This window comes from Nomascus leucogenys, chromosome 20, assembly GCF_006542625.1.
Source record: "Nomascus leucogenys isolate Asia chromosome 20, Asia_NLE_v1, whole genome shotgun sequence".
In the NCBI taxonomy this organism is placed as follows: Eukaryota; Metazoa; Chordata; class Mammalia; order Primates; family Hylobatidae; genus Nomascus; species Nomascus leucogenys.
The window spans coordinates 35,952,438-36,024,526 of NC_044400.1; the positions used below are offsets into that span (position 1 = coordinate 35,952,438).

The following is a 72,089-nucleotide window of genomic DNA, read 5'->3' on the forward strand; positions in this document are numbered from 1 at the left end:
TTCTTATTTTTTCACTTTTACAGAGGGTAATTTTTTTCACACCACAGAAGTAGAATAATCATACTTCTCATTTGAAAATTTGAAAATGTCAAAAAAAAATTAATTCAAGATCATACCAACATTTAGGGCTAAGAGTTGAGATTATACCTAATATGGTTTTGCACTGAATATATTACAAGCCTTTTTGTGTCATTTACTATTTGATAAAACATGATTTTTAATGCCTGAATACTTTTCTAACACTTGTATGTATTGTTGTTTATTTAGTCATTCCTCTATTGTGGAACATTCAAATTGGATCCAAGTTTACCATAAGTAATACCACAATAAAAAATACCTATATATTATTTGTGATGTCTCTGGTTGTTTTCTTAGAGTGCCACCTTAATTATCTTTGTGAGAAAGTCCTCAAGAATCCTGCCATTAATTCAGATACTTTCCCCACTATTGATATGTCCCTTTAAGAGCTCTGAAAATACTTAAGAAACTTAGTGAGAAGAAAGAAAATTAATCCTCTCTTCTGATTCTTCAGTTCCAATTCTCTGTGGCCACTGGATTTTTAAAAATCCTGTTGTCCAAAGCATCTGCCATTTAATTGTTTCTGACAGCAGGGAAACTGGAAGTCAGAGGTGATACCATAAAAGGAAATGAATGAAGCAGATGTATGAATTTTGATACATACAACAGATGTCTTTTGATCACACTTTCTGGGCAATATAGTAGTAATCAAAGGAAAACTGGTAACATTTTTGGTTACTTTGCTTTAAAGAAAAATTTCTAAGCCTCACAAAGTTGACATGGTTTATTTACCCTCAGGAACACGGTAGAACTTAGGGTAAGTTAGAATCCATTCATTATTATGTGTGACTGGAGAGATATATTGCTTAAAAAGCTATAACAGGCCCTACTTAGGAACAAGTTACAACTGCATTTAAATCACTCCGTTTATGTCAAAATAGTTACATAGCAGAATCTAGAGGGGGGTCTTGATTAACATGAGATAATAAATATTTGCAGAATCTGATGCCTACCAGAGGAAACTCTAACCCAGGCAGGAAAGTTCTTCAGAGTAAAAATCAAGAAAGGTGAGAGTAGCTGTGCAATAGAAGTAAGCCTTGGCCTGGACCCAGACAAGATCATTGCACAAGAGATTGGTTTTGGAAGTAGATTTGGCTGAGATTAAAGTCTCAAGTGACATGAAGACAATGTTTAAAATAGATCCAAACTCTTCTTTATTGCTTGACACTTTTCCAATCAGCATTGACTTCATTCCTGGCAAGTTGGTGGAGCATGGTGAGTTCTGCCTTATTTCATACTTTATTTGGTTAGAATCTGGGGGAGGGGGCAAAGGTGCAGGTTGGTTATTTCAAATGTGCAGGCGACTTCCACCAATTTTGCAGTATAGTGCTATTACTTAAGGGAATACACCCATAAAACTGATTTCCTAGTAATTCTGCTTTTGTACATTCTTAATTTGAGACTCAGTGAGGGTGAAAGAGTTGTAAATTTGGCAAACACTGCACTATTTTCTCACATTTTTTCAATTTGCTAAAACCAGTAACAAATGTATTACCCCTTTTTTTCCTTTAATTTTTAAATCCATGGCCTTTTCACTGCCTTTACTTTCCATGTGTTGCCAATGTATCCTCCACTGTATCCCCCACATCGGGCCCAGCACTTGACACTTAGTAGGCACTCAACCAATACTTGTTGAATGAACAAGTTTAATGCATTGCAGTTTTTTTAGTTTTTAGATGATGTTGTGCCTAATGCACACTCCTTCCTTCTTTCACTCCTTCATTAATCTTTTTGTTCATGTCTTTTACTTATGCCAAGCTGTCACACTGTGTGCATGAACTGAGGGATTTATTTTTTCTTCCACAGCCCCAGAGCCAGCAAATGACTGACCTTAAACCTAAAAGTGTAGGAGTTTGGTCAGGGTGGTGGGAAAAGTTGTAAGAAAAGGTTATAGGGAAAGACACAATTCTTGGAAGAATGGGAGGTTTTGCAAAAGCTTCAAAAGAGAATTTAGCTGAAGGCAGTTAAATTCTCTTAAGAGCAAGGGTTAGATAACAAGGGAATGTAAAGAAACTTATCTAGATAAATTATTCTACTTATATCTCTGGAAACCAAGCTCTGATCATTCACGCGCAGGACTGCTCTCGACTCAGGGGTTTGACAATGTTAATTACCCACAAATTGTGTTTGCTCCAAGCCCTTGTCATTAAATCTGTACTAAATAAATTCAAGTGGGGCCAGCTTAGGGGGGCTGCACTCCTTTTGGCTGCTGCACTGTCTCATCAGCAGTGCTGAGTGGTGCAGTCTCCTAGCTGCACTGTCAGGAAAAATACCTGTGTCAGTGAACTCCTTTCATTCGTCACTTGGCCAGAGTCTGTGGGACAGATCGGCATAAAACACCCATTGGTTTTCACCTTTACTCTTGCAGAATGAGTTATAAAGCCAAAGACCTCAAGAAAAGCACACTCCTTCACAGCCAGTTCAGAGGTGACAGCCAGGGAATAAGAAATAAGAACTTTCCAGAGGATGGAGCCACCACCAAAAATGATGGAAAAGAGGATTCCTCCCAGAGAGTAGATTCAGAGGCTATTTAAGGAATTTCCCATGCCCAGTGTACGGAGCTTCTCACTATTTGCTACTCAGGATCTCCTTATGCTTATACTCTAGGGACTGCTGCTTGCCTGCCTGTCTTCTCTTTCTTGCATAGCAGATTTCTTTATTTTTTTCCTTCAATTATGGTGGTCTTTTCACTGTTCTACCATGACAAGTAGAAGAACAGAGATATTTTTCACTTCTATGTGGGAGGCAGAAAATTGGCCTTTTTATTCAAGAATGCCAAACCAGAAGCTGACATATCAGAATCTGATACAGAGGATAGTCTACACACATATACATATAAATATATACACACACATATATATAATCTAGAGGTTTCTTTCCTTTCAAAAATACTTCACACCTATTAACTTAAAAAATATAATTTTATCTTTCTTGTCTTTATTTTGAATTTCCAGTCATTTCAAAGTTAATATGAGCAATAATACCATTTAAAAGTGGGCAAAGGATATGAACAGACACTTCTCAAAAGAAGTTGGCCAACAAACATATGAAAGAAAGCTCAACATCACTGATCATCAGAGAAATGCAAATCAAAACCACAATGAGATACCATCTCATGCCAGTCAGAATGGTGATTATTTAAAAGAGTCAGGATACAATAGATGCTGGCGAGGCTGTGGAGAAATAGGAATGCTTTTACACTGTTGGTGAGGATATACATTAGTTTAATCATTGCGGAAGACAGCATGGTGATTCCCCAAGTATCTAAAACAAGAAATACCAATTGACCCTACAATCCCGTTACTGGGTATATACCCAAAGGAATATAAATCATTCTATTTATTGCAGCACAATTTACAATAGCAAAGACTGGAACCAACCCAAATGCCCATCAATGATAGACTGGATAAAGAAAATGTGTTACATATACAGCATGGAATACTATGCAGCCATGAAAAATGAATGAGAGCATGTCCTTTGCAGGGACATGGATGAAACTGGAAGCCATCATCCTCGGCAAACTAACACAAGAACAGAAAACCAGACACTGCATGTTCTCATTCAGTGGGAGCTGAACATTGAGAACACATGGACACAGAGAGGGGAACAACAACACGGTCTGTTGGGGGATGGGGGTGAGGGGAGGGAACTTAGAGGATGGGTCAATAGGTGCAGCAAACCACCATGGCACACGTATACCTATGCAACAAACCTGCACGTTCTGTACATGTATCCTCTTTTTAGAAGCAGCAATAAAGAAAAATAAATGATCGCTTCATTTCAGGAGGTAGAGTTTTCCTCTTACAGTTTTTCAGATTTTTATCTCAAGGGTTTGGCTTTTTATGCATCTCACTACATGTAATTTGCAGTTAATATATCAATGCCTTCTACTCTTCTTACTTCTCTCTTTAAAACAGTACATCCTTTTGCTTAACTAAAGTGGTGACTCTCTCTCATTTTTTCTTTTTTTTTTTTGTCAGTTTGTATTGCATTTTTCCCCACTTCACACTCTGGTATTATAACCTGACACAGAGAATGTTTGTCTCAAAAAGAAACTGGAAAAACAATGTTTTTCCAGTATAGATGAATTCTGTACTCTTGGCTTTTCCTGATGTATCCAAATTGTTCTATGTAACCAGGAAATTTCACATGCTATTTTTCTAAAAGCCATCCATTCCCCCTGGTGGAGGTACTACTTGTGTGTGTGTGTGTGTGTATGTGTGTATTATTATTCTATAATATGGTTTACTTATAACCTTAGACACACACTCTTCCAGCATCTAATTGAATTAAAGTAGTTTTTCATGGGGTTTAATTTCCAGCTTATTCAAAAGGGCATATACCAAGAGAAATGGTCATACTACAAAAAGTTTTTTCTCTCTCTCTCTCTCTCTCTAAGTAATCCACCTAACAAGCAGACATTTTATGTTTTAAGATAGCTTCTTGTGGTTTCGGCTGTCTTTATTCGAGTTTTGACCAGCTGAAAAAACTAAGTCATCTCTAACACAGGTCTAAGTATTTTTTTTCTCTTGACTACGTAACCTTTGAATTTGTTTTTGAAGTCTTTCCATTATTACTCTGGTTAAATAAGTGACCATTATCTCTCAAGGATATGTAATTCTACTTTAATTAAATATTATTAGGCTTTTTGCATCCAAACAAATGACAAACTTCCCCAGAATCAAATTTAAGTCTTTTTCACCTAAAATTGACTAAGGGATTTTCTAGTTGGGCTCCTGGGAAGTCTCAAAAGATTTGTCTCTCATAAGGCTTGTTTGACCAGCTCCCAAAATCTTCTCTAGTGTCCGTGAGCTTTCTTTCAAAACAGTATGTAGCATTTCCCTTGCCAGTAAACCCCCAATCTTCTCTTTGTCCTTCACACATATAGAAGACCACCGTGGTTTTCAGTTTTGTTCAGAACTACAATTCTGTGATTCCCACATAAATTGTATAATTTAGAGATCCATCTTTATTTTGACTTCACTAGTGGTGATAAATTCTGATATAATATTCAAGAATATGTTTTATAACAATACTAAGTCAATTTAGAAATGCATTTTACTGTGACATAAACTCCTTAATTTTTCTCCTCCAGTGACATTATGTATGATTTTGTTATTAATTTACGAGCACTTAAAAATTATTTTACATAAGGTTTATATTAGATATAATTTTGTGAGGAAAATAAAAGGTCGGTTTTCTATTTGCATTGTGCTAATTCAGACTGCACTTGGTTCTTCATGCACACTGATATAAGGTAAAGTTTAGACAAATTATTGTAAAAACTGATACACATATAGACCATTATAGTGTTATTTTTAAAAGCACAAGAAACTAAAAGATCCCAAGATTACAGCAAATGAATCTTCATATTCATTACCTCAATGAAATTAATTTAACACTAGTTTCAATGTCTTTTTATCCAAAAGACTAATTTTCAGGTGAAAGCTTTAGATCTTTGAAAGTAATGGAATTAAAGAGAAAAGATACATAATTCATTTCAGCAGTTTTCTGAGAAATACCACATTTTCCAAAATATATATATTCTTATAAGAAATGGATTCTCTTTAGGCTACTAGAATATCAATCTTCTACAATAGGCCAATTTTCAAAGCACTAGGCCTATGTTCACTCGACCAGTCTCATGAAGCAAAAACTGAATTAAGATATTCCATTTATTTTATTCCACATCTTTATCAAGCAAAGAAACTATGGAACAAAGACTCTTTCTTGCTGAAGTTGCTGGGATTTCCATGGTGCTTAATGCATATTTTTTTAAATTGTGAGATCAAAGAACACAAATCTTGACCCATTGTGTATGTTATCTGGGTAAAAAAATTAAACTTGATCTTTTCAAATATCTAATGGAATCCCAGGCATAGTGATTTATTAAAATATGAAGTTAAATATTTGAGAGAAAATTAATCACTAATAATGAAATGAGTTGATTTTCTAAGAAAAGCAAGTATGTAATTAAGAAATCATTAGCAGACACACTCAAAACCATTACAACATTTAAAAGCAATCAACATTACAACTCTTAGGGTGTGTTTTAAATTCCTCATAACCTAAACATATACATTCACTAATTATTCACTTGCCATGATCAACAATGAAAGATGAGTTAGAAAAACCAGAGGTTTTAATTCAAAAATGACAATCTTTGGTACTGCAGCAAGGAAATAACTAGCTGGTGAAATTAATGACTCCACCTGGCTTTATCTCGGCAATGTTCTGAAATACATGCAATGAACAACTTGACATTGTTTGATGTTCTTAATTCTTTACAGCCATCTCTATGGGTGGTCATAATAGATAAGATCAATCAGAAATGATCATATTATGAAACGTAAATCACTTCACATGACTTATCTGGAAAATGTGCTTGTACTTACTTGCACCATCTCAAGTTCCAACAGCCAAAAACATACACATGCTCATGGAGGAGAATTTCCTTTCTGATTTTAGAACAGTCTGAAATGGGGTGAAAAAATGAAAAAGAAGGGGGAGCTTACAAATAACAAAAACGTATATCCCAAATGAAAATTAGAATTTCTATGGAACTAGGAGCAGTAACAACAGTAGACAAAAGATAGGATGCAGATGTTAAGATGATGTCTACAAGGGAAGCACAAGACTCCAAATACTCTTGCTACTAAAACGCAGATTCGAGGTTTACCATCTGTAATATTCTGCTGCCAAGTACATCTGTGGCCACTGGTACTGTCTAAAATGAGGGTATATATTAAGAAATCATCAAAAAGGACTGCACAGCAGAAACTTTCCTGATATCAAGGGATCAACTTAACTACAATTCTATACAAGTGCCAATTTCCTCTGGAGTAAACTACCACACTGGGCCTCATGTACCAGTTAGATAATCCAGGCCAGCCTTTATTGCATTGGACTCTACATTTTGGCTCCGCAGAACTGAGAGAAGAAATGTATAAATAGGATAGTGATATTGCCTTTGTCTGTGGGAACTCTTGAGTCTAATAAAAAAATCTGGGAAAAATCTAACTTGGTGATTACACTTGGGCACATAGGTGATTAATATGAATGAAGTAACAACCATAAATACAATCATAACCACAAGAACAACAGTAATTCAAATTTTCTCACTTCATAGATGTTCTTACAATGCTTTATTGGTATCTTGTAGGTGCTCTCCCAAAGCATCAGGTGTTGGTGATGCAAAGGCAAACACCACACTCTCCTCTGTTCAATGTCTACCATTCCTGTCTTTTTGGCCTCTGACTCTTCTCCAAACTACTATCTATGCACTTGAGATCTTCACTGACATAGATGGGCTCTGTATTTATTGATAAGAATATCTCTTTTCTCTTAGACTAGGCATGACCAAAAGGTTAATCTGGGTTCAAAGATTAATGACAATGACCACTCAGTTTTTATTCAAGATCAATTTTATTTGTTGTAAAAACAAATATGTGTTATGTTCCAGACAAACAGATAAAAGTGAGTAGACTTATGCCCTGGTGCCTCCTTGGCTCTTCACAGGATGCAAAAACAAATCCTGCCAGCAGGAGGTGGCAGGTTGCAGAGGTGGCTGGTTGCTCGTTGAGCCAGCTTGGCCTTGTCTGGCATGCACAGGCCCCGGCACAGCAAAACATTCACGGAGTAAGAGTGTTGCACAAAGGATTTTACCAACCTCTCACATTAAGCAGCATTCAAGGATTTGCTGACCACCACTTAAGCAAATTTTGTGTTATGCTATAGCAATGAACTTACTTGTTCTATTTCTAAACAAAATATTGGGTTCACACACAGGCCTGGACAAAGCTTCCCACTTCTGAACTATTTACTGATCTTATTCTCAAAGAATGCAAGATGAATGATGTGCAATACCATGGCTATGGCCTGTGACTTTTCTAGACCTGGATGGTTAGTGTCCCAATATTTAACTGATTTTGGGGCGGGGTGAAAATATGCCATCAGTTCTTCCTTCTATCATCCCCATCACTACCATACATGTAATGACATAATCAGGTCAGAGTGTGTCCTCAGAATCACTATTCTTAGCTGAGTATACTAAGGCCTTATATCTAGGTCAGTTCATTGTGTCTGTGTCTCCTCTAAACCCTCCTTCATCATGCCTACCTTGAGGAATTCAGCAAGTGATCATTCACACAAGCTAAAGGATTTTAGCTTTCTCTGCCATAAAGATTATTGCTAAAATACATACCATACAACAAACCAACCCATTTCCCACAAATCTTACTGACTTCTCACAGAATACATATGACTTTTATTGTGTCTCTTCCTTCTGTGTTTCTCTTCCCTAACTGAACTTGGTTCTTTATCCATGCCTTCTTCCAATCCTGACATATTTTAAAACCTTTAGCATTTCTGCCTATAATATTTGGGTTTTCTTCTTTTCCTATCTTTATTTGATAAGTCCCATACAAATATTTTCCCCGTAATCATAATGTTTTCTTTCCACTTTGCTCAAGAACTGAGTTATGAGCTGCAAATGAGGTCTGTAAAAATTTGGATAAACTCTACATTGGCTAAGTTTTAGTCATTTGCGCTGCTGATAAAGATGATAATTCAACATGCTGAAGATGACTTCCTCCCTTATAAAGGGGCTAACACAGACGGCAATACTGTTCATGCTTCTGATTCTTGATCACAAGAATTGCTTTAGGCAATTATAATAATGTCTCCTCTGACACATCATATTATTCAAGTGAGACAGAGAAAGAATATGTCCTATGTCACGAAGCTAGGTGGTGACAGCTGCTTTAGCATCAGCACACTGTGTTCCCTCTAATTTCTTCATTCATCTCTAAGTAGCAGTAAATCTGGTCCTGAATACTGACTTTGACACTCAGCTTTCTCCACATCTTTCCTGTCACTTCCTTTGAGACTACTTCAGATTCTTCCCTTAGCTTCTATTTCTCCATTTGTAAAATTGGGTTGATGAGGGTATCTTCCTACGGTAGCTGTGACAATAAAAATGGGATCATCATGCATCCTCCTTAGCCCCACGAGTAAGCTCCCAGTAAGTGAGGTTGTCATCATTACTGGATATTTAAGATTATCTACCTATTTGAAAAACCCTAGTGACAGTCTCCGTTGCTTTTCTTTTTGTGTGAATGATCACTTGCTAAATTCATCAAGCAAGCTCTTTAACATTTACCTTCCTTTATTATGCTGGAGCATTTTTAATGTAGGAGGCTTCTGTGGCTTCTCACTATGACTGCTTTGTTTGTTCAAAACTTCCACAGGTTAGTATCCTTTATCTGAAGTGCCTGGGTCAGAAGTGTGTCGGGTTTCAACTGTTTGTAGATTTTGGAATATTTCCTTCTGTGTAATGAGGTATCTTGGGAATGGGACCCATGTCTAAACACAAAATTCACTTATGTTTCATAGACACTTAGCCACACACACATAACCTGAAGGTCATCTTATACAATATTTTAAATAATTGTATGCACGACACAAAGTTTTGAATGTGTTTTGACTGTGACCCATCACAGGAGGTAAGATGTGTGGAATTTTCCACTTGTGGCATCATGTCAGCACTGAAAACATTTTGGACTTTGAAGAATTTCAGATTTTGGATTTTCAGAGTAGGTGTGTTCAATCTGTATATATGGGTCAGATTCAGTTATCTCCTTTAATCCTTGGCTGAAGGAAGCACTAAAGACTTTGGGGCCTCAATCTCCCATATGCAGTGACATTCTCAAAGCCATTGACTCAGCTTCTCACCTGGGTTTCCTTCCAGTGAGCCACAAATAGAAGTCATAGATGATGGCAGGGGCCTGGTGGCTGATGGCATTCCAGTACTGGGTTGTGAAGTTGCTGGTGGTGAAATCAGCATACGGCCTCCTCAAAGCTCTCTCAAATGGAATTGGAATTTCAAAGGTTGCCAAGACCTGGAATCCTGGGGAAAAAAAAGAGAGTAAGTGCTAGAGGACAATAGGAGAATATAAGCCCATCATAGTGGAAGGTATTTATAATGGGTCACAACAATAAAGACAAAAAAGATGGCCGAATAGGAACAGCTCCGGTCTCCAGCTCCCAGCCCCAGCGACACAGAAGACGGGTGATTTCTGCATTTCTGCTTGAGGTACTGGTTTCATCTCACTAGGGAGTGCCTAACAGTGGGTGCAGGACAGTCGGTGAAGCGCACTGTGCGCGAGCCGAAGCAGGGCGAGGCATTGCCTCACTCGGGAAGCGCAAGGGGTCAGGGAGTTCTCTTTCCTAGTCAAAGAAAGGGGAAGCAGACGGCACCTGGAATATCGGGTCAGTCCCATCCTAATACTGCGCTTTTCCAACGGGCCTGGAAAACGGCACACTAGGAGATTGTGTCCCGCACCTGGCTCGGAGGGTCCTATGCCCACGGAGTCTCGCTGATTGCTAGCACAGCAGTCTGAGATCAAGCTGCAAGGCGGCAGCGAGGCTGGGGGAGGGGCGCCCGCCATTGCCCAGGCTTGCTTAGGTAAACAAAGCAGCCAGGAAGCTCGAACTGGGTGGAGCCCACCACAGCTCAAGGAGGCCTGCCTGCCTCTGTAGGCTCCACCTCTGGGGGCAGGGCACAGACAAACAAAAACTCTGCAAGAACTTCCACAGACTTAAATGTCCCTGTCTGACTGACAGCTTTGAAGAGAGTAGTGGTTCTCCCAGCACGCAGCTGGAGATCTGAGAACGGTCAGACTGCCTCCTAAAGTGGGTCCCTCACCCCTGAGCAGCCTAACTGGGAGGCACCCCCCCAGTAGGGACAGACTGACACCTCATTCAACCCGGTACTTCTCTGAGACAAAACTTTCAGAGGAACTATCAGACAGCTGAATTTGTGGTCTCATGAAAATCCGCTGTTCTGCAGCCACCGCTGCTGACACCCAGCCAAACAGGGTCTGGAGTGCACCTCTAGTAAACTCCAACAGACCTGCGGCTGAGGGTCCTGTCTGTTAGAAGGAAAACTAACAAACAGAAAGGACATCCACACCAAAAACCCATCTGTACATCACCATCATCAAAGACAAAAAGTAGATAAAACCACAAAGATGGGGAAAAAACAGACCAAAAAAACTGGAAACTCTAAAAAACAGAGCACCTCTCCTCCTCCAAAGGAACGCAGTTCCTCACCAGCAACGGAACAAAGCTGGATGGAGGATGACTTTGATGAGTTGAGAGAAGAAGTCTTCAGACGATCAAACTACTCTGAGCTACAAGAGGAAATTCAAAACAACAGCAAAGAAGTTAAAAACTTTGAAAAAAAATTAGAAGAATGGATAACTAGAATAACCAATGGAGAGAAGGGCTTCAAGGAGCTGATGGAGCTGAAAGCCAAGTTTCGAGAACTACGCGAAGATTGCAGAAGCCTCAGTAGCAGATGCGATCAACTGGAAGAAAGGGTATCGCTGATGGAAGATGAAATGAATGAAATGAAGAGAGAAGGGAAGTTTAGAGAAAAAAGGATAAAAAGAAATGAACAAAGCCTCCAAGAAATTTGGGACTATGTGAAAAGACCAAACCTACGTCTGATTGGTGTACCTGAAAATGATGGGGAGAATGGAACCAAGTTGGAAAACACTCTGCAAGGTATTATCCAGGAGAACTTCCCCAATCTAGCAAGGCAGGCCGGCATTCAGATTCAGGAAATACAGAGAACGCCACAAACATACTCCTCGAGAAGGGCAACTCCAAGACACATTATTGTCAGATTCACCAAAGTTGAAATGAAAGAAAAAATGTTAAGGGCAGCCAGAGAGAAAGGTCGGGTTACCCACAAAGGGAAGCCCATCAGACTAACAGCTGATCTCTCAGCAGAAACTCTACAAGCCAGAAGAGAGTGGGGGCCGATATTCAACATTCTTAAAGAAAAGAATTTTCAACCCAGAATCTCCTATCCCGCCAAACTAAGCTTCATAAGTGAAGGAGAAATAAAACACTTTACAGACAAGCAAATGCTGAGTGATTTTGTCACCACCAGGCCTGCCCTAAAAGAGCTCCTGAAGGAAGCACTAAACATGGAAAGGAACAACCGGTACCAGCCACTGCAAAAACATGCCAAATTGTAAAGACCATCGAGACTAGGAAGAAACTATAGCAACTAACGAGCAAAATAACCAACTAACATCATAATGACAGGATCAGATTCACACATAACAATATTAACGTTAAATGTAAATGGGCTAAATGCTCCAATCAAAAGACACAGACTGGCAAACTGGATAAGGAGTCAGGACCCATCAGTGTGCTGTATTCAGGAAACCCATCTCACGTGCAGAGACACACATAGACTCAAAATAAAGGGATGGAGGAAGATCTATCAAGCAACTGGAAAACAAAAAAAGGCAGGGGTTGCAATCCTAGTCTCTGATAAAATAGACTTTAAACCAACAAAGATCAAAAGAGACAAAGAAGGCCATTACATAATGGTAAAGGGATCAATTCAACAAGAAGAGCTAACTATCCTAAATATATATGCACCCAACACAGGAGCACCCAGATTCATAAAGCAAGTCCTGAGTGACCTACAAAGGGACTTAAACTCCCACACAATAATAATGGGAGATTTTAACACCCCACTGTCAGCATTAGACAGATCAACGAGACAGAAAGTTAACAAGGATATCCAGGAATTGAACTCAGCTCTACATAAAGTGGACCTAATAGACATCTACAGAACTCTCCACCCCAAGTCAACAGAATATACATTTTTTTCAGCACCACACCACACCTATTCCAAAATTGACCACATAGTTGGAAGTAAAGCTCTCCTCAGCAAATGTAAAAGAACAGAAATTATAACAAACTGTCTCTCAGACCACAGTGCAATCAAACTAGAACTCAGGATTAAGAAACTCACTCAAAACCGCTCTACTACATGGAAACTGAACAACCTGCTCCTGAATGACTATTGGGTACATAATGAAATGAAGGCAGAAATAAAGATGTTCTTTGAAACCAACGAGAACAAAGACACAACATACCAGAATCTCTGGGACACTTCAAAGCAGTGTGTAGAGGGAAATTTATAGCACTAAATGCCCACAAGAGAAAGCAGGAAAGATCCAAAATTGACTCCCTAACATCACAATTAAAAGAACTAGAAAAGCAAGAGCAAACACATTCAAAAGCTAGCAGAAGGCTAGAAATAACTAAAATCAGAGCAGAACTGAAGGAAATAGAGACACAAAAAACCCTTCAAAAAATTAATGAATCCAGGAGCTGGTTTTTTGAAAAGATCAACAAAATTGATGGACCGCTAGCAAGACTAATAAAGAAGAAAAGAGAGAAGAATCAAATAGATGCAATAAAAAACGAAAAAGGGGATATCACCACCGATCCCACAGAAATACAATCTACCATCAGAGAATACTACAAACACCTCTATGCAAATAAACTAGAAAATCTAGAAGAAATGGATAAATTCCTCGACAAATACATCCTCCCAAGACTAAACCAGGAAGAAGTTGAATCTCTGAATAGACCAATAACAGGTTCTGAAATTGTGGCAATAATCAATAGCTTACCAACCAAAAAGAGTCCAGGACCTGATGGATTCACAGCTGAATTCTACCAGAGGTACAAGGAGGAACTGGTACCATTCCTTCTGAAACTATTCCAATCGATAGAAAAAGAGGGAATCCTCCCTAACACATTTTATGAAGCCAGCATCGTCCTGATACCAAAACCTGGCAGAGACATAACCAAAAAAGAGAATTTCAGACCAATATCCTTGATGAACATTGATGCAAAAATCCTCAATAAAATACTGGCAAACCGAATCCAGCAGCACATCAAAAAGCTTATACACCTTGATCAAGTGGGCTTCATCCCTGGGATGCAAGGCTGGTTCAACATACGCAAATCAATAAATGTAATCCAGCATATAAACAGAACCAAAGACAAAAACCACATGATTATCTCAATAGATGCAGAAAAGGCCTTTGACAAAATTCAACAACCCTTCATGCTAAAAACTCTCAATAAATTAGGTATTGATGGGACGTATCTCAAAATAATAAGAGCTATCTACGACAAACCCACAGCCAATATCATACTGAATGGGCAAAAACTGGAAGCATTCCCTCTGAAAACTGGCACAAGACAGGGATGCCCTCTCTCACCGCTCCTATTCAACATAGTGCTGGAAGTTCTGGCCAGAGCAATCAGGCAGGAGAAGGAAATAAAAGGTATTCAATTAGGAAAAGAGGAAGTCAAATTGTCCCTGTTTGCAGATGACATGATTGTATATCTAGAAAACCCCATTGTCTCAGCCCTAAATCTCCTTAAGCTGATTAGCAACTTCAGCGAAGTCTCAGGATACAAAATTAATGTACAAAAATCACAAGCATTCTTGTACACCAATAACAGACAAACAGAGAGCCAAATCATGAGTGAACTCCCATTCACAATTGCTTCAAAGAGAATAAAATACCTAGGAATCCAACTTACAAGGGATGTGAAGGACCTCTTCAAGGAGAACTACAAACCACTGCTCAATGAAATAAAAGAGGATACAAACAAATGGAAGAACATTCCATGCTCATGGGTTGGAAGAATCAATATCGTGAAAATGGCCATACTGCCCAAGGTAATTTATAGATTCAATGCCATCCCCATCAAGCTACCAATGACTTTCTTCACAGAATTGGAAAAAACTACTTTAAAGTTCATATGGAACCAAAAAAGAGCCCGCATCGCCAAGTCAATCCTAAGCCAAAAGAACAAAGCTGGAGGCATCATGCTACCTGACTTCAAACTATACTACAAGGCTACAGTAACCAAAACAGCATGGTACTGGTACCACAACAGAGACATAGATCAATGGAACAGAACAGAGCCCTCAGAAATGATGCCGCATAGCTACAACTATCTGATCTTTGACAAACCTGACAAAAACAAGAAATGGGGAAAGGATTCCCTATTTAATAAATGGTGCTGGGAAAACTGGCTAGCCATATGTAGAAAGCTGAAACTGGATCCCTTCCTTACACCTTATACAAAAATTAATTCAAGATGGATTAAAGACTTATATGTTAGACCTAAAACCATTAAAATCCTACAAGAAAACCTAAGCAATACCATTCAGGACATAGGCGTGGGCAAGGACTTCATGTCTAAAACACCAAAAGCAATGGCAACAAAAGCTAAAATCGACAAATGGGATCTCATTAAACTAAAGAGCTTCTGCACAGCAAAAGAAACTATCATCAGAATGAACAGGCAACCTACAGAATGGGAGAAAATTTTTGCAACCTACTTATCTGACAAAGGGCTAATATCCAGAATCTACAATGAACTCAAACAAATTTACAAGAAAAAAACAAACAACCCCATCAAAAAGTGGGAAGAGGACATGAACAAACACTTTTCAAAAGAAGACATTCATGCAGCCAGAAAACACATGAAGAAATGCTCATCATCACTGGCCATCAGAGAAATGCAAATCAAAACCACAGTGAGATACCATCTCACACCAGTTAGAATGGCCATCATTAAAAAATCAGGAAACAACAGGTGCTGGAGAGGATGTGGAGAAATAGGAACACTTTTACACTGTTGGTGGGACTGTAAACTAGTTCAACCATTGTGGAAGTCAGTGTGGCGATTCCTCAGGGATCTCGAACTAGAAATACCATTTGACCCAGCCATCCCATTACTGGGTATATACCCAAAGGACTATAAATCATTCTGCTATAAAGACACATGCACACGTATGTTTATTGCAGCACTATTCACAATAGCAAAGAGTTGGAACCAACCCAAATGTCCAACAACGATAGACTGGATTAAGAAAATGTGGCACATATACATCATGGAATACTATGCAGCCATAAAAAATGATGAGTTCGTGTTCTTTGTAGGGACATGGATGAAACTGGAAAACATCATTCTCAGTAAACTATCGCAAGGACAAAAAACCAAACACCGCATGTTCTCTCTCATAGGTGGGAATTGAACAATGAGAACTCATGGACACAGGAAGGGGAACATCACACTCCGGGGACTGTTGTGGGGTGGGGGGAGGGGGGAGGGACAGCATTAGGAGATACACCTAATGCTAAATGACGAGTTAATGGGTGCAGGAAATCAACATGGCACATGGATACATATGTAACAAACCTGCACATTGTGCACATGTACCCTAAAACCCTAAAGTATAAAAAAAAAAAAAAATTAGTAAATACAAGATGCCTATTATATACACAAAAAAAAAAAAAAAAAAGAATTCAGTTAAAATGAGGCCCTCAGGGCGGGTCCCAAGCCAACAAAAATGATATCCATATAAAATAAAATTTGGAAAGGGGTAAAAATCAGCTACATGCATGCACAGAAGTACAACTGCATGAAGGCAGACACCTGCAAGCCAAGAAGAGAGGCCTAAAACAGATCCCTCCAAAATGGTCCTCAGAGGAGCACTTTGACCTTGGATTTACAGCCTCTAGAACTGTGAGAAAATAAATATCTGTTGTTTAAGCCAAAAAAAAAAAAAAAAAAAATAAAGACAAAAGATTTGCTGTGTAGAGTCAAGAATCAATTTCTGAGAACAACGTAAAGATTTTTATGGTAGGCAAGTGGTTATCTGCAAAAATGAAACAATGTGAATGGGTTAAGAGATGGATCCTTTATTTGAAACATCTACTCTAAAACAAATTCTTGGGGAAACACATGTAGTCAATAAAAGGGGGTACTGTTCAGAAAAACACAAATCCACATTTAATTCTAAGGTTATCTAGTCTATTCTGAAAGCCCCAAGACAGAGGCTAGAAACTTTATTTCCCTGGCTGGACCATTACTTTCAGAACCATTTAGAAAGTTTCTTAACATTTTATTTGAATCTTTATTAAAAGTTAAACTAAAAAACTCTAAAGGCAAGATTTTCTTGTGTTAGCTTACTTTAAATATTTCTCTGGGAATATGTCAGACTCACTTATCCGCTCTGGTATCCAGGGTTTTATTCATAATAGTGTTTTTCTTTTTATATTAATACTTAGATTAAGCTTAATTAAGAACTTTTTACGTACATTTGTGAATTCAGTAGTTCTTTCGAAAAGATACTCATTTGAATTCAATTTTATTTAAGGTATGTAGGTTTTGCAAAGCATATGCCTAAACTCATTATTCAGTTATGATGTCAGTTATTATAGTAATACAATTATTGCCCTACTTAAAAAAATGCCGGCTAAAAATCTTTCTGAAAAATATAACTCCTCTTCAGAGAAGATTCTCAAGAATCATCTGGTCCGTAGGGATTTATACTTTAAAAAGATGGTAGCAAATAAAAAAGTTATGTACAGGTTGATAGCATAAGAGATTCTGATCTCAACACTGATGTTCTGATCTATATATCCATATACTTGTTCAACATTTCCACCTGGAGGTGTAACAGACATTCACATTTAACAGCTCTAAAATGGGCCTCCTGATACACCCACTGCTAACCACCCCCTTCCCAATACATACACAAACTTGCTATTTCACCAGTCTTCTACCTCTAACCAAATGCTAATTCAATTTGTTTAGTAGTTCAGCCAAAAACTTTGGGGTTATCCTTGATTCTTCTCTTTAACAATCCACACACAATTGAACAAAATCTATCAGCTCTCTGTTTGAAAAGTACCCAGAATCATAATTTCCACCTGCTCTCTCTCTGATCCAAACCACTACTGTAGCCTGGAATGTTGCAATACTGTCCTAAGTGGTCTCTGCCACTACCCTTGTCCCCCTAGTCGGACCTCCATGTAGCAGCCAGAGTGATTCTTGTAAAATGTAACTCAGAGTATATTACAGGAACTTCCCCATTCAGAGCCCTTCAATGGAATCTCTTCTCATTTAGAGGCAAAGCCATGTTCTGCAAGGCCTTGCACTCTCTGCACCCTCACTCTCTCTGCCCACCACTCTGACTTCATCTCTTACCGCCCTCCCTCTCAGTGCTTCTGCTGCAGCCACACTGGCCTCCTTGCTGTCCTTGAATATGATTAAAGAACTTCAGCACTTACTGTTTCTTCAACCTGGAATATTTCATCCACATGTCCCTCTGATTTGCCCTCTCACTTCTTTCAGGTCTCTACTAAGATGACACCTTATCAGAGAGACTTTCTTTGGCCATCACATATCAAATAGCAGCCCTCCCACAATACTATTTACTTCTTTAATCTGTTTTATTTTTCTGCAATCACTTAACCATATCTGACCAACATGGAGAAACCCCATCTCTACTAAAAATACAAAATTAGCCAGGCGTGGTGGTGCATGTCTGTAATCCCAGCTACTCTACTCAGGAGGCTGAGGCAGGAGAACTGCTTGAACCCGGGAGGCAGAGGTTGTGGTGAGCCAAGATCATGCCATTGTACTCCAGCCTGGGCAACAAGAGCAAGACTCCATCTCAAAATATATATATATATATATATATATATATATATATATATATTTCTCCTTTCTAAGATTTAAGTACCATAACCAAATTTTGTCTGTTTTGTTTGAACCTATACAGTACCTTGAAAAGTGGCTGACAGGTAATCAGTGCCTAATAAACATTTATTGACTAAACAAATGAATAAATATCTCAGCAACATACACCTACTTTCCTTTTCCTAAATCTATATCAATCCTTCCTTTAGTCATTTAAAATATATTTATTTATCATTTAACACTTGCCAGGCACTGTGGTAGATGATGAGGTAAAAAAAATTACATATGATATATTCTTTGTCTTTAAAGAATTGGCGATCTGGTGGGAGATGTGGACAATTCACGATTACAATATTTTGCCTGAGTATTCTGCTAGAGGCCAGTACAATACGCTCTGGAGGAATACAAGAGAAGCATCTAGTCTGTCTGGGTGCCAGGAAGGGGAGGGGTGGGGCTGGGTTAGGAAAGCCTTTCTGAGAAAGCTGTCCATATGGTAATAGCAAGCATTTACTAAAATGTTCACTGTTCTAACCACTGTACTAAGCACTTTATCTCACTACATTCTCCCAAGAGCTTCCTAGAATAGAATAATTATTATTCTCATTGACAGATAAAAAAATTGATCTACAGGGAGAAACTGAGAGACTTTTTCAAACTGATACAACTAATAAGTAGTGGAGTCTACTAAATGGTGGGACGCATACCAGCATATAACATCTATGTGAGCATGGATTTCTGTTTAGTGATATATCGTCAGCACCAAGAATAATGCCTATTTAATGAATACAGGAGTGAGTGAATGAGCTATGATTTGAATCCAAGTCTATTAGATCTCAAAGCCCAAGACTTTTAACCATTAAGCTACTGTCTTTCTGATGTGAGGGACAAGTAGAAACTCATGCACATGTAGAAAATGCAATTCGGCAATTGACAACTGCACTCCACATCCTCATAGGTCAAAGAAGAAATTCAAATGAAAAATGTTTAAGGATTAGAGAGTAATGATAACACAAACATCATACAACAAAATGTGTGGGATACAGCCAAAGTGGCATTTGAGGGAAATATAAAGCCATAAATGATGTATTAGACAAGCCAAATATTCGTGGGTTAAAGAGAAGAAAAACATAATCAAAGAAAACAGGAGGAAGGGGAAAAAAGACATAAGGCAATACATCTATGCAATAGAAAACAAAGCAGCATAATAGTCAATAGGCTGGGCACGGTGGCTCATGCCTGTAATCCCAGCACTTTTGCAGGCCGAGGTGGGTAGATCACCTGAGGTCGAGAGTTCAAGACCAGCCTGACCAACATGGAGAAACCCCATCTCTACTAAAAATATAAAATTAGCCAGGCGTGGTGGTGCATGTCTGTAATCCCAGCTACTCTACTCAGGAGGCTGAGGCAGGAGAACTGCTTGAACGCGGGAGGCAGAGGTTGTGGTGAGCCAAGATTATGCCATTGTACTCCAGCCTGGGCAACAAGAGCAAGACTCCATCTCAAAAAAAAAAAAAAAGAAAAGAAAAGAAAAAAGTCAACAAAGCCCGAAGAAGTTGGTTCTTTGAAAAAAAGAAATAAAATAAACCCTTTGGAGACTAGCTGAGAAGAAAAGAGAAGACACACAAATATTATGAATTTAAAAAGAAGCATAATTACAGATACAGTTTAGGACAAAAATATTAATATAAAAAAGAATGTAAATACATTTTAAAACAGACAAAATCTTAGAAAAAGAGACAAATTTGCTAAAACTGATTGCAGCAGAAAATGAAGCCTGCAAAATTCTTTAACTATGAAAGACACTGAAGCAATAAAAAATCTTCTCACAAAAAATTATAAGTCCAGGTAATTTAAAGGTGCTTTTCCCAAGTTTTCGAGGAATAGATCACTCCACTATTACACAAGCACTTTCAGAGAATAGAAAAAACAAGGGCACTATATGATTAGAAAACTGAATTAAACAAAATATAAAAAAAGATAACACGGCACGACCAAGTTGGATTTATCCTAAAAATGGCAGGCGAGTTTAACATTTGAAGTCTTCTGCTTAAAATTAGCAGCAAGACAACAATACGTACTATTGCCATTTTTATTCACCGTTATAGTAGAAGTTCAACAAGAAGCCTGGGCGCAGTGGCTCACGCCTGTAATCCCAGCACTTTGAGAGGCCAAGGCAAGTGGATCATGAGATCAGGAGATCGAGATAATCCTGGCTAACACGGTGAAACCCTGTCTCTACTAAAAATACAAAAATTAGCCAGGCGTGGTGGCGGGTGCCTGTAGTCCCAGCTGCTCGGGAGGCTGAGGCAGGAGAATGGCGTGAACCCAGGAGGCAGAGCCTGCAGTGAGCTGAGATGGTGCCATCAACAAGAAAAATAAAGACCTAAAGCTTGAAAAAATGGGGATAATACTGGTATTTTTGCAGATTAAGTAACTGTCTACATAGGAAATCATGAGGAAATTTTATACAATTTCTAGCAATAATAAGTTTAGCAATATAGCTGAATATAAGGTCAATATACAAAAATCAATTGCATTTGACATCATCCACAAACAATTAGAAAATATATTTTTACAAAAGACATTTAAATTAGTAAAAAAAAAAAAAAAAATCAATTACCTAGGCCCTAGGTATAAATTTGATAAAAGATGCTTAAGACCTATATGCAGGAGATTAAAAACTCTTCTTAACAGACACTAAAGGAGACAATTCTATGGAGAGATAGCCCATGTTCACCCACCCAGCTGTCTATCACTCCTTGTAGTATCATCTGAGACTATACATGCTCAACCTCCTGTTAACATGGCTACTGCTCCCAGTAGGCAGCATTTTTATCCCTCCTAAGAGTCCCCGATAGGAAACACAAATGAGTTTAATTTGAATGCAACATCAAATTAATAGTAATAGCTTCCAGAAATGCTGTGTTAGAAGGGAATCTAGAACAGAGCCTTGGCACAGGGATAACCAATGTCGTTTCGGCCCACAGTGTTTGCTATAGGTGTGAGAGGGGTAGAGGAAACATGCCTGCCAGGTATTTTCATTCCTGGAAAAGCATTTTCCAATTCAAAGCCACAATATATAAATGAGCCACAGTGTCTAGCTGCCCTGCAATAGAACTCTCAGTGTGGTACCATGGCTTACCATTGGAATATGAAGAGCTAGTGGTACCTATGTAACAGGGATAGAAGGGGTGCATTAGTCAGTAGGTACTAAGAAATCCTACAGAAAAGCAAAACTCCATACTTTTATCTTCTACCATCATTAGATAAGTTGTACTCAAATTGATTTCCATGGTTTTTGTACATTGACCAGATTAAATCCCTTACATTCAGACAAATTAATCATTTGTATAGTACAGGGTTTCTCAAAGAGCATTTCCCCAAGCAGCAAGAATCATCTAGATGCTTATTAAAAATACAGTTTCCTCAGCATCACCCAAGACCTTGGTCCTAGGGTCCAAGGAATCTGGGTGTTGTTTTTATTCTCTCACAGTGATTCCTATTCACTTTTACAAATCACTAGTAGAGTAGTTAATGCACACCCAAGAGAAACAAGTTGCATAAATTAGTGATCAGTATTACACACTCAATAAGGAATAAGATCACCCGACTTTTCTAAATCTCATTGGTCATTGATCACGTCACATTCTCAGTGACATATCAAGAAGGGAAGGGGTGTGTGTATAGAACCCAGTGCCCCAGCAGGGAGGAGTATTTCAGTATTTTATCACTGAGATTCTTTATAACTGCCAACTTTTGCTTTATTTCATCATTTTTTTAAAAATACAGCCAATGGACCCCCACTGCTTACAATCATGTATGTGTTCCCAATGACTGCTTTCCTTGGTAACCACAGTACATTCTAGTTAACTACCACACATTTACAATTTCCCATTATTTTGTCTCTTTGCTTATTTTTTGTCTTTCTCCTCATGTAGGCTCTAAGCTCCGTGACACACTTTGTCTATTTTTTCTGTGTGTCAGACACTAGTAATTATGCAGTTACATGGCTAAAGTACTTACTCATTTTGCCCCAATTGCAGGGATTGAGGTTACCAGATGTACAGTGGTAGACTAACATTGACTTAGGTCTGGAAAATGAAATAAAAATTAAATAAATACAACAGAATGGAAAACTAATGAAAGAAAAATAAGCGAAAATAATATTTGACAGAGTGGTTTCAATAATTCATCTGATTAAGGCAACCTACACAAGAAGACTTCCGTATTTTTTTCTTTCTTTGGGTTAATAAGCAAAATGGAAGAAGACTAGCAAAGGTGTGTGGGGGGGGATGCATGTGTGTGTGAAAGAGATGTTAAATAGAAGTGACATATTATGAAGCACATGTGTGTGAGTTCACATAAGAAAAATTTAATTCTGTTTACCACTTATTAACACAGCCAAATGTAGGAACAACCTGTTTTTTTTTTCTTTGTACCAGGAACTTCCCCACACATAGTGATTGAACACTTTTGGCATTAACCAGCATTCAATTAAAAAAAAATTCTCTCATTTCATCCACTTCTATCTCCTTTGCCCTAAAAAAGAAAGCTGAATGTTAAACTACTGAATAGAAACAAAAGCCTTTTGGTTATCAAGAATTTTATGGTTAAGTGATTTAAATGTTTTATTACTTCGTGAGTAGCCAAGTACTAAACTGTATTTTGAAAACAACTAAATGTATATATGATGGCATATTAGGAACTCTATAAAATACTGAAATAAACACCCTCTCACATTTGGGGTCTTGTACAATGAAATGCCAATATTTGGAAAATGTGCCTAATACATTAACCCTCCCCCTCATGAAATCTTTGAAAGCCCACTTGAGCATCCACACCTGTGAACTGCAGTACACCATCCTACAGCTAGTGGGAGACGGATGGCTGTATCAACTGGAATTGGAAGTAAGTCTCCCACAGCCATTGGAGTAGCTTTTATGGCCAGAAGAAACCCTTTCCCAGCCTGCACAGGAAAAAGAACATAAAATGTGAAACCAGGTCTTAAGTAACAGCTGGGGCTAAAGTATGTATCATCAAACTGATTATACTAGTGCAATAAGTGAAAACAGCTAACATCGATCCACTGCTTACCAGGTTTCTACACTAAGTCTGACTTCGTCAGCCTATTCTAGCTTCCCACCCAAGCGCATCTTCAGCATTTTCTTGAACTACTAGTGTTCCTCACGTTCCTTTAGGGAATAAAATTCCTCATATGTATGAGAGATTAATAAACTTAGTTAATTACCAAACACCAAGAATAAACCTTCACATTTTAAAAATTAATTCATAAGACACGTTAAGAATTGAGGTTACACAAATTTCCCATTAATGTTTGTTTTCCATTTCCTTAATGATTTCGTTTTCTGCTAGGGCTTATTAACCTACAAGCAATAGTAGGCACTAAAAGTTTAAGAAATTTTTATTTGAAAAAAATTAATTGGAGAAATTCCACAATTAATGACAAAAACTTTTTTGGCTTAGAAAAATGGCCTTATTATTTACTTTTTCTTCAGAATCTCATTTCACCTCACAGATCACTGATGTTATATAGATACAAGAGTTTGGAATTATTTATGTTAATAATTTGTTGAATTTATGAAATTGATTCTTTCTGCTCTGCATGTTTCCCACTTTAATTTGAAATGATTAGCACTTTCTTATGTTACTCAACTCTCTTTTCTTCTAACTAGCTCCGCTTCTTTTGGACATAAGAAACCAATTTAGAACATTTTTTAAAATGTAAATAAATATGCAGCTTTGCATATAATGAAAACCGCTTTGGGATCACGTTAAAATAATGATGTTCTAAATCACCAAACGTTCACCCCAACTGAACTTTTTTAGGAGAAAGAGTTGAAGGCAGGTGGGAAACAGAAAGAAAGGGGCTGCTAGAAAAATCCGAAATTCGAAGGAAAGTCTTTGTCACTATCATAATTCATTGTCTCATATTTGTATTTTAATTCATGCTGAACCTAGCTCTGGGAGGAATAGAGACAGAGTCTGAAGGGCAGTGTGAATCCCTAATAACATTTAAACTCATTTAGATCACTGATTTCCTATTCATTGTACAAAAGAGTAAAGTGGGGTTTAGGCCCTAAATGCCTCACTGTGAGCTGTGAAGCCCACAGCTCTGCCGGATCAATCTGGACTTCAGGGAGATGCGCACTGAGGGCTGCTTACCTAGAGGAGCCACGTTTCTCCTTGTAAGACATTATTGAAAAGGCGTTGCCGGCACACGTATACCTATGTAACAAACCTGCATGTTGTGCACCTGTACCCTAGAACTTAAAATATCATAATAAAAAAGAAAAGGCCTTTCCTATATTCACTGATGTTTGTATTTGAAATATTTGCTCCAATATTGGTAGTTCTCTTTCTTGTATTCATTAAGAATTATTGATGTATACCTGCTTTCCATACACACACATCAACTCTTGTATGTGCTTTATAATGACGAATTTAATAATCTTTGAAGATATTTTTACTGCATCCTCAATTCACTGCACTAATTCATGCAATTATAAACTGCGGAAAGGAGGAAATATCCCCATCTTGCGATAAATAAAGCAAAATCCTTGGCAGAACCATGTCCGCCTGCCCGCGCCCCGATCAGCCCTCCCTGGCAGCCACTCACCGGTGTCTGTCTTCCCAGCTCCCTGCCATGTCGCCAAGTGAATCCATCCTGCCGTCCGTCTCCACTTTCGCCAGCCCTTACCGCGAGCGCCGCCTGCAGGAGCGCTGACCCCGCGCCAAGCCCGAGGCCAGGAGAACCCACGACCACCTCAACAGCGTGCGGGACTCCATTCGGTCCACAGGGCTGGATGGCCTGGGCCGAGGCCACCCCGAAGCCCCCGCCGACCCCGCCGTCTGCGTCCTATTACCCGAACACTGCACGCCGCTGCCCTAAGGCGCCCCCGAGCTGGACCCGCTGCCAGATGGTCCGCGCTGCTCAGCCTTTTTTTTTTTTTTTTTTTGACATGGAGTCTCCCTGTGTCGCCCAGGCTGGAGTGCAGTGGCGCGATCTCGGCTCACTGCAAGCTCCATCTCCTGGGTTCACGCCATTCTCCTGCCTCAGCCTCCGGAGTAGCTGGGACTACAGGCGCCCGCCACCGCGCCCGGCTAATTGTTTTTTGTATTTTTAGTAGAGAGGGGGTTTCACCTGTTAGCCAGGATGTTCTCCATCTCCTGACCTCGTGATCCGCCCGCCTCAGCCTTCCAAAGTGCTGGGACTACACGCGCCCGCCATCACGCCCGGCTACTTTTTGTATGTTTAGTAGAGACGGGGTTTCACCGTGTTAGCCAGGATGGTCTCGATCTCCTGACCCCGTGATCCGCCCGCCTTGGTCTCCCAAAGTGCTGGGATTACAGGCGTGAACCACCGCGCCTGGCCTGCTCAACCGCTTTCTACTGGCGCTGCCCAACCGCCTGGTCAAAGCCCAGCCCCCTGAAGCGGATGGCGGCGGCTACAGCTGCCTACCCAGGTTCAGGCCTGGACCGCGCGGCCTCAAACACTAGGGCGCCCCGGGCCTGCGGCTTCATGCATGGGAGATCCCGGGTCCCCCCCAACGCCGCCCCCGACACCCGCCCCTCAGCCCCTATGGCCAGGGCGCCTCCTTCCCGCTGCCCTTCCATGGCCCTGGCTTGGGACACCCAGCCCCGCCTTCATGAGGCGCCCCCCCCCCGCCCCACCCCTCCACGCCCCCGTCTTTAGTCTCTTCCGGTGGCCGCCGCCGCCACAGCCCTGGGCCTGGCACCCCCAGTCGCCCGCGGTCTCCTTGTGGTGGCGCCGGCGTCCCCGCTGGAGCTGCTGGAGGCCAAGCCCAAGCGTGGCAGCCGCTCCTGGCCTGGGAACCGAAACACCAGGCATACCTATGGGGCTACAGCAAGACCTACGGCAAGAATTCTCACCTGAAGGCACATCTGCGCAGCACACAAGTGACAAGCCTGACCACTGCCACTGGGATGGATGCAGCTGGAAGCGTGCTCACTCAGACAAGCTAACACTCCACCACCGCAAGCACAGGGGTCACGGGCCATTTCAGGGCCATTGGTGCAACCGCGCCTTCTGGCGCTCTGCCCACCTTGCCCTGCACAGGAAGCGGCACATGCAGCCCAGACGCCTCCGCCCACCTGCGCACGGCCCCCTCCCAAACCGTGACTGGTATTTATTGCACCCAGAGAACCGGGCAGGGCAGTGTGGCTACATAGGGTCTAACTCGACGACGAAGACGACACCACCGCCCCAGCCCCCATCTTTGACTGAAGACCAGATGGGAAAAGACCACTATCCGCCTTGACGAGTTCTGTTTTTCAAAATGGTGCAATAATTAAGTGGCATCTTCCCTACCACCAGGTCATAAGGCTTGATGTCCTTTGAGAAATAAGGGCCTTAATTTGTACTGTCTGTGACATTTTTTATAATATTGTACGTAATAACTGTGACAAATATTGTATTACTGTACATAGAGTGGCAGGGCTACTTGCTTCATTTTCATAGGACTTTTGCTTGTTTTATTTTTAATTTTTAAAAAAGTTTTTTTTAAATAAAAGAAAAATCCTTAATTCTCAGACTTTTCAAAATAGAACTCTTAAATAGTAATTGATAGCACTTTACCTCTGTTTTCCTGATAAAAAATTCTAAAAGAATAAAAATAATTTCATCCTGCCTCCATATTATAACCAGAATAATTGAAATAATTATGCTTCAATTGATAGTAAAGTAGCATTTGTTTTTGGATCAATGAAGCTAAGCCAGCACTAAGAATTTTGTTACTATTCCTCCACTACATTACAGTTACTTCTTCATCCCTATACATACCACAATAATGAGTCAGCTACATCCATTTAGATTATCAACCCAACGCTAAAAGAAAGAAAATTTCCATTGGTTACACATTTCAGAAAATTGTTGTATCTTTGGAACATCTGCAGTCTAATCTTAATAAATTTCAAACAAGGGCACTGAGACTCCAGCAGATAGAACTATCTAATTCAGTATTATTAAGATCCCAAAGATCAATTGCAAAGCATTGGCTATTTTCTGCACTTTGTGCAAGAATTACAATTTGGCCAGGATTGTTGTTCGTAGCAGGAGTCATGAATGGTTTTGTGGCGTTTTATGACATCTTAAGGGCTACAATGGACCTTGTCCTTATATTATGATCTGCTAAGCAATTCACCAACCATACTTCTCCACCTCATTCCTGATTTTAGCCTCCTTAGGAGAACATTGAAAACATGATTGGTAGTAATGTGTGTTGACTTGCTTAAAGATGTTACAGGAAAGATTATGCTGAAGAGTAGTTAGAGGGAAATGTCTTTTTGAGTTTGTTTCCTAAGCCCTAAGCCATCTCTTTACCTTACAGTATAAAAGTCGAAATGCGTATTAATGGGAGACCAGATATATGGGAGGAGAAGATGAAGGGACTAACATTTGTTGAGCCTTTTAGTAGGGACCTGCCTTTTACTAGAGACTGAGAACTCCTCATACATTGTCTCATCAAACCAACTCTCCAAAGTAGTATCTGTCCTGTCCTATGGAAAGAACAACTCAAAAATGTTGCATTGCCAGTAAGTGGTGGAGCTGGAATTTATCTGCCCCCAAAGCTTCACAGACTTGCTTTGAAGAAGATGGTATAATTCAAAGTACTTTCAAAAGGACATCGCAGTATACTGAGGTTAAAAAAAATTAGTATTCCCAAACTGAGATCCTTCTGTGAGCTTTGTAACCCTGGCAGTTAGTTGCAATACTACCAATTTGGCCATCAAGAACATTCTGGTATGTTTAAGCTACAGTGGGAAAGCCAAGATATGAAAACATCACCCATGGGAATTTTGAGACTAGAGTGGTTTGAAGCTAACTTAAGATCTCCATCCAACTCTAAGATAGGGTAACTGCCAGAAGAGCCGCATGATCCCAAAGTGGAATTTTGCCCTAGTATAACGGGTTAATATTTGATTGGCTGCACTTAGCTATAAATCCTGGGGAGAAGAAGAAAGACATCAGAAAATAATTGGGCTAGAAGAACCTTAGTTTGAAAGCAAAACACAGAATCCGGGTGAGTGGGCTTACCGGGAAAAGCTCATGCCACGTTGCTCCCACAATGGAGGGCCTTAGGATGGTGATGGTTAGCTTCCTGCTCTCCTGCTGCACCGCCACTTCTCTCAAGGCCTTGCTATAGGTGTAAGTATTGGGACAATCTCCAATCCGCTTGGGAGTGATCTCATCAATAACAGTGTTGTCTGTACATAAAAGGTAGTCAGAGTAAAAAGAATTCTAGCAACATGTGTTAGACAATAGACCAAAAGGAAAATGTGAGACAGTCAAACAAAACTTCCACCTTTTAGCCTTGGTTCTGGAATTCAGAACAGTCACGATACCAAGTTTATGAGTGCGTACCTGTCCAAAGCATGCATGAGCTCTTTTCTCTTCACTGCTAAGCCCAATCTTAGTCAAATCCTATGCCCTCCCATCCAGACAGGTAGGTAGGTAGACGGATAGAATCAATAGCAATGCCACTTTATTACTACTACTAGTGTAGGGCTATTAGTACTACTTTAGCACCACTATTACTTTATCAGTACTGATTGCTACTTTATCTGTAGTAGTACTAATTTGAGGTAACTACATACAGCCTCTTTACTTCTTTTCCAACAAGTTCGTAAGTACGTTCATTGCACATATTTTTGAGTCCCAGTCACTCTCCCAGTAGTGTGCTGGAAGCTGTGTTTCCTCATCCAAGGTGTTTCAGTGGCAGCCCTGTTCAGTGTTGTCCCATAGAAACCCAGTGCAGTGATCCTGAAAAGTTTAGCTTTACATTTTAAAAATTTCATTCACTGCAAATCAAACCAAAGTGATTACTTTTGGCAGACTGACAATCTGTTTTACTAAATCTATGTAATGCATTTTGAAGGTCTGTTTAGAGTCTATGATAACAAATTGCTAATTATTTCCAGCGATTTTCAATGAATTCTGAAGTCTGTCAAGTGTGGTGATTATAGTACTCTGAAATAGCTTCAAAATCATGAATATTGAATACTCCTACTTACAAGATGACATGTATCATGAATAACTGAGTTACCATAGCATCAGCCTAATCTTTCTTAAAAATATGTCAGAACCGGCTGGGCACAGTGGCTCACACCTGTAATCCCAGCACTTTGGGAGGCCGTGGAGGGCAGATCATGAGATCAGGAGATTGAGACCATCCTGGCCAACATGGTGAAACCCCGTCTCTACTAAAAATACAAAAATTAGTTGGGCATGGTGGCATGCGCCTGTAATCCCAGCTATTCAGGAGGCTGAGGCAGGAGAATAACTTAAACCAGGGAGCAGAGGTTGCAGTAAGCTGAGATCTTGCCACTGCACTCCAGCCTGGTGACAGAGCAAGACCCCATCTCACAGAAAAGAAAAAGTCAGAACCATTTGATAGCCCCAAAATCTATCTACACCTCTCTGAGACAGCAAAAAAATTATTGTCAATTAAATATGCAACATTTATTCTAGCTGACAGATCTATGTGGTTACATTGTTAAAAATTAAGCTGTCGGAATAGGCTAGGGTGATTTTTCTGATCAATGTGGTACATTTATTTCTATTTTATACAACAGAACATAACGATACTATTTTGATTGTAGAAAATCTTCACTGTTACCACCTTGCTGACATGACAAATGTTTGAACAACTAAGATGTGTACGAGGTTAAGACTTATTCAGAATCACAACTCCCAGTATTAATGCCTCATTTGATCCTGGGGTAGAACATGGGCACTGACCATTATGTTTCCATTTTTCTTCCTTTGCTTCTGAGTGCTGAGTGTGTTCTGGATACTCAAATGCCTTTTCATTTAAGTTGAATAGAAAAAGACTGAGGGGTTCTAGAATTAAAAACAACTTAAACTACATAGAAATATCAAGGATATTTTAATTATATGGTCACCTGGAGGCTGTGAAAGAGTGTAGGATGATTCATACACCTCTCAGCCTTAACAATAATCCTACCATTACCTCATTTCATTTCTGTGTCAACAGTGGATTGACTGACCTAAGACCATTTTCCCTCAACTGCAAAACTATAGTTTATGAAAACCAGGTCTTGAGGGAATAGAGCTTAATTTCAGTAGTTCTGTAAAGAAAAAATTCCTAGAAAACATCAGAGCCCAAAAATGTACTGGGATTGTATGTCACATGGCTAGTACCAGTTGCTGTCATTAATGCTGGGGTACGCAGAAAGGATAATACTTGGAGGGATGGGAGCCTTACAAAGCTCAGTGAGTTTGCTTGTACTAGAAAATGTTGGGTTTTGGTGTTGTTGTTCTTGTTGTTTGTTGTTGTTGTTGTTGTTGCTGTTTTGAAATGAAGTCTTACTCTTGTCGCCCAGGCTGGAGTGCAGTGGCACAATCTTGGCTCACTATAATCTCCACTTCCCGGGTTCAAGCAATTCTCCTGCCTCAGCCTCCTGAGTAGCTGGGATTTCAGGTGCCCACCACCACACCTGGCTAATTTTTGTACTTTTAGTAGAGACGGGGTTTCACCATGTTGGCCAGGCTAGTCTCGAACTCCTCACCTCAGGTAATCTGCCCGCCTTGGGCTCCCCGAGTGCTGGGATTACAGGCATGAAAAAATTTTGGTTTTATAGATTTCTAACAACACACATGGAAGAAATTTTAATATTCTATAGTTGGCTTACCTCTGCTACTCTTAGCTACACCTGTATTCCACTGCTTTATATTCTCGTTCCAATTTTACTTGTGAAAATGGCAATAATTATATTCATCCTAAATTCTCAGGTTATTATGAGGGTAAACAAAAAATTCACAACTGCATTTAAGCTCTTTGATAAAACAAAATGAGCCAATAAACCTAAGGCACTCCTATTTTTAAATAAAACAATCGGACAGCATTATATATCTGCGTACCTAATAGTTGGTTTTAAAATGTCATTTCTGGCTACATGTGGTAGCTCAAACCTGTAATCCCAGCACTTTGAGAGGCCAAGGAAGGAGGATCACTTGAGTCCAGGAGTTTGAGACCAGCCTGGGCAACATAATAAGACCCAGTCTCTACAAAAAAAGTTTTAAAAATTAGCTGGGCATGGTGGTGTGCACCTGTAGTCCCAGCTACTCAGGAGGCTGAGGCAGGAGGATTGCTTGAGCCTGGGAGTTGAAGGCTGCAGTGAACCATAATCGTGTCACCATACTCCAGCCCGGGTGACAGAGAGAGACCCCGTCTCAAAATGAATGAATGAATGAATGAATAAAACAAAAATAAATTATTATTTGTAATATAGCCAGACGGACCATCTGCTAGCTCATTCAGCCACTTCCTAGGTTCAGACAGGAGATTAGTGTAAACATGCACATGCAATGTTTGGGCAAAGCCCTTCTCAGGACTTTACTCAATTCAGGGTTGCTGCTGTTGTTTGTTCTCAATACGTTTTTAAACAGTAAATAAGTTACTATGGATAAAAAACACTATATAAACCAAAATACATGTCTGAAATTAATCTAAATGTTCTTCAGTATACTCAAGAAGATGTTTTGACTCATGGGTCTCAAATTCTAAACTCGAATAGCTTCAGAAGAAGCATAAAGTCATTGAAAATTTCAGAAAGTAGTATGTATGTCTATGTATGTACATGCATAGACACATAAACAATTTCTTCTAAAGATTACTATCAATTTTGGTTTCAAACTAACTGAATCAACATGAAGATATCATTAATAGTTTCATTATTTATGTATTTATGGAATGAAATACTAAGAAGCATAAGTACTTCCCCTCCCCTGACCCTCCAATTTTCTTATTCAACAAGTTGGCAAGCCTAGTGGTTTGTGAGGAAATCTGTTAGAGAGTAAGTAGTGGACACACTGTCTTATGATAACATTTGCTCTCTCTTTCTCCAGTCTAAATTATATCATTCACTTGACTGTTGTAGTTATCAAGTTGTATTTGTTCATGTGTCTGTCTCCCTACTGGACAGTGAGTCCAGGAGAGCAGGGATTATGATTTTTATCTCTGTGTCTAATCTCTTTTCTGCCCCCAGGAGCCGGCTGCCTTATTCAGTAAATGGATGCTCTTCCACATGGTAATCTTGATTGGCCAATTTCTGTACTATATAAGGTTTTGGGAAGCAGAGATGGACAATGATGAGACAGAGTGGATGTACTCAAAAAAAAAAAAAAAACAAGGTTGTAGGGAGAATGCAGGAAGGGAAGGAAGGGGGTATCTTTGTAGAGCAGGTAGCAAAATTGGAAGTCAAAGTGTCCAGTGGCAGTGGTGAAAAGTGTTGACCAACCTTGGTTTGATGAAGGTGGCATGAAAGTCAACTTAAACTTTTCACTGGGAAGCAGGATATTTCTGAGCCTAATGCTTATGGAGAATTGGCCTCCGTATTTCCCTCCAGACTTTTATGAGGCACCCAGCCTGGCCCAAACATGAGCCAGATGCTGAATGGCCTGCCAATGGCCTGCCAATGTGAAAATTATTCAGTTTGGTTAAGAAACAATTTAATCATATTCTGGTTTGTATCTGAAGCCTGCTAATATCAAAGTACACAGAATTTTCCATTTTTATGCCAGCTACTTAGATATCATTTTGAAGCTGTGCCATGATGAAATTAAAAGCACAGGCCGGGCACAATGGCTTATGCCTGTAATCCCAACACTTTGGCAGAGGTCAGGAGTTGGACACCAGTCTGGCCAACATGGCAAAATCCCATCTTTACTAAAAATATAAAAATTAGCCAGGCATGGTTGCAGGCGCCTGTAATCCCAGCTACTTGGGAGGCTGAGGCAGGAGAATTGCTTGAACCCAGGAGGCAGAGGTTGCAGTGAGCTGAGATCATGCATTGCACTCCAGTCTGGGCAACAAGAGCAAGACCCAATCTCAAACAAAAAAAAAGCACAAGTGCTAGAGTCAGCTTTCACCATTCCCCTAGAACAGATCATATTTTTCAGTGTTAACAATGTGTTCTATAGCAGGAAGGCAAGACTACTGTCCAACGTCTGACCTCCTTTCATATCTCCCGGAGGGCTGTGATGAGGGCCACTGCTGCTGGCTGTGGGGGTCTCCATTCCCCTGCCTCTCACCCTTGCACCCTCAGGGCACACGTCATCTTTCCTTTTTTACATGGCAGACTAGCTGTGTCTTCTTGTGGCCACGTAGCTTCAGAAGTGTGGTTTTTAGTAGGTACAGATCTACTAGGAACTTTCATTCAATTAAAGCTTCTAGGAACTGAAAGACAACAGGAGACAAAGAGAGCAGGAGAAAGAGGAAGCATGGGGTATTAGAAGATAAATGATCCTCATTTCAAATGCAGACTGCTTAATGAAAAATCTCCTTAAGGCACTATTTCCCAAACTTGCCTGGTTATCAGTGTGAATTACACAGGGCCTCTGGGAAAAATCCAGACTCCTGGGTGCCATTTTAGAACCACGAAATACATCTGCAGAGGTAAGAGTCTGGACAATCTGTATTTTCAGTATGACCTGGAAATTCCAACAGTCAGGTAAGTTAGGGAATCACTAATTTAAAAGAAGTCCACTCCATCAACTTAAGTCATTAAGATTTGAATATATCAGGATTAGCTTTCAAAAACACATTGCTTCTTGGAGTAAACATTTCAACAGAATTGAATTTTAAAATTATTAAACCCCCTAATGCTATCCCTCCCCCGCTCCCCTAGCCCCCCACCCACTGACAGGCTCCACTATGTGATGTTCCCCTCCCTGTGTCCATTTGTTCTCATTGTTCAACTCCCACTTATGAGTGAGAACATGCGGTGTTTGGTTTTCTGTTTCTGTGTTCGTTTGCTGAGGATGATGGCTTCCAGCTTTATCTATGTTCCTGCAAAGGACATGAATTCATCCTTTTTTATGGCTGAAGAGTATTCTATGGTGTATTTGTGCCACATTTTCTTTATCCAGTCTATCACTGATGGGGATTTGGGTTGGTTCCAAGTCTTTACTATTGGGAATAGTGCTGCAAAAAACATATGTGTGCATGTGTCTTTATAGGAGAATGATTTATAATCCTTTGGGTATATACCCAGTAATGGGATTGCTGGGTCAAATTGTATTTCTGGTTCTGGATCCTTGAGGAATCACTACACTGTCTTCCACAATGGTTGAACTAATTTACACTCCCACCAACAGTGTAAAAGCGTTCCTATTTCTCCACATCCTAATGTAGCACTGAATGTAGATGAGCAGCTAATGTAGATGAGAGGCTGATGGGTGCAGCAAACTACCATGTCATGTGTATACCTACGTAACAAACCTGCATGTTCTCCACATGTATCCCAGAACTTAAAGTATAATAATAATAAAAAGATTGAAAATTTAAAATTTTAATACAAAGTTAGGCTTTAGTTATTTGCAAAATACACTGTATTTTCAATGTGAAGAACAAAGGGTTACTGTATGTATTATCAATAAAGTTATATAGTTTCTTATAAAAATAGCATTAAAAATGGAAAATTCTAAAAGAAAAATAATTAAATTTCTTTTAAGACATTTAAAAATGTATCTGTCAGTTTTAACATGAAAATTCTCTTACATTTATACATCCCACATTCTAATAAAGACTAATTTTTATGAGCAGTAAAGAAATATGTGTATGCGTGTCTGTATAATTATAGGTATATATCTGTTGCTGTGAAAATATCTCTTTTAGAGTCAGAAAATGTTTGGTCCCAGTTCTTACTAATAATATATGATCTCACTAAAGATACTTAAATTCAATAAACTCAATAAACTTTACTCTTACTGAGGTGAGAATGAGAACACAGGCACAAGCCATGAGCTGGGGTTCCTCTGGCACAGGCCTCAGAGACCCTACCTTTAACATCCTCCTTTCATTCACTTGAGCCTGATAAGAAAGGAGTCTCTTGGGAGACTGTAACAGCAAGCATACACCTTGGGGCCAGACAGCCCATGGTCAAAGTTGAACTCCACCACTGTTGAGCTGTGTGACTTTGGGCAAGTGACTTTTCCTCTCTGATCCTCATGATCCTTTTTGGTAAAAACAGCACAATGACAGGTCTATGAAGATTGGAGGAGCTGAAAGAAAAATATGTGTCTTAGTTTACGTTTCCTGGAAGTAGATCCTGAGGCAAAGATTCAAGTATAAAAATTTTATCTGGAGATGACTCTAGGACAGCAATTCTACTGCCAGTTCTTCCTTAGGATACTAATTGCAGGCAACACCAGTAGAGGAGTGGGGAACTGAGACAGGAATGGAATGTAGCAGTTAAAGGGACCTTCATCAAGAAAGTTTCACTGTGGGCAGCCAGGACTCAGCCCTGCCGGGTACCTCTGAGAGACAGCATAGAACATGTGCCTCAGAGTCATCCCACCCAGAGCAAGGGAGTTGGGGTATTTATCCACCAATACACACCAGTCACTCCTCAGGGCTTCTTCCAAGGGCATGATTCCTCCAGAATGCCCTGCCTGCACTGCAAGAATGAGACCTGGAGGGTCAATGGCAAGGGCCCTGACAGCGCCTCCAGCAGTGAGCAGGACCACAGCCTGGTGTGTAGAGTTTCAGTCCCTCAGTGACCCCAACACACACACATACACACACACACACACACACTTTCTCTCTCTCACACACACACACACACTCTGTCTCACACACACACACCATACTCCAACACCAACAGAGAACATACATACATACACATACATGCATAGATGACTGTTACCCACTTAAATCCTGGTGAATCCATGGATAGAAGATAAGGTGGGAATCAGAGAGAAAAGCAAATTTAAGGGGAGTGAGGGTCTTGGGAACAAAATGCAAATATAGGCAGAAAATCAAGGTGGAAGAGTGGTCTGGACACCAAATGCCTGCTGGCTGGCACCTGCGCTACATACACTGTCAGTCATTCTCCAAGCAGCCTCGTGGGGTAGAAGGAATTCCCCTCAATTTACAGATGGCAGAAATGTATTTCAGAAAAGAAAACTGATTTTACTAACTGATTTTACTGCTTCTGGTTTCTGCTCTTTTTCTTGCTAGGCAATCATGGCAGAATTGACAAAAGCATTTTCCCCCTTCACCAACTGGAGCAGAGCCAATGAGAGGGGCTGGGGAACAGGCCATGAGGCCCTGCACCCACCATTCAATGTCTTCAGGATTAGGACTCTTTCATCATGGGCTGGCAGCACTCCCGATGTCTGGGTGTTTCGTGAGGTTGTACAGGATCCAGTAGAGGCCACTGGCTCTGCTGTCATATCCTAAGAGGCAGCCAGACAGGCTTGTGTCTCTTGGCTGCTTCAGCACCAGAGGATGAACAGCGCCCATACACTGAGGCTTTCGGGAGAATGGGAGGAGGGAAAGGAAGGGCAGAATGGAGTGATGTAGGGTCCATCCATCATGTCCCTGGATGGAGAGACCCCTGTTCCCACAGTAGTCCCGCACCGGGACCACCACCAGCACTCATGAATATGCCAGCCTCCATTTATATGTCCTCGTCTGACAACTCCTTCCCATTTTCATCCTGGAGGCAAGACTCTGAACATGCTAGCTCTGAGGGCACCTGTGTGTAAACTGAGACAGTTCCTGAAGACCTTTCATCCAAGCAGGATCCCTCCCTTGCCATCTCCAGACCTGCCCCACAAGCTCCCTTCCTGGTCTCCTGGCTCTTGTTCACTCCTTCCAGGCAGCCTCCTACAGTCATCTCTAAAACACAGCTGACTGTCACTTCTTTATCCAGCACCTTCCATGGCTCCCCAGAGCCCTCCAGATCAAGTTCAAGTTCCTTGATCAGACACTTGATCTCAAGCTCCATTCTACCTCCTGAATTAAGATCCCGGAGAAGCCCACCTTGCTCAGCACAAGTGCATCAATGAAGTCCGAAGCCTTGAACGTGGCCTTGGCCTTGAGGAAATCATCAACACCCTGGCTGGTGAGGGTGCGGCGCTGCTGCAGGATGATGGTGCCTGAAGTTGTGCACCAAGTCACAGGCCCTGTAGAAGCATCGCCCCTCAGGAATGGGTAGTACAGAAGCCCAAGCACAGGCAGATCTGCTGATGCCGTTACACTAAGAGGGCACTGAGCTCCTAGATGTCGGCAATATATTCACTGGCATTCCTGCAGGGTGACGCTGGGGAGAGGAAGCAGCTCCATAACACATGAAACTCTGGAAGCTCTTCCTAGCCAAAATCTCTGTACCACATTATACCCAGAAATGGGTGCCCTCTGAGCACACTTCTCTCTGCCTCCCACTCTGAGCTGTCTCCTGGCCCCACATGCCCCAGCCTGGATCAGGGCTTGGAGCCCAGCAGGTGTTCAGTCCATGGTGTTGACTGCTTCCTGGCACAGGAGAGCCCTTGGTAGCTCTGTGACTCCTCCTGTGGAACCCCCGACTCTGCCTCAGGACCTCCCTATTCCCATGGGAAGATCCCAAGGATTGCCTCACCTGCCCAGGGATCCTCCAACCCCATAGGCCTTACTTGATGCCTTATCCCTCCCAGAACATGACATGTTTCTCAGAAGGTGACTTATTTCCAAGGCCATCTGTGGATGTTTGCTGGGGACCTCTTGCTGTTCTCCTTTATGATCTGTAGGGCAGGGCCAAGAGGGGAAACCAGCCCAACCTCAAAACAAACAAAGACTTACTGCCACAAATGGCAACCACCAGTCAGCAGTGCTTCTGGGAGGAAAGGAGGTTTCATTCTGCGCAAAGCTCCTTGTTTGGCTTCTTTCTGAATCTGGGGAGGGGTAGTACCAAGCCCAGCTTACCTGTGGTGTCTACATTACCATCTGTGCCTAGGATGTGCAAAGGGCCCCTGCTCCCACTGCAGGGTTGATGTTCCCTCCAGCTGGAGACCTGGGCTCCTGACACCGCCTGGCCTGTTTGTCCTGCTCTGAATCAGCGTGGAAAGGCTGTACGTGGTATTTCCCTAGGTCCTTGGTTTCCACCATCTAGACACCCAGCAGGAGTGACCATGCCCAGCACCACACCTGAAAGGGGACTCCCTTGTAGAGCAACCCAGACATCTACAAGAAAGAGTGCTCGGTGAGACAGGCCACAGGGGTCCCCAGGGAGGATCGGGGGGTGGAGGATTCTGGAGGTTTCCAGCCTTGGGCTCTGTGGTTCCTCAAAGAGGTTAGCTATACCTAGTACCAGGCCTCCCCTCCCACGATTCAAAGAATGGATGAGTGCCCAGCATCAGGAACTCTGTTCTGGGCCTATGTTTTCATTTAGGTCACCAAGGGACAACCCCTAACCCCCGAGCTAGGGATGGTCCAAGCTCTGGCATGAAATTTTCCTCCAGCAATGTGATGCTTACAGGGACAGGTAGAAAAGCTGGTGACCAGGCCTACTGTCCTCTGGGTAAGGACAGTGTGCCACCCACCCTCTGAGAGGCAGGTGGTGCCAGGCCACAGCACTGGGTGCCTGTACCCCTGGCTCTGCAGACAACGGTCATGGAGGTCCCTCCCTCTCCACATTACCTTCTTGCTGCTCCTAGATTTCTTCTAGTCGTTAAGCACTTTGAGTCATTTTTCTGTGCATCCAATTTTACATTTTTGCTCTGAGATGAAACATGATAAAGTATGCTGAGCTGCCAGGATTCCTGGAGGGGACCTTGGATGCTGAGTCTTGGGCTCCAGGGCCCCGATGGGACTGAACCAGAAGGAGCCAGGGAAGGACAAACATTGGGGCTGAGCCCCTATGACCCAATGGCCATTGGTGGCCTGGCCTTATGGTCCCAAGACACCTTGTCCTCAGGCCAGAGACACCATGGGCTTTGGTCAGGTCCCAGCCTCCCAGTAGTGTCCTGGCACTAGCAGGGGCTGACCCCTGAGCCACAACCACAGTTCTGGGTTTGGGGTTTGGTAAGACCACCTCAAGGACAGAGTCCTGGGGTCGGGTTTGGCAGGAACCATGGTGCCTCCCAGAGATGGTGTGTCACTCCCACTCGCCACGGAATGTGCACACAGGCTGTCCCCCTGTCCATCCCATCCTGCTGGACAGGATGGAGGAAGTCAGGGAACAGGTAGGGTGGACAGCTGGGGTGCAGGGAGAGGGAGGTGCATGCTGGGAGGTCAGACCCTGCGAGGGCTGTGGAGGCATCAGGTGGAGTGGGCTCCAGGTGCACCTTCAGTGCACTGGGCATGTCTCAGGCCAGGCTCCCTGGACCCTGGATGTGTGACGTGGTCACTCTCTGGGGGACTGCTGTCAGGTCCCAGCCACTCATCCTGGGCAGCACTGTCTCATCCCAGGACTGGACTTCCTGAGTCCTAAGACAAGACAGTGCTGCCCAGGCCTGACAGCCTGGGAGGACCTGTTAAGTCCTCCATCCCTAGACCAGCCTCCCAACAGCAGGGACAGTCTCTTATCTTCAGCTTCAGGGCACTGACTGATCCATCTCACTCTAAGCCAATCAAGGCAGAGCTGAGGACCTGCACCAGGCCGGGAGCCAGTCCCCTCCCCAAATGGGCCTGAGGGAAGCACCATCCCTGTCCCAATCTGCCACAAGTTTCAGCCCAGGAGACACATGGGGAAGGGAGGACAGGGCCTCCCTGCTGGCTGACACTGGAAAAGTGGGACCTGGGAGAAGAGGGAACACAAGGCTGGCAGGGGGTGCCCCAGGCCCATGGAGAGCTCAGGCTGCACCATGGGGCTGCCCCTCCTGGGTGGAGGCTGTGCCCTCTACAGGATCTGAGAAAGTCCAGTCCTGAGATGGGACAGCACTGCCCAGCGTGGGTAGCCGGGGCCTGAGAGCAGTCCCCCAGGGAGTGACCACATCACCTGGCTGGGGTCCAGGGAGCCTGGGGTGAGATCCACCCAGCGCACTGAGGGTGCACCTGGAGCCCACCCCACCTGACACCCTCACAGCCCTCACAGGGTCTGATGTCCCACCATGCACCTGCCTCTCCCTGCACCCCACTGCCCACCCTGCCTGTTCCCTGGCTTCCTCCATCCTGTGCAGCCCATAGACTGTGACCATCTCTCCAGCCACTCTGGCCCTTTCTTTACCTTTGTCCTGTCAGAATCTCTGAGCAAGATCTCCCAGGTCCATCCAAAAACCTGCTTTGTCCACTTTTGACTGGGCCGTTGGGCACCACTGGGCCATCCCAGCTGTCCACAGGGCCCTCGATAACGCGCAATGCACCTGGCTTCTCCAAGCAGCGCTCAGCAGTCCCCACTGACCAGGTTCCTGCTGACCAGACCCCACACATCAGGTCTTCCCTGACCACACCCTCACTGATTAGACCCCCATCACCAGGACCCACTAACCAGGCCCACAATGACCATGACTCCACTGACCAGGACCTTACTGACAAGGTCTCACGGACAAGGCCTCACTGAACAGGACCTTACAGACCAGGCCTCCCTGACAAGGCCTCATACAGGCCTCATGACCAGGCCTTATTACCAAGGCCTCACTGACTAGGTCCTTATGACAAGGCCTCACTGACTAGGTCCTTACTGACAAGGCCTCACTGACTAGGTCCTTACTGACAAGGCCTCACTGACTAGGTCCTTACTGACAAGGCCTCACTGATCAGCTTCCACCGATCATGACTCCAATGCCCGGCCCCACAGATGAGGCCCCACTGACCAGGCCTCCAGGAAACAGGCTGCTACTGATCAGGCCCCTACTAACCAGGCCTGAGGTGACCAGATGCCTCTGACTGGGACCCTAGTGAGTAGGCCCCACTGAACAGGCACCGACTGCTCAGGTCCCCGCTGACGAAGTCACCCCATAGACCAGTGATACAAAAGCCACCACTGACCAAGTCCTCTCTGACCAGGTCCCCACTGATTAAGTTCCACTGACCAGGCTGCCCTGATCAGGGCCCCATAGACAAGGGCCTCAATGATGAGGACACACCCACCAGGCCCTGCTGACTAGGTCCCATGTGACCAGTCCTCCACTGAATAGCACCCCTTGACCTGGTCACCAGTGACCCAGCCCACGCTGACCAGGCCACCACTAAACTAAGCCCAGCTGACCAGGTCACCACCAGTCAAGCCCCACAGCCCAGGTTTGCACTGACCAGACACCAAACAACTGGCTGCCAATAGGTCCCCACTCGCCAAAACCCCACTATTAGATCCCCCTAATGAGACCCTCTCTAAGCAGACCCCTGCTGGCCAGGCTCCCACTAAACAGGCCTCACTGACCAAGTCCCAACTGACTGGGTCCACTGAGCAGGCCCACACTGATCAGGCCCCTCCTAACCACACCAGAAGGCCAAGCGGAAATGAAATGTTTCATATGTTAGAAATAGGAGCAAGACAGAGAGAGAAAAGAGATGCCACAGCCCGTTATACAACCAGATCACATGAGAACTCACTATCAGGAGATCAGCATCAAGAAGATTAACCACTGGTGAAGGATCCACCACACACACCACCGCCCACTGTTTCCAGGCAGAAGCCTCCTGCAGAGGCAGAACCTCTTGGGAAACTTCTACTATGGCAGTGCAGAAGGGAAATATGGGCTTGGAGCCCCCATACAGGAGCCACCATCCTCCAGACCCCAGATTCATAAGCCACCAACAGCCCGCACCCTCAGTATGGAAAAGCACTCAACACCAGCCCAGCCCATGAGAGCAGCCATGGGGGCTAAAGCCTGCAAAGCCACAGGAGCACTGCCCTAGTAGAGGTTTTCCATGAGGATGTGACTCTGTAGCAGTCTACTCCTCCTTCCTAATACCCACCATCCTCTCACCACCCTACTGACAACCCACTCCTCCCAATACTACCCACTTTTTTTCCTTCCAACCCCAACCCCCTCCCATCCATCGTTAAATCACCTTCCACCAGGCCCCATCTCCAACATTCAAGATTACAATTCCCATGAGTTTTTGTAGGGAAACACAGCCAAACTATATTATTCTGACCCTAACCCCTCTGAATCTCATGTCATTGTCACAGAGCAAAATACAATCATACCTTTTCAAAAGTTGCCAAAAGTCTTAACTCATTCCAGCATTAACTCAAATGTAAAAGGTTCAACGTCTCATCTGAGACAGGCCTACAGTCCCTTTTGCCTATGAGTCCCTGAATTTAAAAGGGTGTTCTTTTCTTTCAAGATACAATGATGGTACAACCATTGGGTAAGCTTTCTCAGTCCAAAGGGAAGAAATTTCCCAGCAAAATAACACAGATGGGACCACAGGCCCAATGCAAGTCCAAAACCCAGGAGGCCAGTATCCATTCAATCTCACTGCTCCAAAATCATGAAGAGAACTCAGCATCACAAGGACAGAAATAAGGAGATTATATCTAATCATTTGTGAAGGATCCACCCGCCACCATCACTTTTCACCCCTCACCCCCAACATAATCTCCCCATTCTCCTTATCTCTCACCTTCCAACTCCCACTCTCCACCATGATTAAATCACCTTCCAGCAGGCCCCAGCTTTCACATTCCCCATTAAAATTCCACAAGAATTTTGGTAGGGACACAGGGCTAAATTTTGTTATTCTGTCCCTGGCTCCCCAAATCTCATGTCCTTCTCACATTGCAAACTACAAAGATAGCTTCCCTACAGTCCCCCAAAGTCTTGTATCATTTCATCATTTATACAAATGTTCAAAGCTTAAAGTCTCAAGTAACACAAGGCTGCAGACCTTTAGGCTCATGAGCCTCTGAAATATAAAGAAGTTAACTACTTCCAAGGTACAATGCTTATACAGGCACTGGGTAAGCATTCCCAGCCAAAAGGAATAATTTTGTCAGAAAGAACAAAACGCAGAAAGGACTTACAGGCCCCATGAAACTCCAAACCCAGAAGGCCAGTCATTCAATCCTACAGCTCCAAAATTACCCTTTTTGAAATCTTGTCCCACATCCAGGGCACAGGGATGTAAGGGCTGGGCTCCCAAGTCCTTGGGCAGCTCTGCGCCTGTGGCTTTGCAGGGTTCATGCCTCACGGCTGTCTTCATGGGCTGGGCTGGTGTTGAGTGTCTGTAGCTTTTCCCCACTGACAGTACAAGCTGTTGCGGGGTCTATTAATCTGCGGTCTTCATGATGGTGGCCTCCAGTGTGGGGGCTCCAACCCCATATTTTCCTTCTGCACTGCCCTAGTAGAGGTTACTTATGAGGTTCTGCCTTTTTGCAAGGCTTTTGCCTGGACACCCAGACATTTCCATACGTCCTCCAAAATCTATACAGAGGATCCCAAGCCTCTAGTCTCATGCTCCGTCCAACCAGTGGCTTAACACTATGAGGAAGTTCATGAGAACTCACTATCACGAGGTCAGCATCAAGAAGATGGTGCTTAATCATTGGTGAAGGATCCGCCCCAACCCACCTCCACCCCCTACTGTTTCCAGGCAGAAGCCTGAGGCAGAGCCTGAGCCTCCTGGAAAACCTCTACTATGGCCATGCAGAGAAAAGTATGGGCTTGGATCCCCTATGCAGGAGGCCACCATCCTCCAGACCCCAGATTCATAGACCCATCAACAGCTTGCACCTTCAGTATGGAAAAGCTACCAGCACTCAACACCAGCCCAGCCCATGAGAGCAGCCATGGGGGCTACACCCTGCAAAGCCACAGGTGCACTGTCCTAGTAGAGGTTTTCCAAGAGCCTCTGCTTCTGCAGCAGGCTACTCCTCCTTCCTAGTACCCCCACTCTCCCACCACCCTACAGCCAGCTTACTCCTCACCACCCTACCCACCCCTTTTTCCCTCCAACCCCACCCACCTCCCATCCATGATTAGATCACCTCCCACCAGGCTCCACCTCCAACATTCAGGATTGCAATTCCACATGAGTTTTTCTAGGGAAATACAGCCAAACCATATTATTCTGACCTTGACCCCCTCCCCCAAATCTCATGTCATTCTCACAGAGTAAAATGCAGTCATGCCTTTTCAAATGTTTCCAAAAGCCTTAACTCATTCCAACATTAACTCAAATGTAAAAAGTTCAAAGTCTTATCTGATACAAGGCTACAGTCTCTTCTGCCTATGAGTCCCTGAACTTAAAATGGAGTTCTTTAAAGGTACGATGATGGTACAGGCATTGGGTAAGCTTTCTCACTCCAAAGGGAAGAAATTTCCCAGAAAAATAACACAAATGGGACCACAGGCCCAATGCACATCCAAAACCCAGCAGGCCAGTATTCATCCAATCTCAAAGCTCCTAAATCATGAAGCAAACTCACTACCAGAAGGACAGCATTAAAAAGATGGTGTTTAACCATTTGTGAAGAATCTGCCCCCCACCTCTGCCTTTCCCCGCAACCCCAACACAATCGCCCCCCATGCTCCCCACCACCCCTACCTTCCAAATTCCACTCTCCACCATGATTAAATCACCTTCCACCAGTCCCCACCTTTAACTTTTCCCATTACAATTCCACATGAGTTTTGGTAGGGACACAGAGGCAAATCATATTATTCTGTCCCTGGTCCCCCAAATCTCCTATCTTTCTCACATTGCAAAATACAATGATACCTTCCCTACAGTCCCCCAAATCTTAAATAATTCCAGCATTTACTCAAATGTCCAAAGCCCAAAGTCTCAACGGAGACAAGGCTACAGTCCTATCTGCCCCTGAGTTTCTGAATTATAAAGCAAGTTAACTACTTCCAAGGCACAATGATTGTACAGGCAATGGGTAAGCATTCCCAGCCAATAGAAAAAAAAAATTGCCACAAAGAAAAACAAAACACAGATGGGACTCACAGGATACATGAACATCCAAAACCCAGCAGGCCAGTCATTCAATCCGACAGCTCCAAAACCATCCTTTTTGAATTCTTGTCCCACATCCATGGCACAGGGCTGTGAGGGCTGGGCTCCCAAGGCCTTGGGCAGATCTGCACCTGTGGCTTTGCAGCATTCAGCACCCACAGCTGCCTCTCATGGACAGGGCTGTTGTTGAATGCCTGCAGCTTTTCCACACTGAGGGTGCAAGCTGTTGCTGGATCTATGAATCTGGGGTTTGGAGAATGGAACCTCCCTCTGAGGGGGCTTCAACCCTACATGTCCCTTCTTTGCTGCCCTAGTAGAGGTTTTCCATAAGCCTCTTGGAAAGGCTACTGCCTGGACACCCAGGCTTTTCTGTACATCCTCTGGAGTCCAGACAGAGTCTCCCAAGCCTCTAGTCTCTTGCTCTGTGCACCTGCTGGCTTAACACTATGTGGAAGCCATCAAGGCTTGGAGCCACCTCTGAAGCAGTGGCCCAAGATGTACCTGTGCCTCATTCAGCCATGGCTGGAGCTGGGGCTGCAGGGATGCTGGCAGCAGTGTCCTGAGGATGCACACAGCAGCAGGGCCATGGAGCTGGCCCAGGAAACCATTCTTCTCTGCTAGAACCCAGGGCCTGTGACAGCAAGGGCTACTGCAAAGGTCTCTGAAATGCTTTCAAAGCCTTTTACCCTTTCTCTTGGATACTTGCACTAAGCTCCTTTTTGTGCAAATACTCTAAGCCTTATTGAATTTCCCCCCTGAAAATCAGCTTTTCTTTTTGACCACTTGACTAGGCTGCAAATTTTCCAAACTTTTGAGCTCTGCTTCTCATTTAAATAGAAGTTCCAACTTGAGGTCATTTCTTAGGTCATACATAATAACACAGGCTGTTCGATGCAGACAGGCCACCTCTTGAGCTATGCTGCCTAGATGTTCATTCCACAAGATACATCCTAAATCATCACCCCCAAGTTCATCGTTTCACAGATCTCCAGGGCAGGGTCACTCTGCAGCCTCTGTTGGGCCAATCAAATGTAACTTTGGCTCCTATTCACAGGAAATTCCTGATTTTCCTCTGAGAACTTTTAAGTCTGGCCTTCACTGTCCATCCTTCTGTCAGCCTTCTGATCACAAGTATATAACAATTCTCTACAGTGGTCCAAGCTTTTCCTCATCTTGCTGTCTTTTAAGCTTTCCCAACTCTCCCAACCTCTGTCTTTTTCCCACTTCTGAACCTGCTTCTACATTGTCAGCTATCTGTGCCACAGCCTGGCAATGTGGTAAAAGAAGAAAAGTCCATTTTCAGGGAAAAAATTCACACAGGCTTCAGATATTTGCATGAAAAGAAGCTGAGTGCCACTTGCCAAGACAATGGGGAAAAGGCCTTGAAGGCATTTCATAGCTCGACTTCACAGTACTAACTTTCTGTATGATCAAAAAGAAAACAGGTATCATTGGCTCACGGTTCTGCAGGCTGGAAAGGAAGATAGTGGCTTCTGCTTCTGGGAGGACTCAGGTGCCTCCCAATTATACTAGAAGGCCAAGGGGCAAGGAGATGTTTCATACAGCAGGAGAACGAGCAAGACAGACAAAGGAAAGAGGTGCCACACCCTGTTATACAAGCAAATCTCATGAGAACTCACTATCATGAGGTCAGCATCAAGAAGACGATGCTTAACCACTGGTGAAGGCTTCCACCCTGCAAAACCACCTCCCCGTTTCCAGGCAGAAGCATGCTGCAGAGGCAGAGTCCCTTGGGAAACTTCTGCGAGGGCAGTGCAGAAGGAAAATATGGGCTTAGAGGCCCAAAGCAGGAGCCACCACCCTGCAGACCCCAGGTGCACCCTTGCAAAGGTGGCTAGTTGGTCTCTGAGCCAACATGGCCTTGCGTGGCATGGAAAGGACCCATCTACTGACATGCTACTCTGAGAAAGCTTCTCCCACCTTGGCCCAAATTCTAAGTCTGGCCAGGGCCACAGAAGGCAGATCTACTGGGTGGTAATCCCGGCTGCTCTCTGCACATGAATATAAAGTCCTCCCCAAGACCTGTGGTCCGCCTCTTGGCAACAAAGAAGCCTGCAGTGCCATATGACCCGAGGCACGGACTGGAGCCCCAAAGGCAGCGCACACCCTGCTCCTGAGCCTGCTGCTCATTTCCGCTCTGTGGCTCCATTTGTAGCACAGTAGTTGCACTGAGGCTTCTGCATGCCGGGCAAGGCCAAGCTGGCTCAAAGAGGAACCATCCACGTTTGCAAGGGTGTGCCCAGGAGCAGCCGGACCAGCCACCAACCTCACTTCACTGCCGGACATGGTACATCAGTTGTTCTACCCTAAAGGTAAGGCCAAGAGGCAGAACACAGGCCATCTTGAGGAGGACTTTATGTTCAAGTGCAGAAAGCAGCCAGGATTGCCACCCAGGGGACTCAGCCTTCTGTGGTCTGCAGTGCCATACGAGCTCTGAGGCATGGACTGGTGCCATCTGCTTTATAGAAAAATTAACTTAAGATCCATTAGAGTTAAATGTGCCATCTGGTTTTCCTCAGGCCTCTGCTCCATCAGCCCTCAGGTGGCAGCCACTCAGGCTGTTGTAACCTGGCCATCCCTGCTTCCTTGAGTGGGTGAGGTTGGTGGCTGGTCACACTGGTCCAGGTGCACCCTTGCAGAGGCGGCTGGTTGCTCTTTGAGCCAGCTTGGCCTTGCCTGGCATACACAGGCCCCAGGTACTAACACGCTGCTCCGAGTGAGCTTGTCCTCCATTGACACAAATTCTAAGTCTGGCCAGGGCCACAGAAGGCTGAGTCCCCTGGGTGGTAATCCCGGCTGCTTTCTGCACTTGAACATAAAGTCCTCCTCAAGACGGCCTGTGGTCAGCCTCTTGGCAACCAAGAAGCCCGCAGTGACAAACGACCCGAGGCATGGACTGGAGCCCCAAAGGCAGCGCACACCCTGCTCCTGAGCCTGCTGCTGGTTTCCTCTCTGTGGCTCCATTTGTAGCACAGTTGTTTCACTGAGGCTTGTGCATGCCGGGCAAGGCCAAGCTGGCTCAAAGAGCAACCAGCCACCTCTGCAGGGGTGTGCCAGGAGCAGGTGCACCAGTCACCCACTAGCGGCCGGACATGGTACATCAGTTCTTCTACCATAAAGGTGGGCCACAGTGCCATCTGCTTTTCCTAAGGCCTCTGCTCCATCAGCAATTAGGTGGCAGCCAAGGCAGGACAAGCTCACTCGGAGCAGCGTGTTAGTACCTGGGGCCTGTGCATGCCAGGGAGGCCAAGCTGGCTCAAAGAGCAACCAGCCACCTCTGCAAGGTCTGGCCAGGGCTACAGAAGGCCGAGTCCCCTGGATGGTAATCCTGGCTGCTTTCTGCACTTGAACATGAAGTCCTCCTCAAGACGGCCTGTAGTCTGCCTCTAGGCAACCAAGAAGCCCGCAGTGCTATACGACCCAAGGCGTGCACTGGAGCCCCCAAAGGCAGCGCACCCCCTGCTCCTGAGCCTGCTGCTCATTTCCTCTCTGTGGCTCCATTTGTAGCACAGTTGTTGCACTGAGGCTTCTGCATGCCAGGCAAGGCCAAGCTGGCTCAAAGAGCAACCAGTCACCTTGCAAGGGTGTGCCAGGAGCCGGTGCACCAGCCACCAACCTCACTTGCTGCCGGACATGGCACATCAGTACTTCTACCCTAAAGGTAGGGCCACAGGGCCATCTGCTTTTCCTAAGGCCTCTAGTCCATCAGCCATCAGGAGGCAGCGTTGGAAACTGGCCATCCCAGCTTCCTTGAGTAGCTGAGGAGGCTGGCTGGTCCTCCTGCTCCTGGCTCACCCTTGCAGAGGTGGCTGGTTGCTCTTTGAGCCAGCTTGGCCTTGTCTGGCATGCACAGGCCCCAGGTACTAACACGCTGCTGAGTGAGCATGTCCTGCCTTGGCACAAATCCTCACTCGCTGCCGGACATGGTACATCAGTTCTTCTACCCTAAAGGTAGGGCCAAGAGGCAGAACACAGGCCATCTTGAGGAGGACTTTATGTTCAAGTGCAGAAAGCAGCCAGGATTGCCACCCAGGGGACTCAGCCTTCTGTGGTCTGCAGTGCCATACGAGCTCTGAGGCATGGACTGGTGCCACCTGCTTTACAGAAAAATTGACTTAAGATCCTTTAAAGAGTTAAATGTGTCATCTGATTTTCCTCAGGCCTCTGCTCCATCAGCCCTCAGGTGGCAGCCACTCAGGCTGTTGTAACCTGGCCATCCCTGCTTCCTTGAGTGGGTGAGGTTGGTGGCTGGTCACACTGGTCCAGGTGCACCCTTGCAGAGGCGGCTGGTTGCTCTTTGAGCCAGCTTGGCCTTGCCTGGCATGCACAGGCCCCAGGTACTAACACGCTGCTCCGAGTGAGCTTGTCCTGCATTGACACAAATTCTAAGTCTGGCCAGGGCCACAGAAGGCTGAGTCCCCTGGGTGGTAATCCCGGCTGCTTTCTGCACTTGAACATAAAGTCCTCCTCAAGACGGCCTGTGGTCAGCCTCTTGGCAACCAAGAAGCCCGCAGTGACAAACGACCCGAGGCAGGGACTGGAGCCCCAAAGGCAGCGCACACCCTGCTCCTGAGCCTGCTGCTGGTTTCCTCTCTGTGGCTCCATTTGTAGCACAGTTGTTTCACTGAGGCTTGTGCATGCCGGGCAAGGCCAAGCTGGCTCAAAGAGCAACCAGCCACCCTGCAGGGGTGTGCCAGGAGCAGGTGCACCAGTCACCCACTAGCGGCCGGACATGGTACATCAGTTCTTCTACCATAAAGGTGGGCCACAGTGCCATCTGCTTTTCCTAAGGCCTCTGCTCCATCAGCAATTAGGTGGCAGCCAAGGCAGGACAAGCTCACTCGGAGCAGCGTGTTAGTACCTGGGGCCTGTGCATGCCAGGGAGGCCAAGCTGGCTCAAAGAGCAACCAGCCACCTCTGCAAGGTCTGGCCAGGGCTACAGAAGGCCGAGTCCCCTGGATGGTAATCCTGGCTGCTTTCTGCACTTGAACATGAAGTCCTCCTCAAGACGGCCTGTAGTCTGCCTCTAGGCAACCAAGAAGCCCGCAGTGCTATACGACCCAAGGCGTGCACTGGAGCCCCCAAAGGCAGCGCACCCCCTGCTCCTGAGCCTGCTGCTCATTTCCTCTCTGTGGCTCCATTTGTAGCACAGTTGTTGCACTGAGGCTTCTGCATGCCAGGCAAGGCCAAGCTGGCTCCAAGAGCAACCAGTTACCTTGCAAGGGTGTGCCAGGAGCCGGTGCACCAGCCACCAACCTCACTTGCTGCCGGACATGGCACATCAGTACTTCTACCCTAAAGGTAGGGCCACAGGGCCATCTGCTTTTCCTAAGGCCTCTGGTCCATCAGCCATCAGGAGGCAGCGTTGGAAACTGGCCATCCCAGCTTCCTTGAGTAGCTGAGGAGGCTGGCTGGTCCACCTGCTCCTGGCTCACCCTTGCAGAGGTGGCTGGTTGCTCTTTGAGCCAGCTTGGCCTTGTCTGGCATGCACAGGCCCCAGGTACTAACACGCTGCTGAGTGAGCATGTCCTGCCTTGGCACAAATCCTCACTCGCTGCCGGACATGGTACATCAGTTCTTCTACCCTAAAGGTAGGGCCCAGAGGCAGACCACAGGCCGTCTTGAGGAGGACTTTATGTTCAAGTGCAGAAAGCAGCCAGGATTGCCACCCAGGGGACTCAGCCTTCTGTGGTCTGCAGTGCCATACGAGCTCTGAGGCATGGACTGGTGCCATCTGCTTTACAGAAAAATTAACTTAAGATCCATTAGAGTTAAATGTGCCATCTGGTTTTCCTCAGGCCTCTGCTCCATCAGCCCTCAGGTGGCAGCCACTCAGGCTGTTGTAACCTGGCCATCCCTGCTTCCTTGAGTGGGTGAGGTTGGTGGCTGGTCACACTGGTCCAGGTGCACCCTTGCAGAGGCGGCTGGTTGCTCTTTGAGCCAGCTTGGCCTTGCCTGGCATACACAGGCCCCAGGTACTAACACGCTGCTCCGAGTGAGCTTGTCCTGCATTGAGACAAATTCTAAGTCTGGCCAGGGCCACAGAAGGCTGAGTCCCCTGGGTGGTAATCCCGGCTGCTTTCTGCACTTGAACATAAAGTCCTCCTCAAGACGGCCTGTGGTCAGCCTCTTGGCAACCAAGAAGCCCGCAGTAACAAACGACCCGAGGCAGGGACTGGAGCCCCAAAGGCAGCGCACACCCTGCTCCTGAGCCTGCTGCTGGTTTCCTCTCTGTGGCTCCATTTGTAGCACAGTTGTTTCACTGAGGCTTGTGCATGCCGGGCAAGGCCAAGCTGGCTCAAAGAGCAACCAGCCACCTCTGCAGGGGTGTGCCAGGAGCAGGTGCACCAGTCACCCACTAGCGGCCGGACATGGTACATCAGTTCTTCTACCATAAAGGTGGGCCACAGTGCCATCTGCTTTTCCTAAGGCCTCTGCTCCATCAGCAATTAGGTGGCAGCCAAGGCAGGACAAGCTCACTCGGAGCAGCGTGTTAGTACCTGGGGCCTGTGCATGCCAGGGAGGCCAAGCTGGCTCAAAGAGCAACCAGCCACCTCTGCAAGGTCTGGCCAGGGCTACAGAAGGCCGAGTCCCCTGGATGGTAATCCTGGCTGCTTTCTGCACTTGAACATGAAGTCCTCCTCAAGACGGCCTGTAGTCTGCCTCTAGGCAACCAAGAAGCCCGCAGTGCTATACGACCCAAGGCGTGCACTGGAGCCCCCAAAGGCAGCGCACCCCCTGCTCCTGAGCCTGCTGCTCATTTCCTCTCTGTGGCTCCATTTGTAGCACAGTTGTTGCACTGAGGCTTCTGCATGCCAGGCAAGGCCAAGCTGGCTCCAAGAGCAACCAGTTACCTTGCAAGGGTGTGCCAGGAGCCGGTGCACCAGCCACCAACCTCACTTGCTGCCGGACATGGCACATCAGTACTTCTACCCTAAAGGTAGGGCCACAGGGCCATCTGCTTTTCCTAAGGCCTCTGGTCCATCAGCCATCAGGAGGCAGCGTTGGAAACTGGCCATCCCAGCTTCCTTGAGTAGCTGAGGAGGCTGGCTGGTCCACCTGCTCCTGGCTCACCCTTGCAGAGGTGGCTGGTTGCTCTTTGAGCCAGCTTGGCCTTGTCTGGCATGCACAGGCCCCAGGTACTAACACGCTGCTGAGTGAGCATGTCCTGCCTTGGCACAAATCCTCACTCGCTGCCGGACATGGTATATCAGTTCTTCTACCCTAAAGGTAGGGCCAAGAGGCAGACCACAGGCCATCTTGAGGAGGACTTTATGTTCAAGTGCAGAAAGCAGCCAGGATTGCCACCCAGGGGACTCAGCCTTCTGTGGTCTGCAGTGCCATACGAGCTCTGAGGCATGGACTGGTGCCACCTGCTTTATAGAAAAATTGACTTAAGATCCTTTAAAGAGTTATATGTGTCATCTGATTTTCCTCAGGCCTCTGCTCCATCAGCCCTCAGGTGGCAGCCACTCAGGCTGTTGTAACCTGGCCATCCCTGCTTCCTTGAGTGGGTGAGGTTGGTGGCTGGTCCCACTGGTCCAGGTGAACCCTTGCAGAGGCGGCTGGTTACTCTTTGAGCCAGCTTGGCCTTGCCTGGCATGCACAGGCCCCAGGTACTAACACGCTGCTCCGAGTGAGCTTGTCCTGCCTTGACACAAATTCTAAGTCTGGCCAGAGCCACAGAAGGCTGAGTCCCCTGGGTGGTAATCCCGGCTGCTTTCTGCACTTGAACATAAAGTCCTCCTCAAGATGGCCTGTGGTCTGCCTCTTGGCAACCAAGAAGCCCACAGTCCCGTATGAGCCCTGAGGCATGGACTGGAGCCCCAAAGGCAGCACACACCCTCCTCTTGAGCCTGCTGCTCGTTTCCTCTCTGTGGCTCCATTTATAGCACAGTTGTTGCACTTAATCTTGTGCATGCCGGGCAAGGCCAAGCTGGCTCAAAGAGCAACCAGCCACGTCTGTAAGGGTCCTCCTGGAGCAGGCGGACCAGCCACCAACCTCACCCACTCATGGAAGCAGGGAATGCATGTTTGTACCATGCATTTCACTACAAGTACATTTCCCCTGCGGTTGGTGGCCTAAGTTTTCTTCTACGTTCTTTGCTTTTAGATTTTACGTTTAACTCTTTTATCCTTCTTAATTTTTGTATAAAGTGTAAGGAAGTGGCCCAGTTTCAGTTTTCTGCGTATGGCTAGCCAGTTTTCCTAACACCGTTTATTAAATAGGGAATCCTTTCCCCAGCGCTTACTTTTGTCAGTTTTGTCAACGATCTGGTGGTTTCCATGTGTGGTGTCATTTCTGAGGCCTCTGTTCTGTTCCATCGGTCTATATACCTGGTTTGGTACAAGTACCATGCTGTTTACGTTACTGTGGCCTTGTAGAATAGTTTGAAGTCAGGTACTGTGATGCCTCCAGCTTTGTTCTTTTTGCTTAGGATTGTCTTGGCTATGTGGACTCTTTTTTGGTTCCACATGAAATTTAAAGTAGTTTGTCTAATTTTTTGAAGAAAGTCAATGGTAGCTTGATAGGGATAGCACTGAATCCATAAATCACTTTGGGTGGTATGGCACTCAGGCACAGAAATGTCCTTGTGTTAGGCAATACCATTCAGGACATAGGCATGGGCAGAGACTTCATCACTACAACACCCAAAGCAACGGCAACAAAAGCCAAAATAGACAAATGGGATCTAATTAAGCTAAAGAGTGTCTGCAGAGCAAAAGAAACTATCATCAGAGTGAACAGGCAACCCACAGAATGGGAGAAAATTTTTGCAATCTATCCATCTGTCAAAGGGCTAATATGCAGAATCTACAAAGCACTTAAACAAATTTACAAGAAAAAAAAAACCCCATCAAAAAGTGGGCAAAGGATATGAACAGACACTTCCCAAAGAAGACATTTATGCAGCCAAGGAACACGTGAAGCAAAGCATATCATCACTGGTCATTAGAGAAATGGAAATCAAAACCACAATGAGATACAATCTCACACCACTTAGAATGGCCATCATTAAAAGATCAGGAAACAACAGATGCTGGAGAGGACGTGGGGAAATAGGAACGCTTTTACACTCTTGGTGGGAGTATAAATTAGTTCAACCATTGTGGAAGACAGTGTGGTGATTCCTCAAGGATCTACAACTAGAAATACATTTGACCCAGCAATCCCATTACTGGGTATATATTGAAAAAATAATAAATCATTCTAATATAAAGACACATGCACACCTATGTTTACTGCAGCACAGTTCACAACAGCAAAGACTTGGAATGAACCCAAATGCCCATCAATGATAGACTGGATAATGTGGCATATATACACTATGGAATGCTATGCGGCCGTAAGAAAGGATGAGTTCATGTCCTTTGCAGGGACATGGATGAAGCTGGAAACCATCATTCTCAGCAAACTATCACAAGGACAAAAAACCAAACACTGCATGTTCTCACCTACAGGTGGGAATTGAACAATGAGAACACATGGACACAGGAAGGGGAACATAACACACCGGGGACTGTTGTGGGGTGCGGGGAGGGGGGAGGGATAGCATTAGGAGATATACCTAATGCTAAATGACAAGTTAATGGGTGCAGCACACCAACATGGCACATGTATACATAGGTAACAAACCTGCACGTTGTGCACATGTACTCTAAAACTTAAAGTATAATAATAACAAAATAAAAAAATTTTTCAAAAAGTTTTAAAAAATTTCCAACCGGATTTTTGTTTTTCTGTTTTTTGTTTTTTTGTGTGTTTTTTGTTTGTTTGTTTGTTTTGGTTTTTTTGGTTTTTTGGCTTTTTTGTGTTTTTTTGTTAGTTTTTTGTTTTGTTTTTTGGTTTTTCTTTTGCAGCCACAGGAGTTTTAGCCAATTCAGATGCCTTGCTCCCCACAATTTGGAACATTCCTTTGGATTTGACCAAGTCAGGAAGAGATGGGAGAAAAGTGAAACAGCAACAATAAAACCCCAAACATAAACAAAAAGAGTTAAGCAAAACAAACAAATGCACAATTCGTATGATTACTGAGTGTTCTAATGGTAAGGAGAAATTAAAAGGAGCTGGTGGGTAAATCTTAAATTTTAGTCATTAAGGAAAAATTTTAAGACCAAACTCTAATTCAGCTACTTACCTGGAAATAAGGCTCAGGCTGGTGATCCTTCTCTGCCATCATAGAAGCTGGCAAAAACTTACCCACACCTTCCCTGTCAGAAGCAAGCTGAAACTCAGGAAAGGAGGTGCCTGCTCTCCATCGTCATGGAAGCAGGAAAACTTGCCTTCCTTGTTGGAAATCAGTAAAACTTCAGAAAAGGAGTTGTAGAGCAAAATCAACCTTACATCTCAACCAAATTTTGGGAGATCAGGGACCATCTGCAGGGAAGAAGCTCCACAACCTCAGCAAATTATCCTATTGGTTTGGGCAATAAAAATAGCCCAGGTTGGTATCAAGCAATAATGAGATTTATCAAAGGTCAGGACCACCTTTGTAATGTCCTTCTCTTTTTTTATCTTTATTGGTATAGTCTGTTTTGTCAGAAACTAGGAGTGCAACACCTGCTTTTTTCTGTTTTCCATTTGCTTGAAATATTTTTCCTCTATTCCTTTATTTTGAGCCCATGTATGGCACTGCATGTGAGATGGGTTTCTTGCAGACGGCATACTCCAATGCGTCTTGGTTCTTTATCCAGCTTGCCCCCTGTGTCTTTCAATGGGAGCATTTAGCCCATTTACATTTAAGGTTAGTAATGGTATGTGTGGATTTGATCCTGTCATCATGCTGTCAGCTGGTTATTTTGCAGACTTGTGTATGTGGTTGGTTTTTAGCATCACTGGACTGTGTACTTCAGTGCGTTTTTGTAGTGGCTGGTGATGGTCTTTTCTTTCCATATTTAGTGCTCCCTTCAGGAGCTCTCGTAAGGTAGATCTGGTGATACCGAATTGCCTCAGCATTTGCTTGTCTGAAAAGGATCTTATTTCTCCTTCACTTATGATGCTTAATTGCTGGACATGAAATTCTGGGCTGAAATTTCTTTTCTTTAATGGCAGTTGATGTGGGTTGGGGTGTGTGTTGCACTCCCGTGTGCTGTCAGGGCAAGTAGAGCAAAACCCACCTGTGTAAACACACACAGCAAAGTGATGTAGGAAGTTTCCATATAAAGGGCTGCAGTATGGAGAGGTAATGTGCAGGCTGGTGTGTGGCTGTAGGGGCCACCTTGCTGCAGCTCTCCACTGATATGGTATGGTCGACTAGCATGGAAGCTATCCATGGTGTGGGCATCCGAGAGTGCCCTGTAAGCAGGTGTGGCCAGGCTGGGGCCCTGGGAGAGGCAAGCAGACTAAGGAGTGCTGAGATCAGACCAGCCCTATCTCATGTGCAGGACTGCCCAGCCTCCAGAATCAGGTCTCAGAGGAGAACTCTCTCAAAAGTGAACCCCCAGCACAGCACAGCTGCTCTACATAAACGTGGCTAGACTTCTTTTTTAAGCAAGTCCCCTTTTCTAAAACAGGAACTCTCGGACTGCATCTCTGCTGGGCAATCTTGCACATGAGATGTGGCTGGTCCGACCTCAGCATTCCTAAAGTGCTGGGATAAAGTGTCTCACAAGGGCAAGTGGACCCTAGAGAGAGATAGCTGTCCCTGCCCTCTGGGCTCCACATCATCTGACTTGCTGCTCCACCACTTTGCTTGTCTCCTGGGTGCTCCATCCCAGAGACATGTGAGTTAGCGATCACTTAGTGTAATCAGCCCAGGATGGAGGGTCTGTGCTGTGGGCCCAAGCCAGGGTTCCCTGTCTGATGATGAGTAGTGGAGTGTGTGTGGTACCCGTGGGAAATGGACTGGCTTGTTCTTTGGGTCAATTGTAACTTACTGGAGGTGTTGATATGGCACTTAGGGTCTTTGCTCCCTTGATATATCTTCTGAGGGTAGCAAGGGCAGTTCCACTGTAGAGGCAGTGGCAGAAAGGATTTCATTTGCTCCTGGAAGCTCTGTCCAAGGAACTGCCGAGTTGCTACTGGCTTGATAGCTCTGGTGGTGGGCTGGCTAGACACCCAGGCCAGGAGGACCTGCCCATCAAGTAGAGAGTCCGGCCAGTTTTCTGGAAGGCTGCTGTGGTATGGTGGGTGTCCCCTCCAGTCCCTAATTGCCTCATATTTTCCAGGGAAGATGATAGCCTGCCTCTTCCTCAGGGAGCTCTGTACCACTGAGGTATGAACCTGTTGCCAATCTGAACACACCTATAAGATGTGGCTGGAAGCAAGTTGAGAAGTCTTACCTAGTCAGGAGGAACAAGAACAGGGACTTGCTTTAAAAAAAAAAAAGTCTGGCCACGTTTTTATACAGCAGCTGTGCTGTGCTGGGGGTTCACTTCAGCCCCTGGTCACCTCAGACACTCTGAAGCCCTAAGGCTGAAATGGCTGGGTTACCCAAACAGCAAAGATGACAATCTGGTCCTCCCGCTGGGTGCTCTGACTCAGGGAGGCCTGAGACCTCTGTCGGCCAGAGAACAGCAGTCAAGGTAGCCAGAGACCCTGGGTGAAAGACTTCACCCGCTGACTAGAAATGTGGTCGGGGACTGATGTAAACAAGAGTCTGGCCACGTTTTAGTAGCGTGGCTGTGCTGTGCTGAGGTACCTCTTCCACCCCTTGTCAGCTTGGGCTCTCCAAAGCCCGCAGGCCAGAACGGCTAGTCACCCAAACAGCAAAGGTAGGGGCCTGCCCCTCTCTCCAGGAGCTCTGTCCCAGGAACATTTCACATTTCCATTGGCCAAGGAATGCTGGTGGGGGTAGCTGGAGGCCCCAAGTTGGGAGGTCCTGTCCAGTGAGGTGGAACAGGATCAGGGGCCTGCTTACAGAAGCAGTCTGGCCATGATTTGGTAAAGCAGCTATGCTGTGCTGTGGGATCTCTTCTGTCCCTGGTCAGTTTGTATTCTCCAAAGCCTGCAGGCTGGAATGACTAAGTTGCCTGAACGGGAAAGATGGCGGCCTGCCCCGTCTTTTCGCTCAGAGTTTTATCTTGTTTCATGGAGCTTAATTTTTAGCCTGTTGATTTTACTGTCTACATTAGACTTGTTGAGGAAGATAAATGAGAATTCATTGTCTTCTGTAAATAAACCTGTTCATGTCTTGTTCTCTGGAAAGAAGTCTCTTTCAGCTCTCTGACTTTGGTCACAATCATGTACAGCAGTAGCCAGTCTACAATGACGTAACTGAATTTCCATTTCCAGTGTTTCCTTGTTGTGTCTTACATTGTACAGTTCAGAACTGAGAATTTTATTCTCAGTTGTCAACCTGCTAAGCTGTCCACTGTACTGAAATACTGTGCTTCCTCATTCAATTTTTTTAAGGTATGCACTTTTATCCAAGCCTTCATACACCCCAAGTTGGGGTACAAATAAGGGGAGCCACGAAGGCTGATCATTCAAAATAAAACAAAATTAAAAAGTATTAAGGCGAAGATTCAAAAAATTTTGCATTATGTAATTTGCATGAAAGCAATGCTATCACCTCCTCTGTGTGAACTCGGGAGAGGACTGGGCCATTCTCCTTAGAGAGAAGTGGAGTGGCTTTTAGCCCAGTCGTCCCAGTTGGCGATGATGTCTTGCTCCATGGGGTACTTCAGGGTCAGGATGCTTGCTCTGGGCCTCGTTGACCACATAGGACTCCTTCTGATGCATGCCCCCCATCATGCCCTGGTGCCTGGAGTGCCCCACGATGGAAGGGAAGACAGCCCGGGGGGCATCGTCGCCCGCAAAGCCGGCCTTGCACATGTCAGAGCCGTTGTCAATGACGAGCATGGCGGTATCATCATCCATGATGAGCTCACTCAATTGTAGAGCCTTTAAAAGATTATCATTCTTTTTTCTCACACTTTCAATTTCCTCCAAATATTTCTCTTCTCTTAGCTGGCTCTGATGTTTCATTATGTCTAGCTTCAGTCTTAGCATGGCAATTTCTTCCTGCAACCTACTATGTTCATGCAAGAGGTCTTTTTCTTTCTTATAATGAAGAGAAATCTAAGTAAACAAAGGGAACTTTTAGTTAGCACTCAATAGATTGACATATCATGATTTCTTCTGAAATTAAAAAATAACGTGTATTTGTATAATGAAAGAATCCCCAAAGTGGATATTTAACTGGAAAAAAATTGGACAAAACTTCAAACCTAAAAGAGTGTAAATTCCTCTAGTGATTTATTTTTCATAGTCTTTAAATACATATTTAAACTTTTAGGAATCTGCTCCTGAATTCCTAAAAGTTTAAATATTTATTTAAAGACTATGAAAAATAAATCACTAGAGGATTTTTAAGAATCTCAGAATTAAAAAAGCCTTTCTCTGAGTTACAAAAAACCCAGAGGAATAAAATATCAGATTGATAACTTTGACTATATTTTTAAGATTAGCTTTACACTCTGATATCTAACCTATCAACCACACCATCCTAAGAGCCTTAGCTATGCATATATATTTGGACAGAAGCAATTTCTCAAAGTTCTTTAAGTTTCTTTTACTGAAGAATGTTTTACCGATATTCTACATTTCTAACATTTTTATACTGTTATAAGAATTACATTTATTTATAACTGTTAAATCTAAGCACTGTACCCTTCTACACTGTACACATCTGTATCTAAGCATTGCACTTCTACATACAATACTGAACTCATTTAAGATAACGATTCTTAAAAGGAGAGATCAAAAAATATATAAACGATGCAGTATTTTCCCCAGGTCTTCTGATGCTACTTCTAGTGATGCTCCACAAAACCACAGTTACTTCTGTGGTGTAAATATATAAATACAAAAGAAGCCTATTGTTTCAAAATACGAATGGTAAATAAAACTTATAAAGATTTTCTTAGAAATCATGAGATTATTTGCCATTGCAATAACTTTCATTTCCTCTTTATAATGTTGGAAACAGTACTAAGTGTGAAATAGGGGAAATATACTATTTCTCTAGGAACAAAATACTTATCAATAAATGATCACTAAATGTGTATCATGGCATGTCATTGTTTTCAAGCCTCTTTACATTGAAATGAGAAACTACTTGGAGCAAACTGTTCCTCTCCGCGAAAGGAAGGATAATGACATCCACCATGTGGCCTCTGACCCAGCTATACGTTTCCTACTTTCCTATCAGTGAAAATAATCAATTGACTTCTCTATTAACATTTTTTAAAAAACTGATGTCCAAAAACTAGAAAATGTGTTTTTCGTAGCAAAACTTATTTTTGATATGGAAAGATCATCAATTCTTATGAAAATATCAACTGCTTCTCCTTTGGACTGAGGCCATTGTGCAGGTCACTACTTGACTGTTGCAGGCAAATGGAGCTGAATTAAGAACATGGCTTCATCCTGTATGTACATATACAGATATATGACGAAGGATATATAGAATACATACACACATATATATGACTTAAAAATCCTTTACATTTCCAAAATACGTAGTTTTTAAAAAATATATACACATATAAAAACATTTGAAAATAACTAAAAAAATACCTCAGAATTCATTTTCTTTTCAGCCACTTCTTTCTGCTTTTCTTTATGAATCAGAATCTCATCTTGTAATATTCCAGTGTTCTGTTCTTCAGAAAGTCGCTTCTGAGTATCATTTTGTTCGTCGCTAGAAGAAATTTTAATTTTCATGAAATACTGGAGGTGTCCCTAAAATGATCTACAGGGCAAGATGGCGCCATCAGATGTCATTCACACAATGTATATCTGCACATTATTCCAAGACAAGGCAAAGGGGTCTCACATCTGTTAACCAGATGTCCCCAACCATGCTGGCACCAGGGACTGCTTTTGTGGAAGATGATTTTTCCAAGAACCTGAGGTGGGGGATGGTTCCAGGATGATTCAAGTACATTACATTCATTGTGCACTTTATTTCTATTATTGTTAATATATAATGAAATAATTATATAACTCACCAAAATGTAGAATCAGTGGGAGCCCTGAGCTTGTTTTCCTGCAACTAGATGGTCCCATCTCGGTGTGTGTGTGAATATGCTACTAAATTAATGTTCAAAATGTATTTACCAACAGTGTATGAAATGTCTTTTTCAATGAAACCATTTCCTTTGCAGCAACACGGATGGAGCTGGAGGCCATTACCCTAAGCAAACTAATGCAGGAACAGAAAATCAAATGCCACATATTCTTACTCTTTAGTGGGAACTAAACATGAGAAATCATGGACACAAAGAGGAGAAAAACAGACACTAAGGCCTACTTGAGGGTGGAGTGTGGCAGGAGGGAGACAACCAAAAAACTACCTTTCGAGTATTTTGTTTATTATGTGGCTGATGAAATAATCTGTACCCCAAAGCTCCATGATACAGTTTACCTATATAATAAACCTGCACATGTACCCCGAAGCTAAAATAAAAGTTCACTGAAAAGAAAATGCCTTTTCCCTCACATTTGCCAATACTGGTTATTTTTCAAATAAATTAATGACTGGAAAAAAAGGTAATTCATTGTTTGCTGATTTTCATTTTTCTGATTAATAGGCAAGGGCTGAATATCCTAGTAAAAGTATAAAATTTGTTCATCATGAATATTACCCAAATTAGGATTAGTTTGACAGCACATAGTTACCTCCTGTTCAATGCTGCCGTAGGCTCACCTGTGATACTCTTCATTCTCAGTGTCAGGAAATTGCTGGCTTTCAGGTGTTCTGCTCTTCCTTGGAGGAATTAATCCATCATCACCATTGCCAGCAGCCGCACCATGAGTCAGGTTTTCCGGGAATCCCACATGAGTACTTCCGTGCTTCTTCATTCCTTCTTCGAGAGCCATAAAATTTTCTAGCTGGAAAATACACAGAATAAGAAATTACCTACTTTAGCCACATTATCTATTGATAATCAGACTAAAACTGAGAAAGATAAAATGATTGGTCCAAAGCTCCTAAAGTGGCATTACCTAGCATTTTATGGCACCATTCGGTATTATTCCATAAAAATGAAAGAATATCTCTAGGGTTTGTATCTCTTTAAAATTCAATGTACAGAATTCTGAGTTAAGTATTAAATTTTTCACTGATGATTTATGCTACTTACATTGAGAGGATCATGTATGCCTACATTTACTACACTTTGCTAAACAACATAACGTAAAAATCTAGTTCAACAGAAACATTTGAATACGAAGGTATACCTCTCTATCACCATCCTTATTTATTTCTGGTTCTTGAGACATTTTCTGCAGATGCAAAAACAGTAGGTTAATTTGCTTGTTGTATTTCTGTGATGTCTCCTCTTTTGGAGCACATGTTTTTAAAATAATTTTATTCTTAAGTAATCAAGTATGGACAATAAAAATCAGAAAATAATTAAAATTAAACTGTTAAAATAAATAAATAAAAATTAAAATTAAGAATTAACTTTTTAATCTATGTTTAGCTACTGCCACATCACTGGCTTCTAACATGTGAAAAATAATTCACCTTAGACAAATGGAGAAGAAAAACACGAACCTGCAAACTTAACTTGGTCACTATTTGTTTGGACTAAACTTAATTTGTTATGACTTAAATCTACCAAAAATGAATCAGCAGAAGATTTGTAGTGTTGCAAAATCTTCCTCACTTGAAAAGAGTTTACCTCACAAAACCCTAACTAGTGAGCCCCTATAGTGCACTGAAGTGCTTTTCTAAAAGATTCCTAACTGGATTGTAGGCACCCTTTAAACTATTAGGAGCCGAAATCAACACCAAACAGAAAGAAATACAAATTCTCAAATTTTAATTGAAATTATATACTGTAATGTGATAGTGTTATGTATCCAGATTATCTGCTTAAGTCCAGTTCTAATATATTCTAATGTGTACTAATGACAGTAGATACAAAATTTTAATCTGTACTGATTTTCTGCAACTGAAAGAAATTAGAATGTTATTGTGTTTGTGCACTAACACCAAAGGTCCCATTCAGCAAGATAAGATTCTTGTAAAAGGCAGTTCGGTTGCTTTTATGACCTGTTTCCCTCCCTGAACAGAAACGCTGAGGTCAACAAGAGACCACAAGGCAGAATATATCTTTAAACTTGGTATCAGTGACTGACAATATAAAACTGCAGATTTTCAATCACTGGCCATGATTACTCTTTAACCATGAGTCCAGCTCAGGGACCATCAGTGTTACATTGTTCATAATTCCTATTGCTTAATAATATGATTCAATAATCGATGTTACTTTATCATGTTACGGTGTTGTAAAAATAAAAGAACAAAGTTCTGAAATTTGTTTTTGCCTCTATTCCAAAAGGAAAGATTAGCTGTAAGCTAATCAAGAAGGCAAATAAGAATACTTGAAAATAAGAGTATTTTAAATTTTATAGTGGGTTATGTTGAAGTTAAATATCAAATATTAAATTAGAATCTATTGATTCTTCTGTTAATAAGGTTGCTGATTTTATTACGATACATTTTAAGAATCTATTAAAATATTCTTTTTTTATTTTTTTTGAGACGGAGTCTTGCTCTGTCGCCCAGGCTGGAGTGTAGTGGCGGATCTCAGCTCACCGCAAGCTCCACCTCCCGGGTTCATGCCATTCTCCTGCCTCAGCCTGCCGAGTAGCTAGGACTGCAGGCACCGGCCACCATGCCCAGCTAAGTTTTTGTAACCTCGTGATCTGCCCGCCTCGGCCTCTCAAAGTGCTGGGATTACAGGCATGAGCCACCGCACCTGGCCAAAAGATTCTTTAAAAAAGAATCTATTGATTCTCAAAGCCTAGTCTGAAAGGTAATTTCATTTGGACTATCTAATATTATTAAGGCAAAAAAAAAAAGGTTAAACCAAAAGTTTAAATTTAAAAGTTTCCATGCCTCTGGCTGGCCATTTTGACTTCCTTTAAGCCTTTGTGACTCTTCCCCTGATGGCAGCTTTAAGTCTTGTTCTGTTGAAAAATCCATATAATAAGTTAAAATCAACCACTTAGAACAGTTAAAAACTATTGCCTTTTAAAAACAGATTTAAGACAACATTTCATTTTATTTCATAAACTGAGCGTTTAATCTTTCATGAAATTGTCATTTATGAAATAATTCTCAAAAACTTCAAAAAATCACTTGGGGAGACACCAGATGTCAGCAGTTTGAAGACACACAAACATGTCAAAAATTCCCTCATAAATTCATCCACCCAACATCAATGAACAAAACCACCATAAACACAGCTTTAAAATACAGTAGAAACATATAAGGTGAGGCCAGGCACGGTGGCTCACGCTTGTAATCCCAGCACTTTGGGAGGCCGAGGCGGGCGGATCATGAGGTCAGGAGATCGAGACCACGGTGAAACCCCGTCTCTACTAAAAATACAAAAAAAAAAATTACCCGGGCGCGGTGGCAGGCGCCTGTAGTCCCAGCTACTCGGGAGGCTGAGGCAGGAGAATGGCGTGAACCTGGGAGGCAGAGCTTGCAGTGAGCCGAGATTGCGCCACTGCACTCCAGCCTGGGCGACAGAGCGAGACTCCGTCTCAAAATAAATAAATAAATAAATAAATAAATAAATAAATAAATAATAAATGAAAATTAAAAAAGAAACATATAAGGTGACACAGTATATTGTTCTGCACTTCCTAATAGTACCTTATAAATGATTTCCAAAATCACTGCTGACACCTTTATTACTGTACAACATCTTCCTAATATCTAAAATGTTTCCCTCCACTATTCTGACAAATTTATTTTCTTTCTTTTTTTTTTTTTTTTTTTTTTTATGAGCCAGGGTCTTGCTCTGTCGCCAGGCTGGAATGCAGTGGTGCGATCAGCTCACTGCAACCTCCCACTCCCTGGTTCAAGCGATTCTCCTGCCTCAGTCTCCTGAGTAGCTGTGATTACAGGCAAGCACCACCATACCCAGCTAATTTTTGTATTTTTAGTAGAGATGGGGTTTCACCACTGGACAGGATGGTCTCGATCTCCTGACCTCATGATCCGCCTGCCTCGGTCTCCAAAGTGCTGGGATTACAGGTGTGAGCCACCACACCTGGCCTTATTTTGATCTTTTGAAATAATCCTATGTGAAGTCTTCCTTGATTCTGCATGTCTTTCCCAAAATAAACAGGTACCTCCTTCCTTGAGGCTGCCTTAGTACTTTACTGATTTTTCTACTGCATCTTTACCCCCTAAACTGTGCATTATTCCTCCACATGTCTGTCCCCTCTGCTCCAAGACTGCAGGGGAGAGTCTTACACATCATCTTTGTAAAAACAGTCTTTGTTTTATTCAGAAATTTTTTATTGAGTCCTGCTAAATACAAGCTAGACGTTACGGTCTAAAAAGAATGAAAATAAAGCATGTCAGGGATGGCTTTTCTAGAACACATGCCTAAGAAGGACTTAAATATTGAGGCTAGCCAGATTAAAAGGGGTAGAGGGCAGGAAAGGGTGACAGCATGCCAGGCAGCAGCAAGAGCGGGAGCGAGGCCTGAAAGAGTTAAAGTATTTGCCTACAATAGAAGGATGGGTGAGTAGGACATTACCAGCAGCTCAATAATGCCAGAGAAAGGGCACACAGGGAAAAGGGCTAAAGATGGAGAGTGGGGCAGAAATCAGATTATGAAAGCCTTATGTGTAATTTTAAGATGCCCGGACATTAATGTTCAAGAGTGGTCCCTGATCCTATCTGCATTAGATATAGATCACTTTAAATGCCAAAACCAATATTCCTAGTGAACAATTATTCATTAAGACAAGGTGACACATAGCTCATGTGGACACAGCTGAGATGATATTATGTAGCAAATTCTCAACAATTCCCATGAACACTTGGAAAGTCAGTTCTATAATAAAGTCATACAAATTATAATAAATCAGTAAATATTTGGTTTGGGAAGATGCTTTGTAAAGTTATAGTGCATATGAATACAACTAAGAGTTGTGAATTCAGAGCTGTGACAATACAGCAAAGAAACCACATTGTGTTTGAGTCAGCAATCTTTAGATTTCTATCCAGTCTTCCCATCCAGTCCATAAATTCTAAGTATAATCCTGGTACTCACTCTCAAGTTTACGTTAAATACTATCCCATACAAAAAACCCTCTTTCTCTTACTTCTTTTAATTATTTATATGTTGCCTTGTTTAAAAGAAGAACATAAAAATGCCCTGCTAAAGGGATTCTGTTTGGCTGCAGGCTGCAAGAGGGAAAAACACAAAGCAGGTTTTGCAGAAAATGATTTTTTAGAAGTCAGAACTATGACGTGAAGTCAAGCAGGGCACTCTAGGACTGAATTTGCTGTGCTTCCTTCATACGCTCCTTGCTCTTTCTTTTCTGGCAGCTGTGACTCACACAGGTCATGGAGAGTATCATTCCCTAAGAGGAACAGCCATGATATGCATCTTTATCTATTAAGTTCATCTGTCCCAATTCTGTGTTCTGTGGATGCTGACTTTCGGTCACGGATGGTGATACACACGGACATTTATCATCAACTTTCAGATTCTCAGATCTTTGACAAGTCTTATTGCTGAGAGTCAAACTAGTAGGATGCAAATTATAAATGCTGATTATCCAATTACCTACTCAAAATATCCTACACGAATATTCCATTAAACATGCATAGAAAAACATTAGTCATTCCTGCTGACCTGCTGCTCTTTGCTCTTCTGTATTCACCAGAAAATTTCCTACTCCTTCCTCACGTCCAGGCTAAATACTGGTGTACAACCTGGAAACCTGTATATCGTCTGAGATTTCTCTCTGTCCCCCAAGCCTTTCTCATTCAATTATCACTAAATCATATTGACTATACCTCTCCTCTGCCTCCGTTTTGCATTCCCACTGCCACTGGGAACATAAACATTTACAAAATGGCTTTTATTTAAAAGAAAACCGCAACTATTAATGCTATTTCTTACATGAAAAAAAAATTAAGCCAAACAAATGAAAAAGGCATAACAAGGGCCAACACATTAAAATGAGTAACTGAGATTCCTAACGTTATTTATTTCACCATGGATGGGTGAAAGCCTTATAATACATTGATACTAGTCCAAGGATGTGTGACATGGAAACTACAGCTGACTACTGCAAAAGCTTCCTTTGTCTCCTGGTTTCTTTACATGGTAAAGAACCTTCCATCAATCCCAGCAAACTATAGGTTACAGACCAAATCCAATCTGCCTTATGCCTTTGTAAATAAAGTTTTATAGGAGCTCAGTCATGCCTGTTTGCTTACGTATAATCACGATTTCACGCTACAAAGCAGACAACAGCAGGGTTAAGCAGATATGACAGAGACCACATAGTCTAAAATATTTCCCACCTGGTCCTTTACAGAAAAAGCTTGCTAACCCGTTTTACACCGTAACCAGAATGCCTTAATACTCAAATTTAATCTTGTGACTCCCCTGCTCAAATTTCTCCAATGAGCCCCTGCAGCACACACTGTTGGCTCCCTATCAATAGCCATGCCTTATCCTTTCTTGCAGAAGAAACACAAGTCTATTGGGATATTTATTATCCCAATCCCCCTCCTCAGCCTCAGAAAGAGAAATGTTTATTCTAAGCTAATCAGGTATTTGCCTTCCCAGTGCCTGGTTTGGGAAGGAGCATGCGGTGTGACCCAGCCAATGAAATGCTACAGGAAGCCCCTTGCATGCTTCTAAGTTTTCTCCTTGTTTAAAAGACACATGTGAAGAAAAGCAGCGCTCGCGATGTTGTGTTGGGAGAACAAGATGTTTGGAGTTGCTGCGGATTAGCCAACCACGAAAGGAGACGTGAATAAAACAGTGCCAACAGCACAGCTGAAAGAGGGACAAGTGGGATCCCTAGGATATCAATGAACAAACAAAACAACTCTGGTTCCTACTGTTTTAGCCACTGCTCATCTAGTATTTGCAGTCCAAAGCATTCTACCTGGTAAACTTCCCATGGCCCACAGGATAAGACCTACTCATTTCTATAGTATTAAAAAGTTATCATAAACTTGCCTTAGCTAAATATTCACCTCATTCCCAACCTCTCGTATCTCACACTTTTGGTACTAGCAAAAGTGAATTGCTCAGAAACCCTGCAAAGTTCACTCAAGCATCTTGTCTTTTGCACTTGCTGCTCTTCCTGCCAAAGAGGCAATCTCATTAGATGTTCCTTCTGGCAAACACACAACCTTGCTGCATGTTCCTTCTGCCAAACATTATTCTTCTGCTTCTTTACCTAGAAAAATTCTTCTTTCTCTGCATGCTTACCTTAAATCATACCTACTTTTTTCCAAAATTTTCATTCCTCATTACATATGTCTGGCACATAATCAATATATAATAAATCATAATTATAAGCTTCCAGTGGGCATCTAGCACACAGTAAGCACTGAATAAAGTAGTAAAATAATGAAAATGACAATGATAATAACAAGCTCCTGTCTGTATTTTTGTTTGTGTTCTTTGGCATCAGAAAAATGGTTAGTATCTAAAAGACATTTGATAGTTATTTGTTAAGCAGACAAGTGAAAACATAAATAGAAATGTTTTCTTTGTAAATTCTGTTGAAAAAGCACAGAAATGGAGACAGCTCCACTACGAGCACCTTAAAGATCAAAACTACATCTATTCCATCTTTGTCTCCTGCAACTTATAAAACCTAACTTACAGAAGCTCCTTGATAAATAGATGGCTAAATTAAAGGTGTCCTCATACAGTTTAGACTATACAATGTATTAGGTGTCCACAACCAGGTAGCATACTAGCATTTTTGTTAGTGTGAAACATTTTTCTACTTTTATTATAATCTGCTGAGCCTAGAGTTGGGCAATTTGTATATTTATTATGACAATCTTTTGGCAAATGGTAGCAGAGCATCTTGTTCTAACAAAATTACTGTTATCATGACAATTAACCAGCAGGTAAAACACATCTTGTACCAACAAAGTAAATATATCCTTTCCAATTTCAAATGAGGAGGAATGAAGTCAGTAATAGTGAGACCTTATTGGGACAAGCATATGTAACATGACTTGTGCTTCAGTGTTCTTTTGTGATCAAAAATTCCTTACTTTTACTTTTTTATCTATGGTAGAACCACCCAGAGCAGGGGTCCTCAACTACCAGGCCACAGACTCGTAACAGTCCATGGACTATTATGAACCACACCACACAGGAGGAGGTGAGCAGTAGGCAAGCCAGGGAAGCTTCACCTGTACTTACAGCCACACCCCATGGCTCCTATTACCACCTGAACTCTGCCTCCAGTCAGATCAGTGATAATATTAGATACTCATTGGAGCATGAACCCTGTTGTGAACTGCCCATCCGAGGGATCTAGGTTGTGTGCTTTGTATGAGAATCTAATGCCTGATGATCTGTCACTGTCTCACTTTGCCCCCAGATGAGACCATCTAGTTGCAGAAAAATAAGCTCAGAGCTTCCACGGATTCTACGTTATGGTAAGTTGTATAATTATTTCATTATATATTACAATGTAATAATAATATAAAGTAGCACAATAAATGTAACATGATTGAATAATGCTGAAACCATCCCCACTTTCCCCAGCCCATGGAAAGATTGTCTTCCACAAAACTGGTCCCTGGTGCCAAAAACGTTGGGGACAACTGACCTAAAGTAATTCACTGTCACAAGTCTTACCTGGATTGCTGTTTTCAGAAGAAGCTTTTAGCATCTGTTTTTCTTTGTAGTCAGAAAGTAACTGGCAAATTCTATGTATAAAAATATAATAAACCAAATTACTATTTTAATACTGATATAAAAAATACTTACCAAATGTAAAATTCTTAAGAGTATTTCAAACAATATCAGAATATCAGAACTTAACAGTATTATCCCATCCACTTATGAGTACATTCTGCAAACTTCTCTTTAAGCTTCTAATTAAAGAAGAAAAAAATGTAGGGTGAAATACTCATAAATCGAGGGCATGTGACCCAGTAAATTAGGTTGCATTAGCATGACATAATAAAAAGTGTCCCAACTCTGCATAAGTCCTAGCTCCATAATGAACAGCTATTTGTTCTTGGACAACTTGCTTCTCTTAGGCTCAATGTCTTCTTCAACAAAGTGAGGACTTTGCTGCCTTATTTCCCTAGGTTGTTATAAAAATTTAAGGAGATAATATTTTTTAAATGCTCAGAGAAATAGTAAAGCAATGGAATAATCTCTTCCTAAACTTTATGACTAAAATTATCTTGGAATCCCAAATAAAACCCAATGCGTATTTTGTTCATAGGTTCTAATATGCAAATGTTGTAGTTTTCAGAAAATGTTATTGAGTCCTAATTTTGCCTCTTAGTTGTCCTACTCCTTATGGCTTATAATTCAGGGCATCTCAACTATGTCACAGTTTGTAACTAAATTTATTCATAAATATCTCATTAAAGTAGGTAATGTGATTGTCCACTATTACGGAGTTGATCAATCACACCAAGGGCAGAAAAACCAATGGATGTTAAGACCTGGTTTGGACCAACGATCCTTCTCTACAGACTCAAACTCTCAGCCAGCAGATGTTTGTGAGGATAATGCTTTATACTGATGTTCAATTCCAGCTGACATGGGAGACCAAAAGTCTACTTTTATTTTTTTTAGTTTCCATGAAGAAGTTGCAAGTTGACATTCTGTAATTTTCGACATACATACTAACAATGTATTTTGCACCGAACACGTTATTCAGCTCAAAGTCATCTCATAGACCATCTTACATGACTATTTTTGCAGTGCAAATCACAATTTCAATATTTTGGTGGCACCCATTTTGCTTTGATTCACACTGTTTCCTTAGAGCTAGTCAGCAAATAGTCAAATGACCTTCCAGTGACTGCACAAAATATGGAATGCTTCAAAGATTTGTGCTGCCTCCTTATGCAGAAGCCATGCTAACTTTCTCTGTATTGTTCCAATTTTAGGATATGTGCCGCCGAAGCAAGCACAAAGCCCTACTCTTACACATGATTAGTGACGAGTCATGGACAAGGCTTGGCTCTGTTAAGTCCAACTAACCTACTTGAGATTCTGAGAATTCTCTTCAATGGCTTCCTGTGAGCTAGAATTTGAAAATATTTTAAAATCTTGAGCTAGAGATGGAAGTAGCTTGGACGATTTTCATTATCATGTAAATCAGATCACTCAAGGGGCCAACCACAGCTGGGAGCCACTGCTCAAGGGAAGGTTCATATGGGATTTTCTACTGCCCAAGGTTCTATACAGGATATAAAGGTGCCTCACAGTACAGATCTGGTAGCAAAGAAGAAGAAACAAACACTGATCTCTTTCTGCCACATTATTTGAACCCCTCTGACCCTTTAGAACAAGCCCACCCAATACCTGCTAGAGAAAAGACCAACAACAGCCTCAAAGGATCTCTTACCATGAAGGTCTCAGCTAATTCTTGGCTAAGATGTGGGTTCCACATTAGGTTCTGAATATGGGGGGAAGGGCCAATTTGCTCACTTTGTGTGTGGTTTATAAAGTCAGGATGCCCAGTGGCCAGAGCAGGAGGCTGGTGCTTTGGGAACAATGGCTGAGCATATAAGCATAGGTATGGGAACTAAAAAACGTTGTACTTCAAAGTCACTGTATGAATCGCCATGAAGACTTGAGGGACCTGAATCTACCGATTCATCTTAAGGCAGCAGGGCCAGTTTGAGTGGCAACAATGCAGCAACAGAATCAATGGAAACAACAGAATGATTGCAATGTCCTTTTTTTTTCTCCTCCTCCTGACTTGATAAAAGGGACTGTCTTCCTTGGATTTAGTGAACCCCTTCGGTTCCTGAAAAATTCAAGGAGTATATAGGACATAGTCCCCAGAAGACAGTACAAGACTTGCTGATAAACTGGACATTTGCAGGCCCAAATAACTAATCAGAAAAATCAAAGATGTGACACTATTTTTTATCCCATGCATAGGTGTTACACTTGGATGAAATGAACAATGTTGGG

At 43.0% G+C, this 72,089-nt stretch overlaps 1 protein-coding gene, 1 non-coding gene and 2 pseudogenes across 3 annotated transcripts in view; 1 reads left to right on the forward strand and 3 right to left on the reverse strand.

Moving 5' to 3' along the window:
* Window positions 1-5,035: 5,035 nt before the first annotated feature.
* On the reverse strand, window positions 5,036-37,918 carry LOC100603620 (annotated as a pseudogene). The gene is made up of 9 exons (XR_004027293.1): window positions 37,894-37,918; window positions 37,269-37,534; window positions 36,592-36,709; window positions 28,544-28,713; window positions 27,290-27,334; window positions 23,310-23,434; window positions 22,492-22,559; window positions 9,811-9,985; window positions 5,036-6,552 (listed from the first exon to the last, which is right to left on the reverse strand). The product of XR_004027293.1 is annotated as a fatty acyl-CoA reductase 2-like (transcript).
* On the forward strand, window positions 25,293-26,768 carry LOC115831935 (annotated as a pseudogene).
* Window positions 37,919-60,051: 22,133 nt separating the features above from the next.
* Window positions 60,052-72,089, reverse strand: part of LOC100598092 (POTE ankyrin domain family member H) — a 44,481-nt gene continuing 32,443 nt past the window's right edge. Inside the window, 4 exon segments of the mRNA XM_030801185.1 lie at window positions 60,052-60,808; window positions 61,817-61,973; window positions 62,340-62,394; window positions 64,019-64,089. Coding sequence (XP_030657045.1) covers window positions 60,673-60,808; window positions 61,817-61,973; window positions 62,340-62,394; window positions 64,019-64,089 — 419 coding nt within the window. The 3' untranslated portion in view covers window positions 60,052-60,672.
* Window positions 70,971-71,077, reverse strand: LOC115831999. The gene has a single exon (XR_004027475.1). It is a non-coding gene; the product is annotated as a U6 spliceosomal RNA (small nuclear RNA).